The sequence below is a fragment of the Phacochoerus africanus genome, chromosome 2 (genome assembly GCF_016906955.1).
Source record: "Phacochoerus africanus isolate WHEZ1 chromosome 2, ROS_Pafr_v1, whole genome shotgun sequence".
In the NCBI taxonomy this organism is placed as follows: domain Eukaryota; kingdom Metazoa; phylum Chordata; class Mammalia; order Artiodactyla; family Suidae; genus Phacochoerus; species Phacochoerus africanus.
In genome coordinates, this window is record NC_062545.1 from 72,241,165 (window position 1) to 72,309,797 (window position 68,633).

Genomic DNA, 68,633 nt, shown 5'->3' on the forward strand with positions numbered 1-68,633 from the left:
GGTTCATGGTCGTTATTGACACTTTAGTTGCCAAGGTGTCTGTTGTTATTCCAGGACACGCCCATCACTTTGCTGAATTTACAAATTTAGGTTAGGTCATATGACTCTTGACTGAGAGGCCAAATAAAATTAAAGCTAGGTATATGGGAAGAGGATTAGGAGAGAGTTTCATTCTTAAAAATCAACATCATTTTTTTCACTCATTGAGAAAAAAACTCATTGTTTGCAATATAAAGGTAGAGATTAAGGTATTTAAGATGAAAAGAAAATCCTTTCAAGCTAAGAATTCCATATCCTAATTCTTAACAGATGAAGCTACAAAGCAGTTTTATTTCACTTCAAGTGCAAATGTCCATCCCCAAGTCTGTTGTTACAGCCCAGCAGGAGTTAGGGTGTTGGCCTTCCAGTGGGTGAGCTCTCAGCAGAGAAGTGGAAGAAGCACAGGGCAATTGTCCTGAGACCTACAGATCCCTAAGGGGGTTAGGGCGGTTCCCACCATCCCCACCTTCCTGCCACCTCCTTTCTAGGTGATTTGCTCTAACTGATTGGTCATTCCTAAAATGCAATTAGCAGGAATATTAATCTAGACTTGGCAAGAGTGGAAAAACTGTCCCACTCACCAGATATTGCATCTAATCTGCTCCAAGTTTTGTAAACTTGCTTGGGTTTGAATCCCTCAGACCCCATAGCCGTTTTTATCAGCCCTACACAAACGAAGAACGGCATATAAGTAGCAAGAGTAGTTCCTGCAAAGGAAGTGGGTTTGCGTATACTTGCCCTTTGTTGTGGTCACTAAAGGAACTACTTGTGCTTTTTAATTTGATGGGTGGGACCAGAGACTTCTTAATTGCAATTTGCGCTACAATGTAAAGTATTTAAAGAAGAATGTTAGAAAGAAAGAAAGAGAGAGAGAGAGAGAGAGGAGAGAGAGAGAGGGAGAGAGAAAGAGAAGAGAGAAAGAAAGAAAGAAAGAAAGAAAGAAAGAAAGAAAGAAAGGAAGGAAGGAAGGAAGGAAGGAAGGAAGGAAGGAAGGAAGGAAGGAAGGAAGAAAGAAAAAGAAAGAAAGAAAGAAGAAAGAAAGAAAGAAAGAAATTCATTTTCATTCTCTCCTTCTTTCAATCCCCTAGTCTTTTCTTCTAATGACTTCTCATTTTTGTTTAACCCCTCCACTAGACTATATTCAACTTTCTCAGTACCAAATATGGTTTTGAAGCTGCCTCACTGCTTGTGGTGCCAATTTAGCTTGTGAAGGTGCCCAGAACTTGCAAAGCCCTGGCTAGTGAGAATCAGGAACGCTTCATGTGCCCTTTGTTTTCAGAATGGAGATTCAAAAGTGCCCACAAACTATGAATTCAGCAGTGCACATTTAGAATAGCCAGAAAGGGTTCATCAAAAATTGCAGACAGCTGCTCGTGCTAAGTAGGATTTATCCTTAGAACTAGACAAGGAAATTTGTATTTCCTGTTTTAATTAGAAGGGACTTTCACAACATAAGAATAAAAGGCATGGTTTGCCCCAGAGACACGCATCTGCTTTGTATAAAAATAAATGCATTATAAGTGTGAGAAATTGCTTGAAGATGGCCGTGATATTGAGAATATGCTGTGTATTTACTTTATAGTCATCTGAGGTTTTCTTTTCCAGTAAGGTTAAGAACCTCAAGAATTTTTATGGGTGGTTTAGAGAAAAGCATGCTCGAGCACTCTTGTTAAACTTATATTTGCACAGAAAGGTGGAAAGAAGCTTTTTACCTCATACACCTGCCAAATATATTCACATAAATGCAGCTTTTTCCTGTAGACCTTGAGAGGAGGTAGTGGTCCTTAATTTTTCACCACAATTGTTGGTTTAGGATGCACCCTGAATAGAGCATAAGTTCATAGGAGTGTGTGTGTGTTCTGAACTTGTAGGATAATTTACTGGTTTATTGCACAATGTTGATTTTTCTTTTCAATAAATCAGCATTACATATATTTGTGCCAAATTCCCTCTGTTTCAAAGAAAAGCATGTCAAAGAGCCATTTGAAATCATTTGGAGTAACAGGATTCCTACCTGAACCATAAATCATCTTTTAAAAATGAAACTAGATGTACTAATCATTTGGCCGTTGGATCTTGCTCTACATAAAACTCGTTTTCGTTTTCATTTCTGTGCTCCTCTAAGGAAATGTGCCTTAAGCCTTAGATAATTCATTTTCTTCTTAAATATACAAATATAAAGGAGACAGGCAGGGCAGAAGTTGCTGAGGCCCCAGGATAACCACAGGTTCGTGCCCAGGAGGACTCTTCCAGCCTCTCCCCCACTCCAGCCCTGGTGGGGGGGTGGTGTTCCTTGCACGGGGATGAGGTGGGAGGGACACTTGGGGTAAGCTCCTCCCACAGTTGCTCATCAGCCTTGGGCCACCAGAGTCCTTCTCTCACTTGAGCCTCTTCTGCTCTTTCTTGCTGCTGTTTTCCTCCAACCCCACTTCAGAAAGGGGGTGTGTGTGTGTGTGTGTGTGGAGAAATATATATTGTAAGTCAGAAAATAAAGAGAGGTATATTCTGAAATTCAAAATTCAAGTATCAATGTTAAAAGTAGGTAGAACATAATGCAAATTCATTTCTAGTCTTCCTCTCTTGTCCCCTGCTAGTTCCTCCTTGGGCAAGTGAGCTTCTTGGTTGTATAAGTTTACATTCTTAAAATGCCTTGTGACTTTTCCTCTCTTCGGCCCCTCCTTACATTACATACCATCCTGCAGCAATGCTTAGCAAAAGTTCTCCCCCATTCTTGGATGCTTCTTGGAACAGCCTCAGGGCAAGTGCTTCTGCTTCAGCACTCTCATGTGAGTAGCTAGCATATTTCTCTATCTCCATCTTTATCGTGTCAGTGTTCCTGTTCAAGAAATCACTGTGCTGGGCAATCATTTAATGAACCTAATTTAAATTTATAGCATTTAAATGTTCTCTATCCATTCATTCAATAATTCTCTAGTCCAGCAAATTTTTCTTGAGTACCTACAAGTACCAAGCATTGTTCTAAGTGCTAAGGATAGAGAAGTAAAAAGACCAAAAGCAAAAAATATGTTCTGTAACCTTAATGTGGATTACATTTTAGTGGGAGAGACAGATAGATCAGTAAACAAACTAATTAAAACTGGTTTAGATTTTGATAAGTGAGCGTAATCATGATTGTAGAATTAAAACAGGGTAAAATCCTTGAGAATGATGAGATAAGGTGCTATTTTAGATAAAGGTACACAAGGAAAGTCTCCCTGAGGAAGCGGCATTTGAGTATAGACTGTCATGTAATGAGTGAGGGATCCAGGTAAAGTCTGGTGAGAGAATAGTACAAAGGTTAGAATGATCTTGTTTGTTAGAGAAGCAGCCAAAAGACCAATGTGGCTAAAGCCTGGAGAACCAGTGGGAGAGTGAAAGGAGATGAGATTCAAGAAATAGAACATAGAAGGTCTGTTAAGTAAGTATTTCATTTCATTCTGAGGGTGACAGAAAGCCCTTGGCAGATTTTATCACTGGAATGAGGTGATCAGATTTATGCTCTAATAGATTCTCCGGATGTTGGGTAAAGAATGGAGTTTATAGGACAAGACAGGGAAAAGACCAGCTAGTAGACTCCTACCACAGTCCAGGCAGGAGATGATCTGGGACTAGGTACTACCTGGTAGAGATGGTGAGATGTGGTTGGAGGATCTGGGATATGTTCTGGAAGGTAACGCTAGTAAGACTTGCTGATGGCTCGGATGTGGGGGGAGGGGACAGAGAGCAATAGGGAATTGTAAATGACTGATGATTCCTTAGTTTGATCTTTGTGAATGGAGGTGCCATTCACTGACACTGGAAAATAGGAAGAAGAGCAATTTAGGGAGGAGAAAATCTAGTCTATTTTGGATTGTTAAGATGGAGATGTCCAAAAATTGTCCAAGTAAAGATGTCAAGTAGGTTGCTGGTTGTAGAAGTCGGGTGCTGAGGGGAGAGCTGCCAGCTAGAGATCTGAAACTGGGAGTTGTCAGCATATAGATGGTTATTGAAATCCAAGCACGAGGTGCTGTGGCTGAACCCTGGCTCACGCCACCTCTTTAAGGAGGAAGGGAGGCTCCAACAAAAACCAGAAGCAGTGGCCAGGTGGGAGAAACACTCAGTAGTGGTCAAAGTTAGATGAAGAATTTTCTCAAGAAGGAGTGCACAACTGTGTCAAGAGCTGCTCAGAGCACTGTTCAGAGCACCTCTTGTTTAAAGAGGAGAACAGAGAATTGCCCACTCATTTGGCAAGATGGAAGCCAATGCTGAACACGTTATTTCAAGTGCAATTGTGGGAGTGAAAGGTTGATTGCGGTGGACTGGAGAGAAACTGGGATGAAAGAAAGTAGAGTCTGAAGACATAGATAACTCTCTTGGGTACTGAGGGTTGGAGTAAGTATGACAGAAGAGGGACTATGTACTTGAAAATAATATGCAAGGGAAGCGAGATCATAGACTCAAAGTTGGGTGATAAATCAGAACAGGAAATAAATATCAGAGAGTAAAAAAGGGGGTAACTGGTCATTGGACTGAAAGAGCTGATGTAATTTGAGGGATTTTTGGAGTCAGGATAGTAAAGTCCATGTGTTGGGAAGACTGGAGAGAAGGAGATTAAGACAGAGGCTTGGAGGAAGAATGCTTCATGGTGCTGGATGATGTGAAGCCATCAAGTGGACTGGGAATGGGTGGCTTGGGTGGGAGTGAAGGGGAGAAAAGATCAGGTGAAGTTGCAGCTAACAAGAAGTAACAGGAGCAAGGAAGAGAGGAGCCAAGGTGAAAGTCTTAAGTCAATACGTATAGGATAGACCAGGGCATCTGTGGATAATGGCAGCTAGCCGAGGTAGATGTGTGATGTCATGGTCCTTCAAAAGGGGTGATTGGGGGTGGGAAGAAATGATCTAGAAGCAAGAACCCCAACTTCAATACCATGCCCTCTACTCTGTTCCTTTTTTTGGTTTTCAGCTGATGTCCCCAAATTTAGCCAGAACAGTTAACTGGCTAAACCGGAAGGACCGAACGCCTTCCAGCAATTTGTATCCACCTGGTCCTTCAACACCTGGCTCAGGAGTTACCAACCCAGCCAGATGTCCCTGGCTTTCTTTTTGAAGGCCATTGAATCCAAATGCGCATGATAATTGTGTCCTTTAACTCATGTTATTTCAAATCTATTTTCCAGTATGTAATTAAATTCTGAGTTCTACTTCATTTCAGCCATTTCTAGCAACAGGTACCTGTGGTTTAAAGACACATTATTTCTTGTTGGAGTTGAGGGCCTATTTATTTATTTATTTATTTATTTATTTATTTATTTATTTTTATGGCCATACCTGCAGCATAAGGAAGTTCCCAGGCCAGAGACTGAATCCAAGCTGCAGTTGCAACCTATGACACAACATCCGACAACACCCAATCCTTTAACCCACTGTGCTGTGCTGGGGATCAAACCTGCTCCCCTGCAGCGACCCAAGCCGCTGCAGTCAAATTCTTAATCCTCTGTGCCACAGTGGGAACTCCTGAGCTGAGGGTCTTAATAAGGGAAATGAGGCTCAGAGACATTGAGTGATAGGCTTGAAGCTTTCAGCTAATTAGGGGCAGAGGTCTTCATACATTTCAGAGGCACTTGGAGATGTTAACGATATCCAACAGGGAAATTCAGCCCTGGCCATCTATGATCAGTTTCTATTTTTCAAGTATGGACTTAGAACATAGACCTGTCCAAGAGGCCTGGAAGTGAAGTGGGCAGACGTTAAAGCACAGTTATAAGATATATTCAGGAGAGGAACTGTCCTGAATACAGGATACAGTATCCTGGATACAGTTAACTATCCTATATCATTTTGCTTATTGCATTGGCAAAGATAATAGATGAAAAATGCCAGTATAGGCAAGGGTGACAGAAAACAACTGTTGGTGAAATTGTAAATACATTCATCAGTGTTGCACAGCAAGTAGGACATATATGTTACAATTAAAAAAAAAAAAAAAAAAAAACCTCTTAGCCTCCACTGTCTACATATATCAGAATATTATTTATGAAGAGGTTCTTTTTTTTTTTTTAGGGCCCCACCCATGGCATATGGAGGTTCCCAGGCTAGGGGTCAAATCAGAGCTGTAACTGCTGGCCTACACCACAGCCACAGCAAAGCAGGATATGAGCCACATCTGCGAATTACACCACATCTCGCAGCAACACTGGATCCTTAACCCACTGAGCAAGGCCAGAAATCCAACTCGAATCCTCATGGATACTAGTCGGGTTCATTACCAATGAGCCATAATGGGAACTCTCTATGAAGAGGTCATTTCAAATTTGGAACTGGTTATAGAATCCTAAAAATACATTTTTGTTCCATATGTTGGAACACATCTCTGTAATGCAATGTTTCTTTTTATTCTTAAGATCTAAGTGCCAAGGGGAATTTTCTATGTCTTTTTATCCTATGGCATTCATTTTCAATCTATTTGACTTTCTTCTCATAGGGAAGAAAAATGTAACCCCTTCCTTCCTGAGGTTAATTCAGAATGTGAAAATTCATATCTTGAAACTTGCCCCATGGATTTATACTGCAAAGTGATTTGAGATGCATTTCTAGTGCTCCAGATACTCCTGCCAGCACAGTTGCTGCTGGAAGTATGAAAAAGCAGACTCTTAACACTCTATTTGTAATGTGTTATGTACAAAAAACCATTTATATCTGAAATGAATACAACATTTTAAGTCAACTACACACCAATAAAATTTAAAAAATAAAAATTAAAAAAAAAAATCATTGGCTATACCAGGCTATTTCTAAGCCTAGACTAGCTTTTATATGGAATTGCTCTAAAAACCTTTTACACCTCCCCTCCCCCAAACACACTTATTAATTATGGTTTTTGACTAAGTTGTGGCTTGCTGCTCTCAGCTTGCACAGTTGGCTACTAGATCGGCTGCTAATGTGTTGGGCCATGTTGCTTCTTCCGCAGTAGCCTCACAAGGGTTTGGTAGGAGGCACTGGGTGGAAATGAGTAATCACGGCTGGCTTCTGTTTTTCAAAGTCAAAGAAAAAGTCAGTCCCCTCTCCTTCCACCCCAACCCCCCAAAGCCTAATGAAGATGGATGGATTCCCATCCCCTCAAAGGGCGCAGAGGATGCCCTCCATCTGCAATAAGCATGGCGGGGTGATTCTTGGGTCCCCACAAATGCAATCCTTTCCTTGTGCTGTTTTCCTGGGGCTTCCTGACTGTGGCCGCTGCTCAGCTCTTAAAACCTCTACCTCCAGGTCAGGCTAAGGTTAATGTAAACTAACTCAACACCTCCTTTCCAGATCATTCTTCAAGTGGCAAGAAAATTACCAGGGGAAATAATGTGCTTGGATTTTTAAAAGCTGCCTGGCTCACCAAGGATTTCACATCTTGGCTACAGAGCAGGTAGTCTTGGCACCAACTAGAATGTGCTAAAGTTGGTAGACTTTAGCTGATCTCAATCAATATTCTGCCTATAAACGTCCTGCAACACCACCCCTGAGAAATGAGCAGTTGCATTTTAGAGCAAGAACATTAATTGCTAACACATCTAGCATGAGTTTTCTCCTCATTTTCAGGTATTTAAGAGTCAGGTATGAGTGCTTTCTCTGTGTGATACTTTTCTTTTTTTCTCTAAAGCGTACTTTATGCATAAAGATAATGAATCAATTTAGTAATTACTGGTTCCTTGAAACATAGTTTTAAAAAAAATAGAAAAAATATGAAAGAGTGGCATTGTGATCAATCCCCAAAATATTTTTTGGTTAATTCTGGAAATCATAATCTAATTGTACTACATGTTGAGTAAAGTTTTTTATCAAATCATTTGTTAGCCTGAGGTTAAAAAGATGGAGTGAAGAGAGCAGTTGAGAAGGGTAGAGGGCAGGAATATGTCAGGAAGATTTTGTTGTGATGTTGGTTAATTTCCGCTTCGTGTACTAGTCTTAATTTAAGGTAAATGATCTTTCATCATTGTGTCAAGAGTGTGGCTTGTAGAGATTTAGCCTGTACTCTGTTGAGTTTCACATTTTAAAAGAGTTCAGTATAGAAAGTACAGCTTCAGATTTAAAACATCTTTTTTTCTCCTGTATAGCACAGGGAACTAACTATATCTAGTCACTTGTGATGGAACATGATGGAGGATAATGTGAGAAAAAGAATGTAAAAAAATTAAAAATTAAAAAAAAAACAGCTTTAAAAAAATTTTTTTGGCTGCACTCATAGCATGCAGAAGTTCCCAGGCCAGGGATCAAACCCATGCCACAGCTGTGACAACGCTGGATCCTTAACCACTAGGCCATCAGGGAACTCCTAAAAACTGAGAGAATTCAAAACTCACTCACTTTGCAAAGAGTAATAGCACCTTTGCATTAAAAAAACGTACCCCAAATCCAGCATCTGGAGTAGACCCGACTGTAAGAGGATGTACATTTCTCACAGATGAAAGGGAGAAATCACTGTCCTGTCTAAAAATAGCCTGGTGCTTTCCACCAGTTACTAGCAGCTGGAGGTATCGTAAACAGTAGTTGTCTCGGATGGAGAAAGAGACGATAACTGAGTGTGACGGTTTCTTCTGCCAGGCCGGCTCAGGTGGTGAAAGTTAAGTATTGTCACACAGATAAGACCTCCCCAAAAGTTTGCCTCGATGTCCCTGAGGTCTATTTGGCTCTTCTGCAAAATGTCCACTCTGGGTGTTGAGCTGTGGATGGACACAGTCCAGGCCTGTTCCCGGGGCTGCCTGGGGCGCTCCATCGCTCTCGTCGGTTCCTGGGGAAGTGCTGAGCTGGCAAGGAAGCTGCAGGATGGTTAAAACACACAGGTAGTTGTTTGTGCGATGCGTCCCAGTCCAGAGACCTGCAGAGTATTTGGCCAAGTGACTTGAATCTGATGTTCTGAGGATCATCCGAATTAATTCCACTCCCGAGTGAGACTGGAGAAAGGAAGCAGTGCGGGAACAAGGGTTTGTCTTCTGAGAGCAGGCAGGCGGCGCCCATTTAGCTTGACCTCTAGGAGCGGGAAAATTCTCTCTTGTTTCCTGGCAGTGTAAGCTTCAGCTGGGTCCTGATGTTTCACAAGTTCCCAGAGCTGGATCTCTCTGAGAAGGAAAGAATGCGCCTTTAGCCGGAGTTCCCACAGATGTTGAATTAAAGCCTGCATTGATCAGGGAACTTTCCGCTGGGGTGGGGCGAGAGGGACCGTGGGGGGAACAAGCCCTGGGTGCCTCACAAATTCCAGGAGCTTCTCCCTCAGCCCAGTCTCTGAATTGCTTTTTGAACTTGGGATCGTTGCTTCATTGAGTCAGTGTTTCTTCACCTGTGGAAGAGAGTTGGTGCTTCCTGCTAATGGCCTGGCTGGTCCTCCGTAGGACCTCACCAGCCATAGCTGCTGATAATGTGACTAACTTTGCACAGCTTGCTGGGATGGTCGCAGGTGCACATCTTATTGATTCTCTTCTCCACGATGCCTGGGGGATGTCTGTGGCTTTAAAGTTTTCTCTCGATCTTATCGATTATTTATTCAACAAGAATTTCTTGAGTATCGACTGTATTTAGACCCGCTCCTTCACAAATCAGTCCATAAGAGCTAAACCCTAGAAGACAATATATTTTCAGAGAGCAGCCTGAACTTAGCTCCTACTGCAATGCCTTGCATTCTGAATAAGCTGAAATGAACAGCGGCTAAACGTCTCAAAGGAGGAGATGGTAACCAACAGGGCGTTTCTTCTTATGTGTATCATGAGATTATGCATCATCAGTAATGGTCCAGTTATTGTAATTACATAGGAAGAGGGCTACACTTCTGCTGTGAAAATCGTTTTCAAAGGTCTATTTGTAATCACTGCATGAAAGTTCATATGTGACTAGGCTGCCTGCCCAATAATATCATATCAGTATGTATTGTAGAGAATGATTATAGTGTCATCTGTAACTTATCAGTTTATTGTAAATAAAAACTGGGTCAATAGGCCTTCAGATAAGAGGTTAGGCGAAAAGAAGATTGGGACTTCATTGCTTCCATAGATTGAACCAATGACTTCCAAATTCGGGGCCCGCCTGGTAATCCTAATGGATTGACTTCCAAAATTCCTTGGATTTGCCCTGCCGGACTTGTCTCTCTGGGGCTTAGCTGGATCCCTGCAGATAGATGGGTTTATATACAGATATTATGGTTTATATACAGTAATTCCACTTAGTCCAGCTGTAAATTTAAGTCTATTGTATTACCACAGCATTGAAAGGCTGTCTCACCCATGTCCGTGCAAGCAGGGCTGGTCGTTCAGATGTGTTTAACAGAAAATCAAGGATTTTCAATTAGTTGGTTGAGAGGCCCTTGCAGCCACAGCCACCCTGCCTAACCACACAACTACGGTTTCTGCCTGCTCTTTCCAAATGGGACAAATGAAGAGATTCTGTTCGAGGTCGTTAATGGGCAAGCTTTGGTGGGGGCTTTGTTCTTAAATGGGGGCTTTATCTTATCCCTGCTGGTTAAGCCCCTCCATGCACTCCTCACCTGTCATATCTGTCATACATTTAATTCATCACGCTGGGGGACAGGAGCTAGCTGATCACGTCAAAAGGCAGGAGGGAGCTGGAGGAGGGGGGCCTGGTCAAGTCTATCTTCAAACTTCACCGTCAAAGATGATTACCAGATTTTAATAAAGATTTTTAAATACAATTTTAACCACAGGCAGGTTTGTAAAGGAGAAGTTTCTGCTTCATGATTCTCCTTCAAAGTGGGTGTTAGAACCTAGAATTTCTGAAGATAGGATAACAATAGCTGTTTAATTTTAGGAACCCAAATTTAAAATGTGATGAGTATTCAAAAAAGAGCTCCTCTATCTAATTTTTAACTTATTTCCTGACGATACAAGTAATAGTCCTTCTTAAAGACTTGAAAATTTTTGAAAGAAATGAAAAGAATGAATTGTTTTTCCACCACCTAGTTACAATTGATTATTAACATTGCATGTGTATATTTCCAATCTTTTTTTTCCTTTGGCTACATATGCACATTTCCACCAAAAATCATTAATGTCAGCTATAAATCCAAATATTTCCTCCATTTTTACACATCTTCTGCAACACTTATGTGTTGTAAAATTAGGACATGCTTATTGTAAAGTATTCTAACCATACATGTGGACATTTTTAGGCATATTCTATATGCCAGGCTCTTTTCTAGATGTTCCATGTATGTTAACTGATTTCATCTTTGCAGCCTCTCAATGCCCATAGTACAATTATTATTTCTATTTTGCTTATGAAGAATATGAGAAGTAGAGAAGATAGTTAACTTGCCTATAGTCAGACAGCCTGTAAATAGTAGAAGACAAGATCTTAACCCAGGCAGGGTGACCTCAGAGCCAATTCTCTTAACCACTACCCCCAACAACCTTATGGACTTTGCTTGCATAAATAATACATTTAATCTATTCTATATCACTGATCATTTGGCTTGTTTATAATTTTTCAATTTTATAAACAGTGCTCATGTTCAATAACCTAGTAAATAATTAGCTGGGAGTATCCACTGTTACTTCCCTAGAATAAATTCCTTCAATTGTAATTTCTGTGTTAAAATGTATGTGAGCTTGCTTCATCAAAAACACTAAACAAATGGAGTTCCCATTGTGGCTCAGTGGGTTACCAACCTATTATCCAAGAGGATACAGGGTTCAATTCCTGGTCCCCCTTAGTGGGTTAAGGATCCTGCCTTTCTATGGCTGTGGCACAGGCCAGCAGGTGCAGCTCCTAGCCTAGGAACTTCCATATGCCACACGTGCAGCCCCAAAAAGCAAAGCAAACAAACAAACAAAAACTAAACAGATGGCCATATGACTCAGCAATTCTACTCCTAGATATATACCCAAAAGAACTGAAAACAGGGACTCAGACACTTGTATGCCAATGTTCAAAGCACCGTTATTCACAATAGTCCAAAGGTGGAAATAATATGTGTCTATCAAGAGACAAGTAAACAAAATGGTATATTCAGATGAGTAAACAAAATGTGGTAATATCCGTACAATGGAATATTAGTCAGCCACGAAAAGGAATGAAGTTCTGAAACATGCTACATGTGGATAAACCCTGAAAACATTATGGTGAGTGAAACAAGCTATACACAGAAGGGCGAATACTGTATTTGTTCACTTACATGGGAAATTAGAATAGGCAAATTCATAGAGACAGAAAGTAGAATAGAGCTTACCAGAAGCTGGGAAATCGAAGATTGGTAGGTAGTAGTGATGGTTGCAAAACTGTGAATGTAGTTAATGCCACTGAATTATGCACTTAAATGTTTGAATTAGCAGATTGTTACATATACTTTACCACAATTTAAAAGAAAAATGTTTGTCAAATTGTCCTGAACCAAGATTTAGCATATCTTCAGCAACATTATTTTAAAATTTTAAAGCTATATGGGGGCCCCTGCTGTGGAGCAGCAGCGTAAGGACCCAGCGTTGTTTCGATCCCGGGGTGCAGGTTTGATTCCCGGCCAGGTGCAGTGGGTTAAACATCCAGCATTGTCACAGCTGCAACCTCAGATTCCATCCCTGGCCCAGGAACTTCCATATGCCATGGGTGCAGCCAAAAAAAAAAACCAAAATAAAATAAAGCTATATATACATAATTTTATGTCTAAGTAAATTATATTTGATTTATTTTGCTTGGGAAGATATAGTCACATGGTTCAGAATTCAAAAGGTGCCAAAGGTGTACAATAACTGTACAAACACTGCTGGCCCTCCACTTCTCCTCCCAAGAGGTACCACATGTTTTCAGCTTCTTGTGTAGCCTTCCATATGTATGTCTGTGTGCAGTATGTATAGGCTTCCTCCTTCCTTTTCACATAAATTTTATCTCATAAAACATTCATGTAAATTTGTATTTATAGAAACCTCTCCCACTTCATTCACTTTTTAAAAGCCTGATTAAATGTCCCTTCCCCCATCCTTAGTCATACAATTGAATGTTGTTGTTTAATAGGCTGTACTGAGTTGGGGGTTGGGGGCAAGAGATGGACCCCCTTGTCTGGAAACATCGTGCAGTTTTGGGGCCATCTTTCCAACTCTAGATATGATGACAGCCTCGTGGTTCCTCCTGCAAAGAGAAGGCAAACAGGGCATTTTCTTTCCCCGCGTAAAGAAATGAATGTTACCGTCTCTAGTTAGTTTTCTGATGAGAACAAAGTTCTTTAAGAGTTGGCGCTTGATAAACATTCTCTGTTTGGGAGGCTGTCTGTCTCCCATCTTTGGCCATTGTTACATCAGCATGGCCAGAGCCTTCCTCAACTGCAAGTGACTTCCTGTCTCATCTTTGTGCCCAGTGGGCTGCTGGCACAGCATTGCCAAAAGCACACAGGGACATGGGAGTAAAGACTTAGGGTCTGACACCAGCTCTTCCTCTGCCAGCCACTGCCTTTGGCAGGTCGCTCAGTCTTATGAATGAAGGTAGACGCACTTCCGGCAGCTAGAGTCTACTAGGTGTTTAGTAGCTTAGCGCAGGATCCCGCCTACTAAAAAACAAGTCTGAGTTCCTGTTGTGGCTCAGTGGTTAAGAAATCCGACTAGGAACCATGAGGTTTCGGGTTCGATCCCTGCCCTTGCTCAGTGGGTTAACGATCCGCCATTGCCGTGAGCTGTGGTGTGGGTCGCAGGCGCGGCTTGGATCCCGAGTTGCTGTGGCCCTCGTGTAGGCAGGCAGCTACAGCTCCGATTGGACCCCTAGCCTGGGAACCTCCATATGCTGTGGGAGTGGCCCTAGAAAAGGCAAAAAGACAAAAAAAAAAAAAACCTTAAGTCAAAACATATGCAGCTTGAAACAAATTCAGTGATGTGATTATATGTAACGCTCAGTAATGTCTATGTTTAAAATAAAGAGTTCCTCAAGCTGCCTCAATGAAGGTGCTAAAACTGCCTTATGATTCAGAGCTTTTCTTTTTTTAATCACCATTATCAGAAATTGTTTATAGACACCTACAACTCCGAAGGAGTGTTAAGAGGAAAGAAATGAAATCACCTTTAGAATTTAGGGAATATGTACATGTTTCTTCTTACAGCAGTGATAGATAACTAGATATAACCTTTTATTATTGTATCAGTCATGGAGAGAGAGCAAACTGGAAGCCGGGTAAAATGGTCCATTGATAAATTCAGACCACGCCATGCCTTACTGCGTAGGAGCGACCTTACTCTTCCAATGGCTTGGCAGCCCATTCCACTGCCAAAGACGTGGTCTCCAAAGACCACGGAGAAGGAGAGACCGGCTTCTCAGATACTCTGCATGACGCGTGCCAAACACGTGGACGGTAAATCCCCTAATTCAGTCCATTCTTCCAGCATTCTCTGGCAGCCAGCCAAGCTAAATATTTCTGCTGGATAAAAAATACACTCTTAGGAGCTACACTCTTAACTGACTTCAGTGGAAGGGGGTTGCTTTAGTGAGGAAGATGGGGAATAAGGAATTGGCTTCCAACTGCCCTGTGTATGTTTTTTTCACCTTAAAAAATTTCTCTAAGCCATTTATGGGCTGTGATTGGATTAACTTCTGCTTGAAGGAAGGAAGAAAATTGGAAAAGAGATTTAATGCAATTCTTCCTTCTCCACTCCCTCCACCTCCTCCTTGGTTTGCTCCTAATGATTATCTTTTCAGATTTTCTAGGTGGCTGTCATTTTTGTGTCTGTTGCATGTTTTTTAGCTAAATCAGTTTTCAAAGGCTGTTACATTTGGCTGACTAAGAAGCCCAACATATGGACCAGCGGGTGCGTGTCAGATGGGGATTATAGTTAATTGTAATTTATGACAAAACTGCTGACTTCATTAAGACTAATTAGAGGCATAGGATTGGGAATCAACTTTCATATATTCCCTTCTAATTGTTTTAGATGTTTTTCTTTTATATAAAAGATGGCATTTTTAGTACTTTTGAAAAAGAATATGAATGGAATCACATCGTAGTACAGTTTTGTATCATACCTTTTAATATCATGATCGTGCTCTCATGTCACATTTATTTAAAACCTTTTTCAATGGCCATATAATATTCATATCATGTGTGGCTGTATCATAACCTATTTGGCAATTTCTATAAATATGAATATTCAGGTTGTTTCCATTTTGTTATAATTCTAAATAACATTGCAACTAATAGGTTTATATAAATTTGACTGCTCAGATTATTTTCCTGTCAGTATACTGCCCATAAGTATAACCATTTGACCAAAGGTTATGAATCTTTAAAACTCTTGGTATATACTGCTAAATTTCTTTCCAAAAAAGTTACACCATCGAAATAGAGTTTGCAAATATCTGGACATTTAGATTTAACATAAAATTTCAAGAATCTCCATAACTTTTCTTTATGTAAATATTGGTGGCATGACAAATATTTGAAAAAATTGCCTAATGGCATTGTGCTTCTATAATTTGTTCACTTGACAAACATACTGGGCCCTGGCAGTGTTCTAGGCACCTTGCCATACCCCCAAAGAATAGCTTTAGCTACATTCAAATATTTATTCTTTTTTTCTATTTAGTTTTGTTTTGTTTGTCTTTTTAGGGCCACATCCAAGGCATATGGAAGTTCCCAGTCTAGGGGTCTAACTGGAGCTGCAGCTGAAAGCCTACACCACAGCCACAGCAACACCAGATCCAAGCAGTGTCTGTGACCTACACCCCAGCTCATGGCAGCATCAGATCCTTAACCCACTGAGTGGGGCCAGGGATTGAACACTTGTCCTCATGGATATAAGTCGGATTTTTTTCTGCTGCACCACAACAGGAACTCCTCAAATATTTATTCTCAAAACGATCTTCCAGACTGTTTCTTGGAACAGTCATGATTTCTATTGATAGGTTCAAACTGTTGACATGAAGAATGCATCTTGCTATGATTATCCACCCATCTTTCAATACTGAATACGATCAGAATCCCATTTTAGAATGGCAGTAATATAAAGGCAAACAAAAAATTAATTCACAAAGATTGTAGTACAAAGATGACCTGCCCTCAGTAGAATGTGGATTTTTGAGTTGATTTTCTGGTATTGGGCATTGCCTTGGTATTTACTCATCCATACTCTAGGTGGTAGTTTCCTTTCTCAGTGACAATATTCATCCATAACTGAAACTAGGGACACAATCCGTGGCCAGAGACCAAGGCAGTCTCAGGGACCCTCGTGAGTACAGAACTCTTGTCCTTGGCCTCATTGCTCCAGTTCTTTGCTAATTTCAGGGGCAGACTGTTTATTACCCAGTGGTCAACTCAAGCCACACACTCACATGTCACTCCTGTGAATGTTCCACAACCATGATACACTTCCTTTGCCAGGGGAGGATTGAGGAAGCCAGTATTTTAAGTGTAAATATAATCTAGAAGGTGGGCATCTGATTAAGTAAAGCGTTTGGTTCTAATCTTGTTGGCACACTGGAATCACCTGAGGATCTTTCAAAACCAGTAATGCCGGCTCCCAGGCCTGTATACAGATTTAATTGGTGTGAGATTCCACCTGGCCATCAGAATCTTTTCAAGCTCCTCAGGCCACTCTAGGATGCAGAAATGTGTGAGGACCACTGAAGGAAGGCTTTGTGGGGCCTATTTTAATGATCTGATGCCCTTGCCTGGGCTTGTGTGTCTCTGCCCACACCAGGTCACAGGCATCCGTCATCTTTACCTACTGTGATGAAAAGCTCTCCTTTAGACGTCTTAGCTATTTCTTTGGGGGCAGGAAGAGAGGAGAGAAGGGAGGAAGTGAGGAGTAACTTCCCAGTCTGAAAGGAAGCAACAAACTAACCTGGAAATTACTCTGCAGGCATTATGGGAAGAGCAATGTATGACTCTTAGGCAGGATTTCAGATTATAAATGAGGTGGTTCTGGGAATTGTGACCTTTGTCCTCTCTACACTGAAGCGCACACACAATTAGGTGTGTCTTGTCTGCAGTGATGCTATTCCATCTTCCCCAAGCGCAGCTCTCCTATTTTCCTGTTCTCTGCCGTAGAGTCTGAGTATTGGCCAATGCAGCTGGGGTGGGGGGTGAGGGGTGTTAAGAGAGGGTGGGGGACCAGGGAGAAGGAGGGGAGCAGAGCCAGGGAACAATTCCCTCTTCTTTCCCATGATCAGTTAGTCCCACAGTGAGTCTTTGCTCTGTAACTCAGTTCTCCTAAGACTCAAGGCCTATTAACCCAGTTTCAGCATGTCCTTTTTGGAAGCCTCTGCCCAGATGTGCGTGCAGCTTCTCCTGCCTCTGAGGCGCTGTCTGCGTGGGGGAGTCTCAGGACAACCCTCTAACCATTTATGTCACCAGCCTTGGGTAAATGAGAACAGAAACATGGTGGGGTGGATTTAGCTCTTCCCTGGAGAAGCGGATGGTTTCAATACGCTCATCCCACACAGACTTCCAGGGGATGCTTTGAAGGGAACCTTATGCCAGCAGGCCCTTGAGCTTCCCTGGAAGACACGGCCTGTGTTGTGCAGAATGACTCCAGTGGGCCGGGGAAGAGGAAGTCAGATGGCACAAGGGCATAGAGGAAGGAATGAGATCTGGCTGCTTGTGGTCTCTTCACCATGAGGCAACCAGGAGCAAACTTCGAAGACCCGGTGGTCAGTGAACTTGGGTGCCTATGAGCCTGTATATCCTTCTAAACCCACTGTTATCTCTCCATATCCTCATAATTGCTTATGTTAAGGGCCATATTATATCCTAGTATAGTGTGACCTCCTTCAACTGGAAAAAAAATGACCAAGCCATTTTATTATCTCTGGTTTCTCATCACCCAACAGTATTAAGGCACAATTAATTTCATTTATTTTTCTGCCTACATAATGTATGGGTAAATATCTTATTGTGGTTTAAAAATTATTTGTGATTTTTTTGGAGTTCTCACTGTGGCACAGCAGAAACAAACCTGACAAATCCATGAGGATGCGGGTTCGATCCCTGAATGTTTAAAAAAAATTAATTGCGATTTTTAAGTTTGTGTCAGAAGAGAAAGGATACAACTGAGTAACTGTTTCCTCCTATATTGGGCTAGAGTCAGCCTTTGTTCATGGAGTCACAGGCCCAGCAGCTAACTGAGGAGAGTGACCTGGCTCTAGAATTAACCCTGACACAAGTCCCACACCCTTGTCTACATCCCTCAGGGCCAGATATGACTTGGAATTTGAAACTTTTGAGGTTTTTTTTTGTGTTTGTTTGTTTGTTTTCTTTTCAGGGCCACCCCTGTGGCATATGGAGGTTCTCAGGCTAGGGGTCAATCAGAGCTGCATCTGAGGCCTATGCCACAGCCAGAGCAATGCCAGATTAGAGCCTTACCTGTGACCTACACCACAGCTCATGGCAACACTGGATCCTTAACCCACTGAGCAAAGCCAGGGATTGAACCCAAGTCCTCATGGATACCAGTCAGGTTCATTACCACTGAGCCATGACAGGAACTCCGTTTGAGATTTTTAGAGAGGGAGCATTGTCGCATATCCACTCAATGAGGTGTTCATATTCAAATATGAGTGTTTCTGCAGCATGAGGCTGCACTAACTGAGGCAAAGTCGATGATGGAGCCGGGGTGGGGGGTGGCATGTAAGGTTTTAGGGGAGGAAAGGGCCCTGGGAGACTGTGATTCAGAGCAATGATTCCAGTGGCAGTGATGTTGATGAAAATTGCAAAGGAGTGGAACTGGAAATGGAGAAAGCTATTCGAAGACCACTGTAGTACCTTAGTGATGAGAATGGATGCATGACAGTGGCAGTAAAAAGGTGAAACAACTTTCAGTTTTCAGAGCTCTTTGGATTTGGGGATTGCAGATAAAGTATTGCTGGCCTTATACCAGGAACTAGGATGAAAAGAAAATTACTTTCTCTGGAAACCAGTCTTTTCTCCTATGAAATTAAAAAGTTAGATAAGATTTCTAAGGATTGTAATTTTCCATGGAACTTCAGGCTCAAACTGCTAATTGCCCATGGCATTCTGTATAATAGCTTAAAAATAGGTTAGTGATGTGTGTTTGATGATTAAGTAAAGCATGGTATGATATATGCACTTTAGAATAATCTATAGCAATTAAAAATGATGCAGGCATGGGAAGATGTTTGCAGTAGTAAGTGAAAAAAGTGGATAATAAGTCTATTTACGGTATGATGTCATTTAAAAAATGATCCAAAAATGGGTAGACTCAAGACTCTACACCTTATGATTAACAATGATTGTTTTGTGGGGGTTCACTTGGTAGCAAGGAATAATAGACCCACTTAAGCTATCTCAGGCACAAAGCCTTTTGTTGAAGATTTATGAATTGGGCACACCAGACACTTTCCTGGCCATCTATCTAAAATCAAATGCAATAAAGCCGTCGTGATATTGTAAGAAATAGTCATTTCTTTTTAATTTAAAGAAATTTAGGAATTCCTGTTGTGGCGTAGTGGAAACAAATCAGACTAGGAACCATGAGGTTGTGGGTTTGATCCCTGGCCTTGCTCAGTGAGTTGAGGATCTGGCATTGCCGTGAGCTGTGGTGTAGTCGCAAACGTGGCTCAGATCTGAGGTTGCTGTAGCTGTGGTGTAGGCTGGCAGTGTAGCTCCCATTTGACCCCTAGCCTGGGAACCTCCATATGCCTCGGGTACAGCCCTAAAAAGCAAAAAAAAAAAAAAAAAAGGAAATTTAACCATGAACGCTGCTTTCTTCCATATTAAAATAAAAGGGTAATTTTTTTGAAATGTGAGTGTGTCTGAATATTTCCTTTATCAGCATTGCTGTGGATTCATTCTCAAATGGAACCTTAAGAAACATCTTGCTTCTGATTTGAGTTCTCCTAGTAACTGTTTATTGTTAAATTCATTGAAGACATCTCATAACTCTACTTATGAAGAAAAGGACATTTTTTTGTATGATACTCTCTTAACTAAGCATAGGCCTTATAGTTTGTATTTTATATATATATATACAAACTATATATATATATATATATATATATATATCCTCTTGCCTTTTAGCTAAGAATGTTTTTTTTATGGAGTTAATCATTCAAGTTTGCTAATTATTAAAAATCATTTTTTCATAGTTCAAGAGAAATGAGGACAATAGGAAAAAATGAAATAATATTTTTAAATCACAGCTCTGTCTTGGTTGTACTTAATATTATCAGCTGCTTCAAAATAATTTATTATCCCAAGTGTGGTGATTTAGAATTTAATTATTGGTTGATCACCTAGAAATGCTGTTAACTAACCTCACTGAACCAACTTGCTTGGTGTTTTTATATTCTCCGTGCCTTCTGTAAACACACTGAGTTTTACTCCCTTGCTTCTCTAAATCCACTCCTCTCCAACATTCATTGAGCCTTTCTGCTTTGCATTTTCTGATGCGTATACTTAGCAATGATGTTTGTATGTATTCCCAAACTTGACTATGCTAGTTGTCGTTATGTAATTTAATTAAATATTATATATATATCAATGAAGTATAAGTATTAAGAGTTGGTTGCATTAAAATCAAGTCAAAATCTTGATAAATACTAGTTAAAAAATCCTATAATTGAAATAGATGTGAGTGAACAATGATAAGGTATTGGGGCTGGGAGGTATAAATCTAGGACAGGTTTGCACTCGGGGCACTTGGACAGAAAGGCAGTGCATTATTTGGGGGGTGGTATGCAGAGAAGACCCTGAGGACTTCAGAAGGAAGAGGTTCATTCTCAAACAGAGGCTGTGGCTTACATCAATGACAGAGAATCTGACATTCATTGATATGTTTCAAATACAATGTTTTAAGTATCATTTTTTGAGTCTCTGATTTAACTCTTTATAATTTTAAAAATTGAAGAGGGGCCAGATGGGGGTAGGTGGTTAAGAGGAACAAACTACTATGTGTAAAATAAATAACCTATAAGGATATATTGTACAGCAGAATAAATATAGCCGGTATTGTATAATAATTATACACGGAGTTTAATTTTTAAAACTTGTGAATCACTATGTTGTATACCTGAAACTAACATAATATTATAGGTGAACTATACCTTAGTTTTAAAAAACTGATAGAAAAAAAAATTGATTCCCAACTGCATTAAATAAAAAAGCAACAACTGTATTGACTAGCCACTAAATTGGGGGTGGTAATTTTGATCATCATAACAGAACTTGGTTTGTATTATCAACATCTCTTAATATGTCAACAGATCTCATTAAAAAGTTTTTTTATAGAACAAAAATATTTATAAATTGAGCCATATATTTAAAGCAAGGACAGTTTGCTATTTAAAGGAATCCTATAGTGGCTTCATTTCTCAAGCAAACTGATTTTCAGAAATCTTCATTTCCTATTCTACAATAGATTTCTAGAAGCTAAAGTAGTATTCTAGCCGTGGTTTTAGCTCTAGCTCTTCATCGATTTTATATATTTTGAGACAATTGGATTTTTATTTCCAGTGATCTCTGTCACTCAGAGTAGACATTATACTTAGCAACAATGGCTTCTTGGAAAAATCCAAAAGATAAAAAAAACTTTACATAGCCTCATAATTACCATTAAATATCCCTGGTTCTGCTAAGTCTTTCCCCTGGCCCTCAGAGGCTATTGTGTTTGTTTTCCTATAGGATTATCCCCATTTTAACACACTGGGAATTTTATTACTATCAGATGCTCATCGGAAAGGAGACTGTACTTTTTATTCAAGTAGACTTTCCCTTGGAGTTCCTATTGTGACGCAGCAGAAGCAAATCTGACTAGCATCCATGAGGATGCAGGTTTGATCCCTGGCCTCGATCAGTGGGTTAAGGATCCAGCATTGCCGTGAGCTGTGGTGTACGTCACAGACGAACACAGCTCAGAACTGGGGTTGCTGTGGCTGTGGTGTAGGCCAGCGGCTACAGCTCAGATTAGACCCCTAGCCTGAGAACCTCCATATGCCGTGGGTGCGGCCCTAAAAAGACAAAAAAAAAAAAGGAGTTCCCTTCGTGGTGCAGTGGTTAACGAATCCGACTAGGAACCATGAGGTTGCAAGTTCGATCCCTGGCCTTGCTCAGTGGGTTAAGGGTCCGGCCTTGCCATGAACTGTGGTGTAGGTCGCAGATGCGGCTCATATCCTGTGTTGCTGTGGCTCTGGCATAGGCCAACAGCTACACCTCCAATTCGACCCCTATCCTGGGAACCTCCATATGCCGCGGGAAAGCGGCCCTAGAAAAGGCAAAAAGACAAAAAAACAAAAAACAAAAAAAAAACCCCAAAACAAAAAAAACAAACACTTAAGAGCTATTGACTTAGTAGAAAAAAAATGAGACACATTTGTCTCAGAATCATTTAAAACTTTGTAACACTGGAAAAAAAATAATCCAAATTAGATTCACTAGATCTGAAATAATATTATATGAAGACGGCATAATGCTCAGTAAAATGTAGCTGAGATATGATGGCAATTTTAGACTGTATCATTGAAGATGCAGAACTGTATTTCTTTCCTTTTTTTTTTTTTTTCATCTTTTCAGGGCCGCACCCATGGCATATGGAGGTTCCCAGGATAGGGGTCTAATTGGAGCTGTAGCCACCGGCCTACACCAGAGCCACAGCAACTCGGGATCTGAGCCATGTCTGCAACCTACACCACAGCTCACGGCAACGCCGGATCCTTAACCCACTGAGCAAGGCCAGGGATCGAACCTGCAACCTCATGGTTCCTAGTCAGATTCGTTAACCACTGCATCACAACGGGAACTCCCAGAACTGTATTTCTTACACACAATGTATTATATGCAAAATGGTTGCATAACTTATTTATCTTTGTTTTCAACTGCTTTGCACATCCTAAAACAATTTTGCAATCAGAATTATCAGCCCACTAAGCAGCAAGGAGTTTGTTTTGTTAATTGCTCTTGTTAAACCTAATTACTGTGGGGTGGAGTGGCTATGAAGGGGAGGAAGGCCCCAAGGTTGGCAGGGGAATATTTTAGGGAGAGGTCCAGTGCTTATGAGTGAACAAAAGTAGACCCCACAAGGACTATGTAAATCACTCAGGCCTGGGAACCTGTTCTGTTGGTTTTTACCTGCTGAACTTATTTTCAAGTGCTGTTGTCTTCGGAAGTGGCTTCCTCCCTCCCTTCCCCCAGAAATATGCACATTTTTATGTCTATGGCTCCTATCCAGAAACGTTCTTTTTTGAGTTCTACAAACAAGGGCTGAGCAGCAGTATGTACTTTCTCTAGAGAAATAGACATTATGTCCAGAGCCTATGGCGATGCCTCGTTCACAGGTGGGACTCCAGAGGCATTTTTCATCCATTCATGCAGCATGTTGTGAATCTACCATCCCATACACACCAGGCACCACGCTGAGCGCTGGGTGTTCAAAGATGCCTGGGATTGCTCACAGGCCAGCAGGCTGGAGACCGCAGAGAAATCCCCATGTGGCGTGTGGGTTCATCCCTAGAGCACGTGAGGAAATGGAACCAGAGGCATGGCCTACACTGGCAGCTAGGTGTCCCAGCCGCAGCCATGCCTGGCACTGCTACCATCTTCCAGCAACTCTTTAGCAAAGCATGTACTTCAGTAACCCAATGTCAGCTCTCGGCTGTTGGACTGGTCCTTGCTGGTTGGGGCTTCTGAAATTAAAAATGTTTCAGGAGTTCCCATTGTGGCTCAGCAGTAACGAATCTGACTAGCATCCTTGAGGACGCAGGGTGGATCCCTGGCCTCCCTCAGGGTTAAGGATCTGGTGTTGCCAAGCTGTGGTGTAGGTCGCAGATGTGGTTCTGATCCTGCATTGCTGTGGCTGTGGCATAGGTAGGCAGCTGCAGCTCTGATTCGATCCCTAGCCTGGGAACTTTCAGGTGTGGCCCTAAAAAGATACCCCCCAAAAAAAAGTATTTCAAAGAATGTCCAAAATCGTATGAACGAATGTGTACATTTAAAATGCATCACAATCCGAAGAATAATTTCTCACACCGTGTTTTCCTATCTAATAGTATTTTGGAAAACCTTCTCTCCTAAGCAGTGGGGGAACATTATCACACGAGAAAACTTTAATCTGGAAGAACCTCTTTATATTAGTATGAACTAGATGTTCACAAAATCGAGGTCAATAAGGAGATAAACCTTTGATTTGTTTAAATATATTCTGGGTAGAACGCCAAGACAAATTGGTATCACTTGTCTGGTGAATAGAAAGCTTCGGGAGAACACTGAGCTAAGCAGTGAGGTACAAGCATTAGTCCTTTCTCGCTGGGTAAATGTGTTTACTTTTTTCCACTTGTATTTATACTAGTTAATGTGTTGCACCAGATAAATCTACTTCCTGAGTCCATCTTTCAGCTTGTTCTCCTCTCTTTGGAGCTGACAAATGATTTGACTTTGACACAGTTTATCAGTTGAGCTGCTTGCTCAGAATACCGCAGAGAAAAAGTGAGTTATCCGCCAGTACTGTGTTCCTAGTCCCTCCGTGAAGCGGAGGATGCGTGACTCAGGGACCGATTCCGATGGCTGTGAGTAGTTTTACCTCCTGTAACATATATATGTTTTCAGCCTAAGTCAAACTCTAAATCATTTCCTGGTAGGGCCACTGTGAAACTACATCAAATGGAGCACAATTTTCAATTTTATCAGAAGGGTGAAATTAAACCTATTTGATGGCTGTTATCATACTTCTGATGCTGAAGGGACACTAAAAATGCCTTATCTTTGCCAAACATGAAAAAAACTTGGTCCCTCCAAATGGCTGCCGTCCCAGAAAATGCTGTTTTTGATGGGGGCAGGACCGCAGGCAGGTGACTCCTTCATCTTGCATCAGTGCTTCTCAATTAAATGTCATTCACACTGACAAATGGTAATCGACTTGAGTTCAACAGCGTGGGTTAGGCAGAACTCTAGTTTTTTTTTTTTTTTTACCTTTTTATTATGAAAATTGTTTACAGTTCTAAAGAGTGTGGCATAATGCACCCTATAACCCAGTTCAACCATTAACAGCTCAAGACCTGGGTTGTTTCATCTGTGCCCCCCGCCCCCCGCCGAGGATTTTGAAGCAAATCTCCCAAAACCGCACGATTTCATCTGATTTCCAGTATTTGTATCTGAAATACAAGGATTTCTTTTAAAAACAACCCCCAAATTATTGTATATGTATATATACTATATATATGTATATATATATTTTTTGGGGGGGGCTGTGCCCATGGCGTGCCACTAGGCCACCAGGGAACTCCTTGTTGCATCTTTTTTTAAAAGTGTCTTTATTTTATTGTTTTTGCTTTGCAGGACCACACCCATGGCATATGGAGGTTCCCAGGCTAGGGGTCGAACTGGAGTTGTAGCTGCCAGCCTGTGCCACAGCCACAGCAACAGAGGACGCAAGCTGTGTCTGTGACCTACACCACAGCTCACGGCAATGCCTTAATCTACTGAGAGAGGCCAGGGATGGAACCCACGTCCTTATGGATGCTGAGGTTCAGGTTTGTTACCACTGAGCCATGATGGGAACTCCCCTTGTTGCATCTTTTAAGGGCTGATTACTACACACTCTTTAGGACACAGAGTGGGGAAGGGTTGGAAGAGATGCCTCTATAAAGATTTTTCAACGTAAAAAATATACTCTAAGGGCCAAAATTGTATTGCAAAGATAGATTTTCCCCTTTCGTAAGATTCTGGAAGGAAAGCACGCACACACAGGCGGGCACCAAACTGGTATTTAAAGCTCTGTTGTTGAGATAGAATTATATGCTTTGGGGTTGCTGGGTGAGAAGGAGTGCTTTGCTCTACGTAACTGGTGGTGGCAGCATAATTAGTGAGATGTCGGCCACGAATAGAACTAGCACGACATATACTCTGCACACAGACTCACATGCAGCTTTGGCAGCCAGCAGAGATCTAACAGTTGGATCCTCGGAAGCCCCCGCCTCTTGTCGAGTCTCATGCTTAGTGCAGTGTGGTCACTGGGGTGCCTCTGAGCCTGATTAGCCGCCCCCCGATTAGGAAACTGTCTGAGAGGCCCAGGAGATATTGATTCAGAGGCAGCCTTCTGTTCAGACACTGCCCCCCCCCCTTCCCCGCCAACACCCTTCCTTCTCCTCTCCTCGAGCTTCGAGGAAGAGGGGAAAAGTCGAAGAGAAAAAGGGGTCCAGATGGGAAGGAAAGAATGCTGAAAAGATCTGGTTAGGAAGTAGGTCAGGTACTTTGGAGATTAAGAGTAGCCTGCTTCATCCCTGAATGCAAGAGCCTGGGACAAGTAGCATACAATTAGGAGGAATTAGAACAGCAACAAGTAGCTTGGATTTATCAGCTTTAATTGTCTATTGTCAGGACAGAGCTCTCCTCCCGAGGATCCTGGTGGCCGGGCTACCTCCTAATACTTTTAATGGACCTCCATTGTCGGATTATCTCTTCCAAAGACAGTGCCTGTTCTTTTAAAAGAAGCTGTTGGGAAGCCAGCCTGAAAAGCAGGGAGCCTCAGCCGTCCCTGTGATTGGTGCCATTCTAGGGTAATGCAGGGGTGGCCCTTCTGCCCCCAGGGGCACACCTTCAGGGGGACGATGCCTATTGAACATTAACCCCTCAGCCCCAGCTTCCCCTCTGTACTTGCAGGAAACAATGGGCTGTAGATGGAGGTCAGATAAGCCAGGGCTGCCGCTTTACAATCTCCACACTATCTTCATGTTAAAAGGTTTCCTGGCGTGTTCTTAGTCAACATTGGAGAGTTTTGCAAAAGATAAGGTGTCTATTAAATGTCATTGTATTGCCTTCTGTTTCCTCCATCACCTCCCAGCTCCTCATGTTAGGGACCAGTTCCCCGTCTCCAAAGGCTGGCACTGAATTCTGCAGGTTTAATTTTAATTCCAGTCGCCGCCAGTTTAGCCTTTAAAAAGGTCCTACAACAGGAGAACCTTTCCTAGCCCATCTGTACCTTAGGCCCCAGGAGGATGAGAGCTGAGTTCAGGCTTTGCTCTGTGCCCAGGGAAGAGGCATGTCTGTCGGTGGCATCTGCCAGGTTCACGAACATATGTAAAATCCAAGAGTGGAAGGAGGGCCTGGAGAGATGAGCTTTCTGCTTCCTGACCTCTGGCCCTCAGTTTCCTTAGCAGGAAAATGAGGTGTTGGGCTGGATCTGTGGTTCTCAGCGCAGGCCGCCTCTTAAATCCCCTTTGGAGCAGAACTGGGGCATGGGGGACACCTTTATCTTTACATCACAAAACTAACTTTCTTTCTTTCTTCCTTCCTTCCTCTTTTTCCTGCTGTTTGGCGAGGAGTTCAAAGGATTTCACTATTGTTTCTGTCTCTTCTCTCCTAACTCACCCTGGCACATAAAAAGCAAGCCTCTGTGATCTCGAACCTTTGCTTAGAAAGGATGAGAAGAAGCCATCAACCCCATTTTTTGGTCAGAAATCACTCTCCCTCCATCCTTTGCTGGATGCTCTGGGGTTGCGGGGACGGAGGTGCACTGTGACAGGCCCGGCCGCAGGGCACTTTTCCCTGTTCCGCGGGGACACTGCTGCCCACGCGGCCCTCCCCGCCTCACAGCTGCTCCTCTGCTGAGGCGTCTCGTCGGTTGTTGGCCTTTGTTTTCAATTACAACTCGCCCCTCTTTCATCTCACTCTGGGAAAACACTCCTATCTACAATCTCCCTTTGATTTCCACCTTGGATCAGCCCCTACCCCTTCAATGAGTGGTTTCCCCTCCCACTGGAAGGTGAGAGAAGGGGAAGGAAGAGAGGACTTCCTTCGTGCTGTGGACGCCACTCTTCCTCTTCCCTGAATGCAGAGAAGAGTGAAGAGGAAGCTGAGGGTCAGGATGGACACCTTTCCTGTTGTTCTCTTCCTCCTTTATTTATAGTCCCTATGTTGCCTTCTGTTTGTGTGGTTTCTTCCTTTGTCCCACCGAATGCAATTTTAGGAAATGTTTTCCGGATTCAGAAATGATCTTTCTTCCCATGTCCTGCCCCGCAGCGTTTTCCAGAAATTTAAATCCCTCTCTTATCTGACTATTGGATAAAAGAGATACCTAGTTAGAAAGAAAAAAAAAAGCAAATATTGGAAATCCACCTGAGTTTCCCCACACATCGCATAGAAATGGTTATCATTTGGCTGTGGTTGTTTATTAAGTGCGTGGATGTCAAACTCAAAGGACAATTTAAAAATATGTAAATGAGTTCCCATTGTGGCGTGGCGGGTTAAGAACCTGACTAATATCCACGAAGTTTTGGGTTCCATCCCCAGCCCAGATCAGTGGGTTGGGGATCCGGCGTTGCCGTGAGCTGCGGTGTAGATCGCAGACGTGGCTCGGATCCTGTGTGGCTGTGTCTGTGGCGTAGGCTGGCAGCTGCAGCTTGGATTCGACCCCTAGCCTGGGAACTTCCACATGCTGTAGGTGTGGCCCTAAAAATAATAATAAAGAAAAATACGTAAATGATTCCATAAGGACACAACTGTCCATCTGAAAGGAAGGTAGGATGAGACACAGGTGGTTCTGTAAATCCCAAGACCTCAGACATTTGTGTGGGTTTTACAAAGTTTTATAAAGTTCTCTGGGTGGCACTTACCAGGGGAGGGAAGGGAGCTCCGCTTTGGTTCTTCACTGCCCTTAAATTTTGTTTCCCTTATTTAGGAAGTCAAAACACTGACCTCATTTCCAAACATCCACAGCCCCCTAGGCTTACTTACCATCCCAAGGGTTAGGCCCTGAATATGTTTGTCCAGCGTGTTGGGGTGGTGAGCTGTGTCACGGGAAGGAAGGCCTGTGCTATTTTTAAATTGATGCAACCCATGGTTGAAACATATCATACACATATCATACCAATGACACACACAGCTGCATTGTAACCTAGCATGTGTCATACATACATTCTCTCTCACTCACACACACCCCTGCGCTTCTCATCCGGCTTTAAAAAGGGAAGGCAGCCGGAACGCCAAGCCTGATGATTTGAGTTGAAAAGGCTGTTAAAGTGTAAAAACCAAGTACCCCTCTGGTGCTCAGCCTGGCTTTGAGACATGTGGGAGGGCTTCAAAGCCACCGTGCCCCGCTTTTGGAGCTCTGGCTTGCAGTTGGTCCCCAAATGTTTACCAGCATGAAGATGCCTGACTTACAGGAAGTGGGAAGTGGGTGTGGGGGGTGAGGGTGAGTGGGTGGGTAGGGAGTGGGGAAGGGAGGGTGGGGGGGGTGTCCTCTTGATGTGGTTACTCTGTCATTGACCTTGTTTGGGTAGAGCAGGAGTTGAATTAGAAAATGAAAACACGTTTCATCTTAGGCCCATTTCATCCCATTTTTTACTTTCCTTAGGAAAAAAAAAAAAAGAGAGAGAGTTGTTTTTTTCCCAAGGGGAGCCAGGTCTCCAGATTTGGTGCTCAACTTCCCTTCCTTCTACAATAGTCTTCGCCCACACTCATCTGGCCGCCTACAAGTGCAACGCCCAACCCACCGAGAGAGGACTGGGCCGGGCCCAGTAGCTGAGGCTGAGTATCATAGGCTTGTCGAGCTGCTGTGATGACACCATCAAAGGGAATAGATGGGGGTTTCTGAGAGGCGAGCTGTTTGGATCATTCATGATTCGCTGCCATTGTGAACACTCTTAAGGAGAGAACTCTGCCTGAGAAATGCTGATTAATAAAGGTAACTGAGATTGGCTTTTTTTTTTTTTTTTTTTGGTGCTCTAACAGGGAGGGAAATAATATAGTGACTAAAAACACACCAAGGCATTACTTAGAAGCAAACACTTTGAGATGTAAAGACTCTAGTCAGGGGCAGCCTTAGATAGCTAGCTCTCTCTGCACAGCTGTACCAGTGCTGACGTCTGCCTGCTTGCCAACATCCTAAATGCGGTGCTCATTGGGCCTTCTAGAAGGGGTGAGTGACATTTGGAGGGCCACCCCTTCTCCTCTCTGCCTCCCCTCCTCACCCCCAAGCACTTTTGTGCTGGACTATACCTAGATAGGACTGTATGAACATGCGTTGTCTTACGACGGGGGCCTGCTTCCTTCCTTTATTCCCTCTTCCTTTTTTGCAGCTTTCATTTTAAATTATATCACATTAAATTATATCCCTTGACTGCTACAATGACAGTAAAAAAAATGGTTTGGTTTGGTGCTTCTTTGGATTATTTGAAGGGTTTTATAGTCCAACACTGGGTCTCAAATTTGACTTTCCTTCAAGTTCCACTCGTGGCCTTGTCCAGCTCAGCTGGAGCACCTGGAACTAATTTTAGGGTTGCCTGCTAAGCCCCACGCTGGTATTTGAAGTTTGCGTCCTCCCTAGACTCAAGCTCATTTCACCACCTCTGAAGGTGAGTGCAGGCTGATATTAATTAACAGTGAGTTGATTCACTGGCATCTTCCAGTCATTAGAGTAAATATTTGGCTTAAAGGAGCCTCTGCCCACCTCAACCTTGCAACTTTTTGCCCATTCCTTTACCCCACCACGGTTGACTCACCAGCACTTGCAGGGGTGTATATGGCCTAAGACAAGAGTTTGGTTCTAAAAGGGAAGTGAGATACTCTTTAACATCTGCAGGCGAGACTGTTTGAACAGCAGGCCGGCCTTCAGTGTGACTACATTGTTTTTTTGTCCATGCGGGCGCTGACTCAGCATCAGTTAATAAACCCTCTGGAGAAGGCTGGATTTCTCTTGTTTAATTATCATCTTGGCGCTTTCTGAGAACTCTTGTAAGGAATTGTTCATTCAGTTTTATACCCCCAGCACGTGTGCCGCCTAAAAGTCGTGTTTCCTCTGGGTGCTAGCGTCTCCTCTGGCATAACATTGCAATCGCAGGTCATCAGGCAGTGAGCTGGGAGTGTGGGTTACATATGTCCCCTAGTGGGAATTTAATTGTTCAGTACTACAGAGATTGTGGAATGATTTTAGACTCAAGCACCATCTTTTGCCTCCCGTCTAACCCCCCCCCCCCAGAAAAATTCTAGGAAATCTTCTTAAAAGAGAAAAGAAATTTGAAAGGTAAACAGACATTTTTTATGATTGAGTTGGGCTTTTGTTTTGCTTTGTTTTGTTTCTTCCTGTAAACAAATACTCACATGTCCACTTGATTGTGTGACTAAGTTGGTATCATTGGTTGGGACTGGGTGTGTATGTGGGGGTGTGTGTGCCTGTTGGGACTGGGTGTGTGTGCACACATGTATTGAAACTGTTAGTAAAGACACTGGCAGCCAAAGGTTGAAGGAGAGAGAATTTTTAGAAGGGCAGCAGGAATAGTGGGAGACTTGTGTCGCAGTGCTCCAGACAGTCCTTGTAATGGGGTGTCTGCTCTAAACGGACCCCTTGCATCATCGTTTCCCTGAATTAGAGGATTCCTTGCTGAAGGCACAAGACCACTGAAGGAAGTAAAGCATCTGGTTTGTTTTGTAATGAGAAGCAGGAATGCAAGGTCCACGCTCTTAATAATAAACAAACAGGACATTGTATGCCATCATCACAGGATGTCCTTCCTTCAACAGAGGACTGACTGGGGCTGGAGCAAGAGCCGGACAGGGCTCCCGTCGAAGAGCCTCACTAATTACTGCCTCCGTCTGCCTTCCACTTGCCAGTGATCAGTTCCACATTCCCTTTAACTAGGAAACATTAACGCTCTACACTTTGCTCACACACTCCTGGGAAGTCTGCCTGTGGGTTTAGGGGAGGAGAGAAAAGGCAAAGACATTTTAATATGTAGGATTATAACTTCTTCCTATTTCCCTCTTTCCTAAATAGTTGAAAGAAGGAAGTCAGTTCTACTAAATTTGAGTGCGCTTTTAGTTAGCAAGAGAAATGGAAGCTTACAAGTAGGGGAGGAGAAAACGGGTATTTCACAGGCAATAGCTTGAGGACTAGACAGCTCCATCTTTATTACATTCAATGCAAAAACAATTGCTCTTTTCACATGCACTCTTCAAGTAAATTCCGTGTGTTTTGTAACCGGATCTGCGCCGAGGAACAACGCCAACAGTTGTAGGTAATTTTTCGGTTTCCCCGAATTTCAGGAATGTGCGCCCCCTTCCAAAGCCGCAGCAGGAAGAAGGGCGGTCTGGAGTATTTAGAATACAATGAGGCCCGAGTTAACGCTTAGGTTAAGCGCCTTCAAAGGGAAGTCAGAAGATTCCAAGTCAATGTTGAAATTCGCAGAGCAGAGAGGAAGCGCCAGGCTCTGGCGAGCTGGGGGAAAGCCCTGGCCGAGCGCGGCGCGGCGCGGCCGAGTCCAGGTGTGGCCACGCCCCCACTTCAGGCAGCTGGTAGGAGTGAATCAGAAATCCGCAGCAGGGAGGGGAAAGGGCCGAGCCGCCGGCCGAGTTAACAGACAGAAAGTGCTGCCGTGACACTCGGCCCTCCAGTGTTGCGGAGAGGCAGAGCAGCGCGGCACCTGTCCGCGTCGGGAGCCGGGACGCGGGCGCCGGCGGCCGGAGCAGAGGGCACCGCGGCGGTGCGCGCCAGCCCTCGGCGGGGAGGGGAACGCGGAGCACATGCAGACTGTGTAGGGATGAGCAACACTTATCTCCGATGTTGGATATTTGCTTGGAAAAACGTGTGGGTACGACCTTGGTAAGGAACTTGATCTTGTTTTTAAATCCGAAAACTTTTTTTTTTTTTTTCGTGCTAACGCAGTCGCGGTAGACACCAGAAATGCTTGTGCTTTAGGGCACTTGGTGCTGTCAAACATTTATAAGACTTTTTCCTTATGAATCATTAACCCTTTCAGTTCTAGGCATAATTGTCAGTTCATTGAAATTTCAGTAGTGGCTCCCGCCCACCCCACCGTCACACGAAGTGACTATTTTGGGTCGGCTTCATTTAAATTTTTTGTTTTATTTTAACATTTATTTGGCATCGTGACTGTACCTGTTGCAACCACATAGACGTGAGCACTTTTAAATCGTCACGGAGGGAAAGACAACTTCGCATTCGACTTTTTTTTTTTTTTTTTTTTAAGAGCATCATATTCAGGGAAGAAATAGAAGGTAAGAGCCACCCTGAAGGACTTCGACAGTGTTATGTTTACATTCTAACGAGGACACGCTCTTACATGGAAATGCTACCCACGTTCCGACTTTTCCCCCAACGCGTTGGTATGGGAAAACTGCGGACGGTGTTTACCTCTCTCTCTTCTCTCTCTCTCTCTCTCTCTCTCTCTCTCTCTCTCTCTGGAAAGCACTCTTCCTGCGTGTGAGGAGGATTTGCGGGAATACCCTTCTCAATTTACAAGTGGAAGCAGAGCTCGCTTTCTCAGTCTTCTGTATTTGTTATAACTTTAGTTACAGTAAACTGTAGCCCATCAGCGACTTCTGGGAATTCGTACACTTTCAGATTTAAATGGAAAGTGCTATTTGTAGCCGAGGACTCCTAAAGGAATTCTCTCCAGGGAATTCTATTGAACAGTCTTGTGTTCGGTTTTTTGCTTTTTCAAGATGCCCACGGTCAAAAGAAACTGCGGGGAGTTGTCGCGCCCCCCTCCCCCCATCTTTCCTCCCTCTTTTCCTATGGTCCAAATGTTTCTGAAAAGATGCAGCTCAGTGATGCTGGCAGGATGCAACCCTTTTCAGCCTTCCGTGTGAGAGGATGAAAGAGATCGCGCTGCAGAGGGGGTTGGGGGGGGAGTTGTTTTGAAAGTTGTTTTGCGTTGGGAGCTGGTGGGAAAGTTCAGTCTTCCCCATTTGGAAAAGGCAGGCTGGGTTCCGCTCCTGCACCACACGCGCTTTCCATTTTTAGCTTCATTCAGAGGCAGACAGAGCTCCTTCCTCTTCCTCTCCTTGTTTGTGACACTTTTCTGAGGCAGCTTTTCCACAGCGCTGAGGGTCTGGCGGCCATGACCCCAGGCGTCCAGGGACAGAGGACTGGGCGCCCACAGCATTTTTCTGCCGTGAGAGGTAAAGCTGGGGATTGTTCAGAGGTGGTTCTTTTCTTTTTCTTTTTTTTTTTAACTATTTCCCCCAATGAGGTTGCCACTTTTTTTTTTTTTTTTTTTAAACCAAGGGAAGCACTTAAAACCTTGCTTCTCCAAAGCAGTCTTCTTTATACAGCTTTTTGGCTCTTACTCAACTGTACCAAGCGCTCTGTATCTGCTTTTAAAGTCTTCAGACGACTGTATTAGTCATAGCCTCTCGGAGGAGCCACAGGACAATGGGGATTAAAGGCCTTTCCCTTCTCTTCCAGGCTGCCCCCAAGTGTAGCTCCAGTGCCGTGAAGTTTCCAGGGTTGGCAGTGGGGACCGAGGGGACCATGAAAATGGACATGGAGGACGCGGATATGACTCTGTGGACAGAGGCTGAGTTTGAGGAGAAGTGTACATACATTGTGAACGACCACCCTTGGGATTCTGGCGCCGATGGAGGGATTTCGGTTCAGGCAGAGGCATCCTTACCAAGGAATCTGCTTTTCAAATATGCCACCAACAGCAAAGAGGTAAGCCTCTGGTTTCTTGCTGAAGAAGATTGGCACCTGAAGCCAAATCTCCCTACTTGCCCTTGAGGCCTGGTATCCCTGGGAGAAACTCTAAGTATCAGTAAATAATTGATCACTTAATTCACTTCTTTCATTGCTTTCTCTTGCCCTCAGTGGGTCCCTCCTCATTTTCTCCAGTCTGCCACTATTCCATACTAATTAGTAAACAGTTAAATCTTTTGGCAAGTTGACACGTCCTGGAAGAGCTAAGTGGCAGCAAGGGGTGAGTGAGATTGTCAGCAACTTGGAGAAAATATCTGGCCACTCTGGACTCACCGGCCCTTGACCCCTCATTGTACAATAGCTTTTGAGGGAGAAAACTTTTTGGTAGGGGGAAAAGAAAATGTTTTTCATGTTTCCTTTGTCTCCTTTTGGTCATGAGATGGCTTTATTCTTTTTTAACGAGCCGGCTTTATTAGCTGGGTTTCTAAAATTATTCTCAAAACCTTGACGTGTTTATGAACTGATGGTATAAATGGAGAAGAGGTTCATGTAAAAGTGTCCTCTGTCCGCATGACTTCAGCGCTAACCACTGTTTATCTGCACAGCTCCTTTGCTCTGGCTGGGCTGGCAGGCCCATTCCTTCTTAGCCTCTGAAGTGGGTACACTCTTTGTTGTTTCAAAGGGGCTGAAAACCCAAACTTGGAATGAAGCAGAGGATTTGTGTTTACCCTTTTATATAATGATTATAGCTAGGCGTGATGTTTAGCTGTTGAAATAACTTGCAGAACCACCTCTTGTTTTGAGAATTCAGCTACTGCAGTTGCTCTCATTGGTCGACTGCCGGGCTCAGGGGAAGGAACGGACCCTTCCAGACCGTCGCCCCCACTGCAGGTCACTGTCAGTTCTCACTGCCTTCAGAAAGGAGTGGAAAGGTGATCATTTGCTGTAGGAATCCAGAATGCGATACTATTACAACCGAGTCACATCACTTTCCTCCTTCCCTAAGGAACAGCGTTTGAAGGGGTGTAGAGCCTGTTTGGGAAATACTTTGTCTCTTTCCTGTTTGTGCATCTGAGTTCAGTGTTGTTGGTGCGGGGGTGACACAGCTGTCTAAAATTAAATAGAGCGACTCTCCTTTGAGTTTCATTAAAGCACAACCTTTCTTTCTTTTTCTTTATTATTATTATTTTTTCTTTTTTCCTGCTGGGAGAAAGGAGGCTGACTTCACAAAAAGCAAAATTTAAATTGTAGTTGGACATTACCAAAATTTTCACCCCAGGAAGTTTCCTTGTGGCTCAGCGGGTTAAGGGTCTTTCTAGCGCTGCCGCAGCTGGTCAAAACTGGTGCGGGTTCAATCCCAGGCTGGGAACTTCCTTATGAGCCCAGCACAGCTAAAAAAAAAAAAAAAAATTTTTTTCACCCCAGAGATTGACCTTAATTACACCTCTTTCTGAAAGTAACACTCTTCTGCATAGAAAGGCTCTTAATATGTGGCCTGTGGAGTCACTGTGTGCTTTGAGTATTTAAAATTTGGCTGTGTCTATGGCTTTAAAAGGTGTAGCACCCCCCCCCCCCCCCGAATATCAAGTTTGACCAAATATTGGTATGTTCGTAGTTTTCATTTGTGCTCTGTTGCCCTGTCCAACCCCTTGGAATTGAAATAAAGGCCTCCATTCTGTGGGTCACCCTTGCCTTTTAGTTCTGCAGTGTTCTTACCCTCAGTTCAGCTCTTAAGTCTTTCACTTTTCATCATTCTACTTAAAAATCAAAGCTAAATAGAATGACGCCCTTAGAGCATTAGTCCAAGGTTCAGAAAGATAGTCACTTAAGGTGTATAGTTAGAGCCAGAGCAAAGTTCTTCAGACTTCCCCAACCGAGCTTCTTGATTGTGCTACACTGGCCCCTCTTGGTGTCACTGTGGTTTTATTTATTGTCTTAGTATATCTCAGCCCTATCCTTTATTAAGCTTGTTTGGTATTTTTTCTCTGAATGTGGAGCTCCCTGTTTCAGTGCATTCAATTCCCAAAAAGCATATAGGGCCTGTGTTCCTAAGGAGGTTCCTTCCAAACCCACCTAATAAGGGATCAGGATTCTCTTATTCCATTTTCCTCTACTAGGAAATGCTTGAAGAGGGAGCAGTACATCTTTTGTCCCTCATCATACAAGCAACCAGGAAACCAACTTAAATGTAATCGTCTCCGAAGCTCTCTCTGGAATGTGTACCTGTTTTTTTTTTTTGGTTTTTCCCCTCCTTCCTTTTTGCACTTTGGCAACGGACAGCTCCCTCGAGGTGGCGAAAGAACTGTGGAATTAAGCCATTGAGAATGTGATAGTGGCAAACCCGTTCTAGAACAGACACCTTCAGGATGGATGAAATGTTTACATTGTTGTTATGCAGTTGGTTCCTTCAGACCCATGAGCCGTGGAAAGAGGAAAAAAAGCCTTTGTACGTGTAGTTTTTATCTGACTGATTTATCTTGCCCTGCTTTAAATGTTTTCATTTAAGTAGCAGAAGATGTTACACCGTGTGCTGTTGTGCTGACATCCTGGGGATTTTTTTTTTAACAAAACCATTTTTCATTATGAATTTGTGCTATGTGTCAGCACCTTTTTTTTTGGTTTAAAAACAAAACATACAAACCATATTTCTGATCTTGACCCTCATTTTTAGATTTGGTTTAGAATCATTCCGCACCTTTAATGAGGCCGTTCTTACTTCCTATTTCCAGAACGCAAACCAAATATAGACCTACTATTCAAAAAACTTTTAAAACTTTTTAAACTGCTGGGCTATTCTTTTAGGGGGATTTTCCCCTTGTCCTCCTGAAATAATCTTCTGTGAAGACTTGAATACAGAAAGATATCAACACTCAGGTTCTAGGCGCGGTACGTCTGTACTAAGGGTGCTTGCATTGAAGAGACTCTCTGGCTCTGTGTCTGACGTCCCAGAATTGTGTGGCAATAGGCATCAGGTGATGCTTATCCATGTTGATTGAAGTCCATTATTAACTAAGGCCATGTGTAAAAAGTATCTCACCAAACCATGCAACTCCCTTTCATTCTGCCTTTTACTGGGGAGACCATGGACCAAGGCATAGTCACATTGCCTTTAACATAAAGATAACTAAGAAGGAAAGCTTCCAAAAATATCTCTATCTACTTCACCCCTTTAAAAAAAATGGGGTGAAGTACAGGCTGAAGTCTTGGTCCACTGCAGAGGTGTAGTCATCTCTATGCAAATATCCTGGTATTCAAAATAGAATTTTAATTGAATGAGTCATTTTTGTGGAGGGGGAGGGGAAGAAAGAGCTAGCAATTACAATGATTTTAATATAATTTGGGGTGAGGATGCTTATACCAGATTTAGACCTGAATGATGTTTCTGCTTAAAACTCACTGCCATGCATCTCTAAGCTTATATGCCTAAAGAGGGAATTTGCTTTTTAAAAAAATTTCATTCGCCTTGCTATCAGACTTTCATTCAGCACCCCCACTCCACCCATACTAAGTTGTAACACCTTCATTTTGTTTGTTTGTTTGTTTTTTGTCTTTTGAGGGCGACACAGGGAAGTTCTCAGGCTAGGGGTCTAATCGGAGCTACAGCTGCCTGCCTACAGCACAGCCACAGCAACGTGAGATCCAAGCCGTTTCTGCAACCTACACCACAGCTCATGGCAATGCTGGATCCTTAACCCACTGAGAGAGGCCAGGGATCAAACCTGCATCCTCATGGATGCTAGTCAGATTCCTTTCCACTGAGCCATGATGGGAACTCCACCTTCATTTTGTAAAATGGAAAACAAGCCCTGTTTTTTGTCTGCAAGCCACAGACATCAGGGTATGTTGTGTAACTGAGGTCACAGGCAGACAGGTTTGCCCACGTGGTGAAGTGGTCTGCCCTGAGCGGGCAGGCAGGGCAGGGAAGTGTCGAGGCCGGTGCCCTCCAGTTTTGGGGTGACACATAGCAGCCAGTCCCCAGCAGTGATGCTTTAGGACCCTGGTCAGTTCTAGCAACGTTTCCTTCCTGAGCTAGGTGAACCCTTTCTCAATTAGTCTTTTTAGCCGTGGGAAATTCATGGCACACACCAGGTTCCCCTGTTTTATGTGCTGGCTCCAAAGATAGAACGTTCTTGGCCAAGATTCACATCTGGATCTTGCCAGGGCCAGAGAGAGAAGTATGACTTGGTCTCCCACTTCCCATTAAAAACTGCCCTGGTTCCTATCCCTGCTCCAGTTACCTAGCTGAGCACTGGAATCTTAAAATTGGAATCTTAGAGTTGCAGCTCTTAGATCCTCTTTGAATGACGTCTCAGACAGAGACAGAGGTAGAGATGAACGTGTTGACCATGTGTTATGATGCTGGACTGGGAAGAGTTCGAGGTGGTATATAAGCTACATGCTTCCTTCCAACCTCAATTCTATGGTTTGGTGTCTCTGTTCACCTGTAGGTGTGAGCTGATCTGTGGCCCATGCCCAGTGCATCACAGAACTTAAAATATTAGGGCTCTTTCCCACTTGCAAAGATAATCTAATATTGAGGCTCTTTTTATTTGTTTGGGATTGAGGATTTTCATAGACCTCCCTTTCCTCTTCCTAGACCGACGTTCCTCTTTTTCATTGTTCTCCTGTTTTGCCCACTGAGTTGCATGCGTAAGGTTTCAGATGGCAAGAGCTACTTCAAGTGCCACCTTACAGCTTCCTCAGTGACTTGCCTGTAGCTGTGATCAAAGGCCGTTGGGTAGCTTATGTCTTCTACAAACTCCTTTGTAGGAACAAGATGCTCGGTGACTTCTTTTGGATCATAAGAAAAGGGTGTATGTTTTCTTAGTGTAAGATTGATAGCTGAATACCACAAGGCCCATGGTTAAAAGAATGGCAATTCAGAAGAAAAACCCTGACCTTAATGTAATGCTGCTTGTGGGTAATCAAGCTCTGACTCCCAAGACACTGTCTGCCAGAGACTATAATTTAAAACAAAGTTGATGAACCAGTTGAGTACCTTTCTTAAAATGACTGCTTTAAAGTGGATATGTTGAAAATATCAACTGCTAATTATTGGCTCACCAACAAATGACATTATTTGTTTTCCCTGTTTAATATTATGGAATAACCACTCAGATAGGAATGCTAGATGATTTATGTGTCATAGAAGCTGATTCCCTGAATTCTTCCAATTAATTTGGTTCAATAATATATCATAAACAATGAGCCTTTGAATAAATAGGTCTACTTAAGCTTCAGTCTGTATTTTTATCTCAAAACTGTTCTCAAATACTCCTGTCCCCCACTGCCAACATATACCAATAACGATGAACTGTTATGAAAGGGCAGATAGATGTAAATGAGGCAGAGGAGGAGGATGAAGTGAACATCTGCTTTTTTCAGCTCTCTGCCAGAAATTCATAAAGGACCAAAAATAACATTCTAGCTCACCAACCTTGTTTCAGCTTGTGTTAGCTATAGGAAATTTTCTTACTTTTTTTTTTTTTTTTTGTCTTTCCAGTCTGAGTATGGTCCATTGGCTTCTATATTAGATATTAATTTTAAAAAATCATTGGCTGATAAGTCACATATCTGAGAAAGACTGGTCCATCACAACCATGTAGGTGTGCTTATTCTATATCCATTTAAATGGAGGCCTAAATTCTGGAGGAGATTTAATGAGGTATTGGTGTATGTCGTAACAAAAGTCTTAGATTCCACAGTGAACATTTATTGATTCCTGTGTTTGGGCTGACCGTTTCGGGTGCAGAAATGTAAAGGAGCCACTGGGGATAATAAAAGTTGGAAATCAGTCTTACGTTTTCTTTCCCCTCTTGGCCCATTTCAGCAAGGTATTCAGTAAGTGATTGGTAAGCTGTTTTGGAAAAAGAAAATAAAAATGGGAAAGTGAGCAAATGAAAACCAAAAGAAAAAGAACTGCAAAATGTTGTAAGGGACTATTACAGAGCAGTTCTTTTGAATAGTGATGAATTGCTTCCTGATCCGTGGTTGGTGATTTTTTTTTGCACCCCTCCCCCACTTAAGAAATTTACGATCAAGGAGGAACTGGTATAGTTAACCTGTTTCTTTAGCAAGGCCCTATAAAGTCAAAACGTTGTGATGCATCCAGTCTGAGAAGGTCATTTCCTCAGATCTTAGAACCCACAGCTCTCCTCGGTATAAATTCCATTTCAAAGGAAGACTTTTGACCACTGTTCAGAAGAAGATGCTAGAGAAGAACAAAGTTACTTGGAAGAACGTTCTTCTATTAAAGAGAACTTACAAGTTAAGAAGAAGAAAAAAGAAAAAAGAAAAAAAAAAAAACCTCATCTGGAATGAAAAAAATAGAATGTGTTTTGTTTCTGGTTCTTTAGGCCTTTGTGGAACAACCAAGGAACATTATTTTGGTTTCTGAGGTTAAAACTCTTTTATTCCCCTTCAACACACTGTGTTTATGGTTTGGGGGAGAAGAAATAGGAAACTAGGAACACGCTGAAACCGTCTAACCTTCATTATCTAATTCTGCAGTGTCTGAATCTCGTTCTAAAATAGAATGATTACCCTGTCTTTTCTTCTAGCATAAACAGTATTAGTAAAAATAAAGGACCCTTAGTCACGGGAGAATTTGACTATGTATACTTGGTCCAGTATTTGCTTATGATCTAAGAGTTTAAAAGATGGTTTTCCCCCAAAGTAAAGCTCGTTGCTAATTATATAAGCACCATTAATGTCTGCTCTCCATAGTACAGTTTTGTCATTGTTGGTTGTATTACCATGTGACAGTTCAATTCATTCACATGAAAGGATCAATTACCATTTTACCGTTGAAGTCATTGTTTCTTATCTTTTACCCCCTTTAGGTTATTGGAGTGGTGAGTAAAGAATACATACCAAAGGGAACACGTTTTGGACCTCTAATAGGTGAAATCTACACCAACGACACAGTTCCCAAGAACGCCAACAGGCAATATTTTTGGCGGGTAAGTAGGGAAATTTTTCCAGACTCAGTAACTATTAAGGGGAAAAAATGAAACTAAAATTGCTGGGTCACTTCCTTTTTCAACCTGTCCTGGGGCTCACCACAAGTATTCAGGGTCTCCACGGACACGGAATTTTCTAAGCAAAGCATGATGAAACTGGTTAAATGCTTGGCTTGGAAAACACAGCCCCGTTTTCAGGGAAAACACAAGGATGGAGATATATGGTCTCTGTGTGAATCTTAATTTTTGCAATTCATTAGAGCCTTTGTGATGAAAGGAAACAGTTTGCTGCTTGCTTCAAGGCTAAGTTCATTTGCATTTTTGTGCAAGGAAGTAGTAATGAGTCACCAAAGACTTAGATATCACCCCTTCTTGATTCTTGCTGACTTAACTTTAATTGAATGGAAGAGTCATCATAACTGGATTACCTGGAAAATAAATGCCATGAAGGAAGGATGGGTGCGCGGGGAATGGAGATGGACCGCATGACTAGTCCTGTTTAAATGCATCTGTACCATAAACCTATTGGATTTGACAGTATGTTGGTTACTCCCATAGCATAAGGAAAATGCTTACAGTCATTCAAGATGATGAACTTTCCTTTAACATCCCGTCAGAGTCCACCAGTATAGTTCCCTTTAGAAGATCACAGTTAGAAATGACCTCACAGATGAACTAAATAGATAGAATCTTTGAGTAAAAGACCTTGGATTAAGATGAAAAGAGAAAAACTCAAACTGCTTTCCCTTTTCCCAGAGAGCTCTCTGGGACACTCTGTTTTCTCAGTTGGAAAATAAAGATACCTTCACTAAATATATTTATTTATCTATTTTGGCTTTTTTTTTTGTCTTTTCGGGGCCACACCCACGGCATATGGAGGTTCCCAGGCTAGGGGGTCCAATCAGAGCTTTAGCCACCGACCTACACCACAGCCACAGCAATTCGGGATCCGAGCCGTGTCTGTGACCTACACCACAGCTCAGGGCAATGCCGGTTCCTTAACCCACTGAGCAAGGCCAGGGATCAAACCCGCAACCTCATGGTTCCTAGTCAGATTCATTTCCACTGCGCCATGACAGGAACTCCCTTTACTAAATTTAAAAGCATTTTTTTTTTTTTCTTTTTAGGGCTGTACCCAGGGCATATGGAAGTTCCCAGGCTAGGGGTCAAATTGGAGCTGCAGCTGCCGGCCTACACCACAGCCACAGCCAAGATGGGTGCAGCTGCCAGCCACAGCAAGGCCAGATCTGAGCTTCATCTGCAACCTCTAGCAGCTCATAGCAATGATGAATCCCAGACCCACTGAGCAAGGCCAGGGATTGAACCTGCATGGTCATGGATACTAATCGGGTTTGTTACTGCTGAGCCACAATGGAATTCCCAAAATATATATTTGCATAACATGTACATAATTACTGGGAAACCATTATTTAAATTCTTTTAAGGAACATGTACATGGTGACAACAAAAATTGCATTACACTTACTCTGGTCAGTATTTACCTTAGAACGCTTATATCTTTAGGACAAGTATCTTTATAAGAGACATATTTGGGGATCATTCAGAAACTGTTCCTAAGGAACACAATTTTTTTTTTAATCCAGGAAGTTGTGTGTTTTTAGAAATACTTTAGTATTTCCCAAACAAGAGATCACTGAGAATTGTCCACTAAGAATTGTGTGCTCACAAATTTTATTTAATAATTACTCGTGCTTAAAGTATATTTAATACCTGAATATTTGATACCTGGCAAAGTGGGAGTGCATTTTCACCTTTCTTGCCAGTAAGGTCTTCTCAGAAGTGAGCTATCGTGATGTGTAATTCTTGGGAGTGGAAGGTCAGGATTAAGACAATCCAGCCCAAGTCTCTTTAATGTGTGATTCTTTTGAAAAAAGACAAGAAATACTTACAAACCTCCTATCTCTGTCCCAGTTCCCTGGTTCATGGAAGATTGACTCTGAGCAACTGAAGTGCTTTCCTTGGGAGGATTTCTTTGAAGCAGGTCTTTCTTTCACGTGCAAAGGATTTTCTAGGGAGATAACTTCCCACTGCTTGTTCAAAGCATCCTGATTTTGCTGGCAGGAATATGAACATCTGTTGTGGGGAAAGAAAAAGTTTCATGCAAATTACACAGTCAAAGAAGATTAGGGATGTTCAAGTTGAGAAACCAGTGACATTTCTTGTAACTGTGCAATGAGTCAGCACGTTTTTAATCTTCTTGATAATATATGGAAATGCTGTGAGGGTGAGAGGGAGCGGCATCCATCTGACGTATCATTACTTTATTTTCTTGTGGGTGTGTGTGTGTGCGTGTGTGACTTCATGGCATCGACATTTCTGTTTTTAAATGAGGATACAGTAAATTGTAGTCCGTGGAAGGCTGACTGGAATCAACACAGCCGTAGCTTTAGAAAGCAGTTTCCGCCCAGCGAAGTGCAGAGCGATGGAACCCCATGTTCCTGGAAGTTTGCACATCAGAGTAAACAAACTTGAAAACCCCTCTTGATAGCAGAATTCACCCAGCCTTGTTCCATTTTCTCTTAACAAAACACACCGCAAAAGCTCTCACAAGCTGCTTTGATGAAGCCACATGTATTTCCCCCTTCACAATTTACAGGAAGTTACTCTTAAAAGAAAGTGATTCTGGTGTTTACTGCCCGTGTTAAAGGGACAGAGTTCCTTTTTGTCTCTGATAACGCTGACGCGAAATGCAGAAAGAATTTATACACGAACATAATCAGTAGGTGACTAAGGACAAAGCCATCACCTGCTGTCTGGTTAGAGCCAAACTTCTGCTATGAGCCCTGCCCACCAGCTTGGAGCCCCCAAGTTGCAGCTAAGCAGGTACTGAGTGTGTAGGTGCAAGGAGCTTTCTTAAGTCTGAAGACAAGGTGGGTACATCTTAAACGGAGGGAAAGAGAAGCTTTTCTGTGGAAGGATAAGGAGTTTGTTTATAAAGCCGGCTCAGGAAGAATGTAGATGTTCATTTCTCCTATTCCCTCTGCCTTTTCACCGAGTGGCCTGAGGGCATCTGTTAACCAGAATTACTCTTACTCTAGGGCAAACCAAATTCTTCATTTTGGTTGCTGTCTTGAAAGAATAAGCTGGTTGCTTCCAGTTCTTTTTCCAAACACCCCAGGCCTGTGGCTCTGTGAGTGGCGTCTTAGCCAACCTCCTCTCCTCTCCTTTGGCTTTGAAAGAAAGCTCAAGGCCATAGCTGTTTATCAAGAGGAAAAGTGACTTCTCAGTAGACTGTCAACTTTTGGCTTCTGTCCCGGTGTTCGTTTTGTTGTGGCAGGTGAAGTTCACCTTGGCCCCACCCAGTGTTTCCACAAAAAGGCAAGGTTCCAAGTATTCAGATGAACAAGAGTCACTGCTGGACTTGGAGGCTTGGGGGTGGAGGATGTTTGCATAGTTTTAGCCTTGCTCGGGCGGGCGGGGGTGTAGGAAACAGGCAAGTACAGAGGCCATAGAAAACGTTGAGAGACTCATTTTGACGTACTCAGTCAGGCTGGTCCAATACCCAGTGACTCAAAGCATTAAAAGTCAGCATAATCGGAACTCAAGTTAGTGGCATCGCCTGTGAGCCATTCACTGCGCAGTAGCAGAAATAGTACTAGGTGGTGGTTTAATCCTTCCGAAGGCAGCTCTTTAAACGACATTTTGTTTCATTCTCCCCCCCACGCCCCCAACATGAAAAGACACTAAAACTGAAATGGAAAAGGTAACTGACAAATGGGTGCCTTCCCTGTTTCCGCCCTTATTTCTGCTGATTCAAGAGGACTCCGGCTAAACTGATTTCCTTTTCAAGTGAGGCTGTCAGGGACCAGAAATCCCACTCGGGCGGTACCTTTCTGAGGTGCCGGGGGAAGCTTTCCATTGCTTCGGGGCTTTCTTTTCCAGTGTGTCTTCTTCTCTTTTGGGCAGATCTATTCCAGAGGGGAGCTTCACCACTTCATCGATGGCTTTAACGAGGAGAAGAGCAACTGGCTGCGCTACGTGAACCCAGCACTCTCTGCCCCGGAGCAGAACCTGGCCGCCTGTCAGAACGGCATGAACATCTACTTCTACACCATTAAGCCCATTCCTGCCAACCAGGAGCTTCTTGTGTGGTATTGTCGGGACTTTGCGGAAAGGCTCCACCACCCTTATCCTGGAGAGCTGACAATGATGAATGACAGTAAGTGGATTACAGAACAAAAAAATTAAAAATGCCAGTAATGTCAGTTCTGCCCCTTTGTGCTAATGACACGTTGTTTAATTACATGGTTTTCTCTGTTGGGCCAAGTAGGTGGCTTAAACCAGGGACTGGGAAGAGGAAAACATTTTTTTTTTTTTTTTAGTCTCTATTCCTTAGAATGAAGTTTGATCATTTAAAAACTACTGAGAGCAACTTTGGGTGTTCAGCTCCAAAAGTTACAGGAAGAAATCTATGTCCAGTGCTAATCTCTCCAAAAGGGGGTAGATAGGATTACAGGATATCAGAGACTGGTCCTGACATGCCAAAAAAGCAAGGTACAGCTCCTGGTGTGTCGTAATTTTTTTCAGTGCCTAAAATGCACATTGAAATATTGTAGAGATGCATATTTGGTTATCAAGTTCTGGTGTGATGTGAAACCTTGTAAGAGGTTGTTTCTAGAAAAACTCAGGGCTATAATTTTTCAAATCTTATTCAAAATGGATAACTGATAACTATAAAGATTTCATAGCTTAGCTTCCTTCCTTATGGTAAAAACCTAATTATCTGACCTCCTGATCAGCATTACAGTAACCACCTATCACTTTATCTGAACAAATTCTCAGTTCCTTAGGTATACAAGCTTTTACTTTTTTATTTGGTTGAAGTTCCTGTCATGACCTCTCTGCAGGGGGCTACTTCATTTTACTCATTCTCAAGTGATCTCTAAGAATGGTTGAAGATTTACCATAAAATTCCAACCTGTTGTAACTATGATGGTGTGTCCTCAAACTGCTGAGTTTTAAGGCAGTTTTTAAAATTAGCTCTTTTTGGGGGAGTTCCCATTGTGGCTCAGCGGTTAATGAACTCGATAGTACCCATGAGGACAAGGGTTTGATCCTTGGCCCCACTCAGTGGCTTAAGGATCTGCCACTGCCGTGAGCTGTGGCATAGGTCTCAGATGTGGCTCAGATCCCATGTTGCTGAGGCTGTGGTGTAGGCCAGCAGCTGCTGCTCTGATTCGACCCCTAGCCCAGGAACCTCCATATGTCTTGGGTATGACCCTAAAAAGACAAAATAAAATAAAGTAAAATAAAATTAACTCCTTTTGGTTTAAAAGTTTTCACATTCTAAATGCTGAAATTTTGGTAACCTTTTGTTTGGGGCAGGATTTTTTTTTTCTTTGTTTTTTTATGGCCTCACCTGAGGCATATGGAAGTTCCTGGGCCAGGGATTGAATCCAAGCCACAGCTGCAAACATGCCAGATCTTTTAAACCACTGCACCAGGCCGGGTATCAAACCCACATCTCCACAGCGACTTGAGATGCCACAGTTGGATTCTTAACCCACTGCACCACGGCGGGAACTCCCAGTAAGCTTTTGTTTTGATCGCATTTCCAACTTAAGGAGAAGTTGCATGAACAGTACAAACAATTCCGAGACCCTTTACCCAAATTCATCAATCGTCGATATGGTCATCACCAGCTCCCCCTCTGATTGCCAGTATATTTGTAGTTGTCCAAAAAGCTGGGGCTATAAAAGCTTAAGGACCGCCACCATAGGGTCATCTTTAAATTTGTCTTGGTGTCCTTACACACTCAAGCTTAGTGCACCCTTGAGCTTCAGGAAGAAGTCTTGGCATGTTTGGAAACAAACTGGCGTCCAACATGAGCATGGTGGATATAAGCAGGTGCTGGCCAATGGTGGCGGTTTCTTTTCCCTCCTCTCTCTTCAGTCACCCGAGTCGCCATCATATCACTAGTGCCAAGCATCCCAGGAGCCCTGCAGCTACTTCACCATGTGTAGGTACCAGGCCCAGGGGCCTGGTGGTAAAAGGCAACTCATATTCAAGTAGGACATCTCCCAGGCCGACGGACTGCCTCCTCCTGACTGTCCCTGTAGCCATTCACTTCCTCTCAGGGGCCTTCTCGCATTCCTGGGGCTTAGTCATTTGTGGATTTGGAGAAAGACTTTTTTTTTTTTTGGAACACTAGCTCCATTTGAGATGATCCACCCTGGTGACTTTGCCCCAACCACGAAGAAGTGTTGTCACATATGTCCCTCACCTCCTGCCAATCGAAATAAGGCTTTAAAGGCCTTGCAGCTCAATTCCCCAAGGAAAGGCTCTGCATGGCATTTTTAAGGTTCAGAGGCTTATTCTCTGTGTCCAGAAGCAACTTTTGTGTATGTCAGAAAGTGCCTTTGTCCCCTCGAATATCCCTTTGTATTTATGCAGAATTTTTTCTAAATGGTGACTTAACCCTTTTCAGGTACCCATTCATTTTCCAGTATTCGTAGTAAAGAATGAGCGTTAACAATAACCAGTGCCGTTCAGCCAAGATTCCTGCTGCTGATTGTGAAACCATTTGTCTCAGGTGTGGTAACTGATGAGTGAGACACCAATCAGAAAAATTTCCACTATTTCATCAGGCCTAATAAGTAGATTGTGTCTTCACATGAGTTGTGTCGGCTTCCACGCTTCAAGCACAATAGAAGCCTGTGTCAGAACCTCTATGAAGGCTTTAAAATGGCAGTGATGGGAGTTCTTGTTGTGGCGCAGCAGAAACGAATCTGACCAGGAACCTTGAGGTTTCTGGTTCGATCCCTGGCCTCGCTCAGTGGGTTAAGGATCTGGCATTGCTGTGAGCTGTGGTAGGTCACAGACACAGCTCGGCTCTGGTGTTGCTGTGGCTGTGGTGTAGGCCAGAGGCTACAGCTCCGATTGGACCCCTAGCCTGGGAACCTCCATATGCCACGGGTGCGGCCCTAAAAACCAAAAAAACAAAAACAAAACAAAAAATAAGATAAAGTGGCAGTGATGGTTCACTTGGTAGAGTTTTGAGGAGATTGGAAGAAAACTGAGGTGAAGAAAAACAAGAGCTGGCATCACAAATCGGCATTTTGAAAGAGCCAGAGAAAAGGAGTCGGAACGATTTAAGTGCAACTCCCACCCCTCTCAAGTTTTTTGGTATTTTTTTTTCTATCTATCTAACTAACCCATCTAGAAAACAGTTGACCAAATTATAGACTTCTAAATGTTAATCTGCTTTCTCAGTTTCAGTTGAAAACAGACTTTGTTTTGCCTACTGCAGAACTTCTAGGTTCTTTCTTGTAGTCTTGGGGGTTCTTATTATAGATCGAAAATGTGAGTCGGCATAATTAAGCCATTCAGAGCCTTCAGAAGCCGTTCACTCTTGAAATGACTCTGTCCGCCTACAGCCATTTAAGATTTAAGAACAAAAACAGATCTTGATTTTCTTTTTCATGTTAACTCAAGCTGCTGCTGAGTGGGAGGGTCAGAAATGACACCAGCTCCACTGATTACTCAGCTGCTGAGGTAGGATTTTTTTAAATGAACCTCCTATAGACTCCATACTTGCCACCTTGGAACACCGGAGGGGGGCTGGCATTGCCTTCTGGATATGGTTTTGTAATTAGAAATAAATGTATTTTTATGAAGGCATAAGAGAGCAACATTTATGGTGGATTTTCTGTACACCAGGCACACTGTGCTCGGTAGTTTGCATAGAATATTATAAATTCCGAATTTCTTGTCTGTTGGCTCATTCATTGGCTTTGTTGCAGCTCATTAATTGGATTATTGAGGTGCTTAGTAAGAATAAATAGGAGGGACTGTGGTAGGGACAGACAGACTTTTTGCTTGTGACTTTCGTTTATTAAATTTTCGAACCAAGAGAGTGGTGAAGCCACCGTAAAAAAAAAAAAATTACGAGGCTTAGATGTAATTTGCCACATAAAAATGGCAGAAAGTTACGGTGGTGAAGTTTCTATGTGTTCATTTTATTAGGTGGACATCTTTTTTTAAAGTGTGAGCTTATGTGGATGCCTCCAAATCATTCTTTTTCACCTCAGAATCCTCTCCTGCAGCTTCTGAGATGCCTTGCCTATCAGTTTTCCAACTGAGTTGTCTCTCTTCCTTTACCATTTCAGCTTTAAAAAACAAAAGTGACAATTTGAACTTCCTGCCTGCTGAGCCTCACTGAAAGACTGATATTGGCCTGATAAGGGGATATTTATTTTGGTTTAGTGGCTTCAGAAACCCCTCTCCCTCAACAAGCCTTCCATCACTGCCCCCATCAGCATCTTCCCTGATAGTGTCTGGGCTGTGTTTATTCTGGGGCTGCTGGCTCACCCAGGAGTAACTGATAACAGCCAGCAGAGATAACACTCTCGGAGGGGCTCTCAAACTGGAATCGAATCCCTCAAGCTTGTCAGGCCAGAGAATGGATTTGAAGAGCTCAGATTCTGGAGCTCCACAGAGTTCACTTCTAGAGACCTATCAGATATCGAGCCTGGAGTTCTCTCTTGGTTAAATCAGACAGGGACTTTTTTTTTTTTTTTTTTTTTAAGACAACAAACTGATACTTTTGCAGAGGTGCCTGTCCTCTCTAATGCCAAGGCCAGGAGCTCTCCTGCCTTGTGGCATCTACACCCACCAATGGCTGATGCCTTCAACCAACGCCTACGCCTGGGGCAGGTGTTCAGGCTGGAGCCATTGCCCTCCACCTGCCAGATTTCCAAGTCAGCAGCCTGTATTTTACCTTTGGTTTTCCCTGCTCTGGCTGGTGTTTTCCTGAAGGTATTGTTTGTTCCATGTGTTCGGATGGAGCAGGGCTGGCGATGGCCTGGACTACCTGGAACTGTCCTCTCATTGCTGCTGTTCCTAAACAGTCTATTGACAGAGTAATAACATGCTGTCTTTTGGAATGAATGCTTTCATCTCAGCTGCCTGTTTTCTTTGGTGCTCTAAGCAATTGAACTGGCTCGGGAAGAGCCTGTTGTGGTTTGGCAGAGATGGCTATGTCACGCCTGTGATTCCAGGGGACAGCATTACTGGGAGCCTGGTTAGACCAGGGCCTCAGTGAAATTCTGGTGTTGTCAGCAAATTGAGTGGAAGGGGTGACATCACGTTGCGAATCTGTTCGGCAGAGGCAATTTGAAGAGGGTTTTATCAAATTCAATTAAACAAGAATCAAGGTGAAAATTGATGACTGCCTATTACTTGAAATGAGTCTTAATCTTTCACATCTAGTTTACAGGGTGTGCTGATTTCCTTTAGGTAAATCGTGAACATGAGAATGACTTCTATTAACCAGTGACACCCCCCACACACACACACGTGGTATTTTTCCACCCCATTTTCATGGAGGCGCTCCTAGTCTAGGTGGAACAGAACTTTTCTATCATGAGGTTTCTACAAGTGGAAACAAAATAAATCCAAACGGTGCTATTTGCTTGCTCGATGCCCGCACCAGTGACCCGCTTTTGCTGAGAAGGAACGCGAGTGGCTTGAGCCTTCCAGAATGAGTAGGCGTGGAGAAGCCAGGTGTCCCTCTCGGGGCAGCTGTGGCTGGGGTGTGCTCAGGGAGTGAGCATCTTGAGCCAACGTCGCTTCAATTTTCTGTCTCCCTCTGAGTAATCACCCTTTCTTTATTTCAGCACAAATCCAGAGCCATCCAAAGCAGCAGAGCACTGAGAAACATGAACTTTGCCCCAGGAACGTCCCAAAGAGAGAATACAGCGTGAAAGAAATCCTGAAATTGGACTCCCACCCTCCCAAAGGAAAGGACTTGTACCGCTCCAACATTTCACCCCTGACTTCAGAAAAGGGCCCGGACGACTTCAGAAAAAACGGGAGCCCCGACATGCCCTTCTACCCGCGGGTGGTGTACCCCATCCGGGCCCCTCTCCCGGAAGACTTTGTGAAGGCGTCCCTGGCCTACGGGATGGAGAGGCCCACCTACATCACGCACTCCCCCATCCCGTCCTCCACGCCGCCCAGCCCCTCTGCGCGCAGCAGCCCCGACCGGAGCTTGCAGAGCTGCAGCCCTCACAGCAGCCCGGGGAACGCCGTGTCGCCGCTGGCGCCCGGCGCCCAGGAGCACCGCGACTCCTACGCTTACTTGAACGCTCCGTACGGCGCCGCTGAAGGGCTGGGCTCCTACCCTGGCTACGCGCCGGCCCCGCACCTGCCGCCCGCCTTCATCCCGTCCTACAACGCGCACTACCCCAAGTTCCTGCTGCCGCCCTACGGCATGAACTGCAACAGCCTGGGCGCCGTGGGCAACATCAACGGCCTCAACAACTTCGGCCTCTTCCCCAGGCTGTACCCGGTGTACAGCGGCCTCCTGGGCGGGGGCGGCCTGCCTCCCCCGATGCTGGCGCCCGCCTCCTTCCCCAGCTCGCTGCCCTCGGAGGGGACGCGCCGGCTGCTGCAGCCCGAGCACCCCCGGGAAGTGCTGGTGCCCGCCCCGTCGCACAGCGCCTTCTCCCTGCCCGGGACGGCCGCCAGCCTGAAGGACAAGGCCTGCAGCCCCACCAGCGGGTCCCCGACGGCCGGCACCGCGGCCACGGCCGAGCACGTGGTGCAGCCCAAAGCTACCTCAGCGGCCGCGGCCGCTCCCGGCGGCGGCAACGATGAGGCCGTGAATCTCATCAAGAACAAGAGGAACATGACCGGCTACAAGACGCTCCCCTACCCCCTGAAGAAGCAGAACGGCAAGATCAAGTATGAGTGCAACGTTTGTGCCAAGACCTTTGGCCAGCTCTCAAATCTGAAGGTAGGCCCTGCGGGGGCACAAGGCGCATTGGGATCTGGTTCGCCTCCCCACAGGTTATAAATGGCGATTTTCACAGCGTGAGGCGGGTTTGCTTTTGCTTCTGCCACTCTGCTGTGCGCCTTGGGACAAGTCCCCTCCCCAGAGTGTCTTCTGCACGATTAAACCGCAGCAGGGTTTGGGTTAGATCGGTTTCAAGGTCCTGCTTCTGTTCTGAAAATCACGTGAGGTTCCATTTGTTTTAACTTCGTAGTGATGCTTTTTCTCTTTAGAGGTTTGCATCATAAACGCCCCAGTCCCTGAGCGGGAGGGAGTGTTCGGCCTCACAGTGGCCGGCCAAGGGAGAGCAGAGCTAACGCATGTGGCTTCTTCCCAGGTCCACCTCCGGGTGCACAGTGGAGAACGGCCTTTCAAATGCCAGACTTGCAACAAGGGTTTCACGCAGCTCGCCCACCTGCAGAAACACTACCTGGTACACACGGGAGAGAAGCCACATGAATGCCAGGTGGGCAGGGTTTTCTGGGTAGAACGTTGGACCTTTGTAGATAGGGTCTCAGGAGTCGTCCTCCCATCCTCCCATATCCCATGGTTTAAACCAGCCCAGGAATTCTGCCTTCCATGGGCTGCTGATGCACCCAGAGGATGACACAGCCAGCTTGCAGTGGGTGGAAACCGGTAGGGGAGGGACGCACCACCCCCAGCGCCCACATGGCCCTGTTTGCTTAATGCCACAGCAGCCGGGGCCACAGTGAGTTTTCTCCCCTCCCAGGTTGCAGGGCGTGGGTTGGCAGCCTGCCCTTCCTCTTGGCAGCTCTTAATCTCCTGGTCTCTCCGCCCCCCTTCTCTACCCTCTTCCTCACACGGTAGGTTTGCCACAAGCGATTTAGCAGCACCAGCAATCTCAAGACCCACCTGCGACTCCACTCGGGAGAGAAACCTTACCAGTGCAAGGTGTGCCCCGCCAAGTTCACCCAGTTTGTACACCTGAAACTCCACAAGCGCCTACACACCCGGGAGCGGCCCCACAAGTGCGCCCACTGCCACAAGAGCTACATCCACCTCTGCAGCCTCAAGGTCCATCTGAAGGGGCACTGTCCTGCGGCCCCGGCCACTGGGCTGCCTCTGGAGGACCTGACCAGAATCAATGAAGAAATTGAGAAGTTTGACATCAGCGACAATGCTGACCGGCTGGAGGACATGGAGGACAACATCGATGTGACTTCAGTGGTGGAAAAGGAAATTCTGGCCGTGGTCAGAAAAGAGAAAGAAGAAACTGGCCTGAAAGTGTCTTTGCAAAGAAACGTGGGGAATGGACTGCTCTCAGGGTGTAGCCTCTATGAGTCAACAGACCCGTCCCTCCTGAAGTTGCCTCACAGCAACCCACTACCTCTAGGACCTGTAAAGGTCAAACAAGAAACAGTTGAACCAATAGATCCTTAAGATTTTCAGAAAACAAAAGGTGTTTTGTCTTGTTTCTTAACTTATGACTTGGCGAGTCAGGGTGGCTGTAACAAATGCTTGTACATAATTACAGTTCTGCAAAGCTCTCCTGACGGCACATGGTTTCCCCTCACCTCTCTGGAATTAAAGAAGGAGCCCCAAAGTTACTGAAATCTCAGGGTATAAATGAGGCAAAGACAATATATATATACATATTATATATACTTATTTACACCCCATCTATATATTTGAACCTGTGTATTTTGAATATTTGTGTGGATATGTTTGCATAGCCTTCCCATTGCTAAGACTATTGCCTAGCCATAATTATTTTTTCAATGATAATCCTTCATAATTTATTATACAATTTATCATTCAAAAAGCAATAATTAAAAAAAAAGTTTACAATGACTGGAAGAATTCCTTGTAATTTGAGTTAAATGTTGTATTTTTGTCTGGTGGCCATTCTTTGTAGATAATTTCTGCACATCTGTTTTAAGTACCTAAGTTCTAGTAAACAAACATATTACTTCAGTCAACCTCCCTCTATAATAATGGTTTGGAAATGAAGTTTTGGTATTGCCAAAGTTAGGCAGTTGATGTGTTCATTCATAGGATTGTACCATTTGAACAGCATTGTATAACTTGGGGGTATGTGTGCAGAATTACCCAGTAATAACTTCAGTAGAAGAAATAAGAAAGAGAATCTTGTATGTTTCTGTAGATAGCTCAGATCCCCCCCCCCGACACCCCAGCCACAGATTTACCAGAAAGGTGACAAGAACGCTTTGCCAATCTATCTCCCTCCAAAAAAAACAATCAGGGTCACCCCACCCCAAAGTCATGTGACCATTCAGAGTGGCCAGGAAACTTTTACATCCCAGAGCTTTATCTGAAAATGTGAAGAAGACAAAATACCACATTTAAAACCACTGCAAAACATTCCCAGAGCACAGGTAGTTTTGTATGTGTGAGGTCTTGGGGCATGAGTCTGGGTGTTTTTATTGTTGGTCTTTTTTGTTGTTATGTCACAATGGCACAAACATGGTGCTCTACCAGGAAGGATTGGAGTTAGTTAGGCTCAGGCCACCCTTTAAAAAAAAAAAAAAACCCAAACCGGAAAACGGGTATTCTCATTGTCTTAGGGTCAAAGCGGGTAATGAACATTCCTATCCCCAACACATCAATTGTATTTTTTTTCTGTACAACTCAGACTTTCCTCAGTATTTGTGTTTTTACATTTTATGGTTAACTTAATTGAAGAAGAAAGGGCATTGCAAAGTTGCAACAACAATTACCTCATTGAGTGTGTCCAGTAGTGCAGGAAGTGATGGCTTCTCTAATTTGCTACCAGAGGAGAAAGCTAGTGTGCGCCAGAAAGCTAGAATGCATGCCATTCTGTCTCCTCTGCTAAGCCCAAGATGACCTGTCGGCATTCAAGGTGTAGCGGAGAACGATGTATATTTATAAATCTATTTATACCACTATTCCATGTGTATATATAATATATTTATAACCACTTCAATTGTGAGCCAAACCATGTAAAAGATCCTACTTTTTTTCCTAACGGCCAAAAAAAAAAAAAAAAAAAACCCTTTCTAAGACTTTGCTTAATTAGCACTCAATGACCTCACAATCGCATTGGTGAGCCTGGGCACCCCCTTCTCTTGTAAGAGACCCTAAAACCTTGGAGCAAAGGTGGAGACCGAGTAACAAGCAGGGAGAAAGAGAGACATCGCTTTTTTACTATTAAAGGACAATCCGAGATGGCTTTATTTAATTTTGGGGTGGGGGCCACATTCTGACAATGTGGTCAAACCCAAGTCCCAGAAATAAAAATCATATTGTCCACTGTAACTTTTCCCTCTGGTTGTTTGTCTCCCTCCTTTCTGAGTAACTGATCCTGCAGAAGAGAACAACAGATTGAGGGTAATCCAGGGAACACCAAGAGCCTTACTGATCTGTTCCTTTGATGAAACTGACAATTTTGTATGTCTCAGTGTTTGACAAAAACAGTCCTTAATCGCAGGTAAACCAAAGCATCAGAGACACCAAATACTTTCTTTCCCAACCACTCATTTGTTCTCTTTTCCCTTTGAGCTTTCTCCTACATGGGGATTTTTTACCGAGATCTGCCCAGTGGCTTGAGACTGCTTGATTCTCTTTATCATCTGACTTTCCCTCTGAGGCCTCTTACATGTGAATGTTGAGCCCACAATCAGCAGTGGTTTTATTATTTTTTCCTTCTACTCAAAGTTAAAACTGACCAAAGTTACTGGCTTTTTACTTTGCTAGAACAACAAATTATCTTATGTTTACATACTGGTTTACATTGTTATTTATGTGCAAATTGTCAAAATGTAAATTAAATATAAATGTTCATGCTTTACCAATGCTTGTCTAGTGTCTTGAGTGAAGGGCCAGTGAGCGACATCTCAGTCATACCGTGAGGGTGGCCCCAGAACAAATTCTGAGCACAATTTGCCTTTCTCCTGCCTGTGTCCGCCCCGCCGCCTCCATTCCCACAGTCACGATTCTAGTTTCCCCTCCTCCACTGGCAACTGCACTTGACAGTGATCTGACAGTATTGATCTCTTGTCTCTCATAGCGGTATAAGGTTTTTTCTTTAATGATGAGTCATAAAAGTTGCCCTGTAAGGAAAGCATTTCAAGTGTTAACCAGTAAGGAGGGGAAGATTTGTTTGCTTCGGTTGGACTTTTATGACTTTGTGGATGAGCACAGGGTGGTGGTGAGGGAGGAAGACTTGGCTCAAAAAGTCCAGAAATGCCATCCCTGCCTTGACCCAGTGCGTGTGCTCCTGAATGAGGGGCTTGGGGGAGCCCCAGGAACCTGAGGAGCACTTTGCCCGCTGGTGATGTCACGTGTGCTTCAGCAACCCACACTGAGCACTCCACGGGAAATCCAGTCGTTTGTGCTTCTGCATAGTCTTCTTGCCCTACATCCCACAGTATTTCTTTCCCTTCTCTTAACTCAGGAAGTAGATTTGCCACTTGTACATTTAAAGCAAATTTGAGGAAAACTGCTGTGTTGCTAGCCTCTGGGCATTAGTAGTTTGAAGCATAGGGGATTGTGGTGGTGTGGCCATGTGGCTGCAAGGGTCCTGGGGTGGGAATGGGTGTACTTGCTTATTCATCCATGCTCTGGAAAGTAACCTGTGTCCAGTCACAAACAAAAGGACACAAATTAATTTGAGTCTCATTTGGTGAGATATGCATAGGAGAGATGCTTATAGAAAAGTGTTAGTGCCTTTAGTGAAAAAAATCCAAAAGCCTTTTGTAAATGGTTTTCATGCTTGCCATTTCATCCATTTCCAAGGTCACAATACCATGGCCATACTAGCTGCATGTAAAGAAGATAATGCTCCTCACATTCAGTGCATATAAAAAAATAATGCTCCTTACATTTAGACACTCAAAACTGCCTAATGTTTTTTTTGTTAATGTTTCTTCTTTACATTCACTTAAACATCTGTGCCAAGAATTTGAAATGCTGCCAACATTTAACTGTGGAGTTAAGAAAACCAGAACCCTATTGTCATAAACGTGCCAAATGGTGCTAGTTGCACTACATAATTCTACAGAACCATTGTGGTAATAATTTTTCAAAACAAAGCCCAATCAGATCCAGAATGTGACGTTACTACCATAAATCATAGTCTTTACTTGGCAAAGCATGTCTTTTTTTTTTTTTTTTAGAATTACAGATCTTGGGAACACTTGTAGATTTAGCTGTTTAATGAAACATTACATGAGAAGATAATATTCACTATGAGCTCAAGTCTCTCCGGCCAACATCCACACTATTGGACCAAGACTTTAGGTGGCTATTTCTAGGGCAAGGCAGACCTGAAGAAGGCATCTTTTTGGGGTCTTTCCTTAAAATAAAAGCTCTGCTCTAAATGATGCATTCAATTTTCCATTCTCCGCTGTAAGAAACTATAGAGACTATACAGTCCCCTGGGAGTTTAGGACACATTTCTAACTTTCTTTTTTTTTAATCCTTGGGGGGCAGGAAACCAATTTAGGACCCATAGGTTTGTATAAGTGAGTTTATTCCTGTGGGTGTGTCTTTCTTTCTTTTTTTTTTTTTTTGCTTTTGTCTTTTTAGGGCCGCACCCATGGCATATGGAGGTTCCCAAGCTAGGGGTCTAATCAGAGCTACAGCTGCCAGCCTGCACCACAGCCACAGCCACGCAGGATCTGAGCCACGTCTGCGACCTACACCACAGCTCAGGGGCAATGCCCAGTCCTTAACCCATGAGCGAGGCCAGGGATCGAACCCCCATCCTCATGGGTTCTAGTCGGGTTGTTAACCACTGAGCCATGACAGGAACTCGTGTGTGTGTCTTTTTTTAAAAGAAGATAATGGGGGAGTTACCGTCGTGGTGCAGTGGTTAACGAATCCAACTAGGAACCATGAGGTTGCGGGTTCAATCCCTGGCCTCACTCAGTGGGTTAAGGATCTGGCGTTGCCGTGAGCTGTGGTGTGGGTCGCAGATGCGGCTCAGATCCCGCGTTGATGTGGCTGTGGCATAGGCCAGTGGCTACAGCTCTAATTAGACCCCTAGCCTGGGAACCTCCATATGCCGCAGGAGCTGCTCAAGAAAATACAAAAATATAAATAAATAAATTAATAAATTAATAAATAATAAAATAAATAAATAAAAGAAGATAATGGGAAAAGGCTAGAGCAGAGAAATGAAAGTAATTAGAGTCACATGGTGGAGGATTTCTAATGTAAAACCAGGCCTCTAGGATAATCTGGTCTAGGAAGGAAGGCTGCAGCACAGAGGATAGCAGCTAAAACCACTAATGAATAGGAGAGAAGTTACCTAGAATGGGATCATTGACAAGCTTCCTCTCTTTCCTTTATGAGACCATAGAGTTCTTTGCCCATCACATGTTCATTTCATGATCAGTGCCTGGGCCGAAGAAATCATATCATTCTGAATACTGGCTATCTCTTTGGAGTCCACTTCTGGGTATAGGGCAGCTGCAAGAAATGTTTCAGGAACCAGGAATAAGCCTCCCATCACAACATTTTTTAGACTTCAAGGTCTCAGGACCTCCAAGTCCGTCTGCTCAAAGAGCTGCTGACAGTTGCTCCTTAAATAAGTAAGAAGGGATGTTAATCTCAACACAGCTTTAATCATGTATATTTAGGCCAAAAACACAGCAAGATTCCAAAAAATTAATTTTAACCTGATTTATGCAAATACTCCCCGTGCCCAGTTTCACAGAACCCCATAAACTAACAAGCCCTTTCCTGGTTTGCTCTTCCTTCCAGGTTTGATAAGTGATGAATCAGAGTTGGCCAGGTACACTTTTCCTTCTCTCTAAATTTAAGATAGAAGCTTTTATTTAGCATAAATGTGAACATAGTCACCTAAGAGTTTCTCCCACCCCTGTCAAGAGAGAAAGAGGAAGTGACAGATAAATGCCAATGGGTACTTTTGGTAAGACATTCTTCACTGTGCTAACAAGAGGGGGTTGTTCTCAAGGAATTAGGGCACAACTTCCCATCTTTAGGTATCTGAAGGATTCATCTGTGGATTGTGGCAACCAGCTGTTTTTCACTGGGTGAGGAGCAGAGCAAAAGAAATGAAATCAATGACAGCAGAAGGGACTTTGGTTTAAATGACAAAGGCTAACACCCATCTTTAGGGTTGGTAACACAATGGGTTCTTCTCCACGCCAGGGAGGAGGTAGAGTCCTACCTGGGAGGCTTTAGAGAGGAGCCAGCTTGTTGGAAGGCACAGGATAAGCAAGATGCAGATGCCCTGGGCAGCCCTTCCCAGTCTATAATTCAAAGATTTCTATCCAGCTTGTAAGTGATGGTGCACCTGGGGACAAGATTGAGCTAAGACTCTGGTAGAGAACTCACATTTCCTTAATGTCCCCTCTTAGGAAACTATAGATATCACATCATTCTGAGCACTGGCTATCTCTTTGGAGTCCACTTCTGGGTCTAGGGCAGCTGCAAGAAATGTTCCAGGAACCAGGAATAAGCCTCCTATATATATATATATATATATATATATATATATATATATATATATTCCATATATATATATGGAAGACAGGTTTGGAGAGCCTGTCTAATTTTGAGGAAGAGTCTGTAATACCATGAAATGAACTGTGTTGTAAATTTGTAAAGTATTCGAAAATGTATTCCCCATTTGAGTTCTTCCTAGGGATCCTGAGAAGGGGTGGAAAATGAGACATGGTACCACTGTCGCCTAGCACCCTGCACTCTTTGGAGGGTCAGGGTCAGGGTCAGGGTTAGGGTTAGACTGGCAGCCTTTGAGGGCAGCCACCCCTCGGGGAGAGCAGGGAACCTCTTCCCCCTAGCCTCCTTTCATGGCAAGGCCTCCCTTGAGTACTATTTCCCAACCACTGAGATGAAGGAAGTGGCTCACATCTTCATCCCTTTCCACTGAACACTTTCTTGCCTCCCCAGTTTTAGTACAGTGAGAGTGATCTGCCATGAGACCATCTAAGGATCATGAATGGGGTGATTTAAGTCCTATTTCTGCTGTTCCTGGGCCAGAGCCTAAAAACTCCCCCAAGGTGGGAACAGAGATTATGGTAGCTCCTATTTTGCTGGAAAAAGCAGTGAATGGGGGGTTTAGACTCTTAGTTCTGATCCTGATTCAGTCCCTAGTTACCTGTGTGCTCTTTTAAAAGTCCTGGAACTTCCCTGGACCTCAGTTTTCTTCTCCATAAAAAGGAGGAGCCATTCCTGGTTTTTCTCTGCACACTTTCGGAAGCATTACATCTCCTAATATGCTAAGATTGCATCGTTGTCTCTTGTTTCTTTTTGGTTGGTTTTCCTTGGAAGTCTGATTGTTGCTATAGGCAGATATTTGTAATTCAGAGAGCAGATGTCAGAGAAAAGTGGAAATGAGGGACAGGCTTGTATGGAAAAAACTATTGTGGCTTCTTTTGGCAAGAGAGATTGGGCTCACAAAGGTCCTGTTAATTTGTGAGAACCATGAACTTTCCCCAGGAATTAATATGCTCATCTGAAAGGAATCAAGATTCTTTTAATGGAAATAATGGATTGTGCTTAATGTGCTTAAATCAAGCCTCTGCTCAAGTTAAGTACCATGAATTTTAGGATGTTCAGAGGCTTTTTTTTTTTCCTCTTCGTCTTTGTCTTCTTCTTCTTTTTTTTTTTTTTCTCGCAAAGACTTACTTGTATGAAGACTAGGAAATATTTAAGTTTGTTGCCACAAAAAGGAAAGGGGGTAAAAATATAGTAAGTTGCTAGAGCAGAGGAGGCAAGCCCAGCCAAGAGAACTCAAGAAGACGTTGAAAGGAAATATTTCAGTTAGCAAAGCAAAGGAGGCCTCCATGCTGCTTTAACGGTTCAAGGTTTAAAAAAGGGAATAAAGAAAAATGAAGCAGTAAGAGGGAGAGAGGGAAAGGTTAAACCAAGACAGAAACTGTGAGTAGATCGATGTGAAAGGGGCTGAAAATAAGTGAAAAGTGAAAAATTGCTTTATGAATAAACCGTTAAAAAATAGTGAGTGAAAAAGCAATCGTGCTTCCAGTTATTACTGAATCACCAGCTCGTGGCAGCCAGAGGCTGACCTGAGCTGCGACTCCACGCTTAACCTACATGCAGCAGTTGGTGCAGGGCTGCTCCTGTGGGCGGACTCCGTTTTCTACTTGAGTGTCAGTTTCATTGTGATTACTCGCCGTCACAGACGCATGTGGCCCATTTTACCGCCTTGAACACACACACCAAAAGAAAAAAGAAAAAAAAAAAAACCATGACTTGGTCATCTCTCCAAGCTGCTGACACTCCGATAGCCTCTCGAAGACACGCAGGACAAAGGCGAGGCAAGGGGCGAGGGCGGGGAGGGTAAGCGCATCTCCTAAAGGGAAGTTGATGGGGCCCGAAGGCTCAGCCTGCCTTTTTCTGGAAATGAGACCATGAATTCATACTCAGTGATCCTTGTCATTCCTGATGGTGTGTCACGTCAGGGACGGGGTGGCGGTCCTCCAGCATTTTCTGGGCCGAGAGCTGCCGGATCACATCTTCTGAGGATCACACCTGGGCTAGCAAACAAAATGTCAGTCATGGCCCTGTGGCCTCCTACGCCCCTGCCTACTGGAGGAAGCCCCGGGAGCACTAGGAAGTGAACCGGTTCCACCAGCTGACTCCGCCCTCCGAGTCTCCAGCAAGAGCGAGGGCCGGAAGTGCTCGCACCCACCCGCGGACCGGTCAAGCGTCCGAGAAAGGGCCAGGGCAAATGGGGCAGGCCATCTCCAGAGCTGCAGGGTCGCCCCCCTTCTCATTCCGGGTGTAGAATACCCCTCTTTTATCAGAGCTGCCTGCGCGCAGCTAACTTTTGATTGTTTCAGCACAAAGGAGATGGGAGACGGATGGTCACTAATTCCACGATCATTTGCCTGCGAGAGTTTCATGGGTTGTCCCTGGCTGTCTCCAGGGAGATGGGTGACCCGCCAGCGTTCCAGGGCTCGGGGGAAGCCAGCATCGGGGAACAATCTGACCCAAATGATCCATGGAGCAGCTCGCCCCTGTGCACAGCTCGCTGCACAAAAAATGAGGCCAAATTTTAAGGAATCCAGTGTCATTTTCAAGAACGAGGATAAGACCGTAGTTCTGTATACCTGGCCAATAGGGCTGAGGTTTTCCTCAAAGCCTCACGCAGGTCTTAGTATCTGATCTTGCTGTTGCTGCAAGAAGGACCAGGCCTTGTGCTGGAGGAAGGTTTAAGGCTTTTCTCTTTGGGTTTTTTCATGAAGGAAATAGGTGGGCATGGGCTTTGATGATCTCCATCCTAGGAGTGGGCATGTCAGGGCAGGGAAGGTCAGGAGAGAGGCCCAAGCTACCTGAGGAATTCCTGCTGGACCCGGAAACCGAATCCCAGCTTCCTGACTCTGCTTCCTAAATGAGTAGCTTAGATGCTGCTGTTGGCAGGGCCTACAGGAGCCACTGATGCTGTTTGTGCTGAAGAAAGGCTTGCCAAAACAAGGGTTTTATAGCATTCTATGACTGTCTTTTGCTTTGTTAGGAGCTTGACTCAGCGAGTTCTGCAGACATTTCAGGAAAGCAGGTGAGGACCGCGAGCCTCGGAGGAAATTCGGGGCCTGTTGCTGCCCAATATTCTTCCGAAGCCATCTCGGTTCAAAACAAGGATTCACATCTCTGAAGGGGCTCCCTCCAGATGCCCCTTTACTGAAAGGTGTTCATCACTCCGGGGGTGGCCAGTTTCCCTTCAAAGCCCAGATTGAGTTGGCGTTTCCGGGTGCATTGGCAGAGAGTGGGTGTCAGGCTTCAGTGGTTCCGGGTCGGCCCCGGGTCAGCGATGCTCTGACGGGGAGACCGAGGCAGGGGGCTCCCCGCCGGCGTCAGGACATGCCTCAGGGAGCTGGCAGTTGCCACTGAGAAAGCACCAGGCATTTGCAAAAATTCAGACAATTTTGGATAAAGCGGTTAATCTCATTCCACTTTAAAAGCACGGAGGCTGTGTGTTTTCTACAAAGGAAACACATAAATGGACATATTTTCTGCTTCACGTGCACATAAAAATTTGTGTTGTTTCTGACTTTACGGAGGTATGTTCTCTGTTTTAGATATTGCCCATATAGAGTTACCCTACATACCTGGAGGCAGAGATGAAAGTTGAGAAAGAGCAGTCTGTTCTACCTTTTTGTTCCCAGGCATTGTGATCCCAAAAGGCACGATTCCTTGTAGAATGATCTAAAGATGTGCAGTATACCCACCTGTTATACAGCTTTTGCAACCCACAGAAACTCTACAGATTTATAGTCACATTGCTTCACATTGGTAGTTTTTGTCTTCTCTAGTTTTGACCTACACGTGGATTCCAGACTGAAAATTACATTTATCTGAAGCAAACCATTCAGCCCATCTGAGATAGGTTACAGCTGTTTCAACCATTCCTCCAACTTTAGAATAAAAACATTATATATTATGGTTCATCTATAGCCTGAAGAATTATATGCTCTTCAGAGGTTTGGCTGAAAAACAAAAAAGAAAAAAAGGAAGGAAGGAAGGAATCTTTTAAAACAAGCTGTATAAATTAGACACGAGAGAAGCATCTCTTAAATGCAGGTCCAAATCTTGTTCACATCAAAGAAATGAGAGTTTGAATGTGATCAGGTGGAGATGAGCAGTGGCTGGCAGGGATGCTGAACCCCAGTCTCTTTGAGTTCTGCTGAGGGCCACTGGGTGGGCTGCAAAAGAGAAGCATGTATTTCTAAAAAAAAAAAAGGGCAGGGTAAAGTCTGTGCTGAAGGTGCACAGACTTCCTTCCTTCCGTACTTGGGTTTTTCTCCCTTCTAAGGGGTTTTGAAAGTTTTTCCTGTGCTTCTAACTGAGCAGAAACCACATCACGTCTTTTGTCACTGTCTTTGCTCACCACTGGAGACCCTGGTGGTTAGAGAGGGAAAGTCCCTTTCAATGGGGGTAGAAGGTGTTGGGGGCCAGGCCTGGGGGGTGGTGGGGAGAGGGGAGAGGAGACAACATTAAGGTTTCCTCTTGGCCTAGACAGTGTACCCACCCTGGCCAGACTACAATGCTCAGAGCAGCAAAGCGTATCTTTCAATGTCCCTGATCACCTTGGGGTGATGGGGAACAAGACCACTAAGGGAAGGAAAGAACATTCATTTCCGGAGCTCCATGGCTCTGGGAAGCCAGAAGAGTGGCCACAGGGACCTGTGTAGGCCCTTTCAAGGGGGGCTGTTGAAATAATGGGGAATAGCTCGTACCTGACTCCTCAGCACCTGTGCTGACCACAGGATGGGTGATGGATTGGGAGGATGAGGCATAGATGTATATGAGCTGTTGGAGCTATTTTAGGACAGTCCCTGTAGTGACATTTCTCTTCTCTTTTGTTTTTTAAACCATGGTAAAAAATACACATCACATACAAATTTAGTGTAGTTTAGTAGTGTTCAGTATCTTCACGTTGTTGTGTACTGCTCTTGAAAACATTTTCATCATGCAAAGCTGAAACTCCAAGCCGGTGAAGCTCCCCTTTGGCCTCCCCCTTCAACCCCTGTGCAGTGACATTTCTTGATTATGAGTGCTTTTCTTCTGTTAAATCTATAAACTTGATTTCCATACCAAGACTGTTCCTAGCTCACACGCCAGCCTCCGTATCTGGGGAGCAGTTCAGACTCACTCTGCTATGAATATTCATCACCGGCTAGGGATCACAAATGCCTGTCCTCAGCACACAGGCTGGACCACTGCAGTTTTATGAAGTTGTTATTGGCACCACCAAAGCGGTCAGGAATGAAAATAACAATCAACTCCTTAAATGTTTACAAGCCTCCTGGGTTGTTGCACATGTAATTTAGAGCTGCCATCTTGTCTCCTCTCGCTCTGTGGAAGGGAGCGTCCTCTCCAGCAGCCTGCTGGCTGTAGGACCATGGAGAGGAGAGGGCCTCTTGCCCCATCCCGGGGTTCTAATGGAGCCTGGGTTGCAGTCCTCACTGGTGGCAGGTTGTTTGGGCTCTTGCTGCACTGCACCACTTCCTCATACAAGGCACATCCTCCCAGTAGGTTTTCCTCAGAGCCAACACAGGAGGCAGGTCAGTACTCTCACCCAATCAGCACAATCAATTTGCCATTCCCTGAAAATAGAGTCGTCCCTCCAGTCTGTCCAGTTTCCCGCCCCCATCGCTTAGTGGCTGGGATGGGGGGCGGGGAGGGCTGGCCTTGGAGCAAAGCCACATTCCAGGGGGAGGGTTCCTCCCATTCTCTGTACTGGGCGGGCGTGTTGTGCCTCGTGCCTGCAGCCACCCTTGAAGTGTTGTTGTTACACAACAGTCATGAACTCTGGAATGTCTCTGGTCATTTACAGCGTGACTGTATCACTCCATAAATGACATGGTCAAGCTTCAAGGCCCAGAGTGATGTTGGCTTGTTTTTCAATAGACCATTTTCTCCCGCCCAGAACAAAGCTTCCAGGCTTTTACGATGTTCTTCTTACTCTGAGACTCCTAAGAGAATGGAAATTCAGGGGAAAGAAAATAGAGGGAGTAGATTACAAATCACACTCCAATAGTCGTACAGATGATTTAAAAACACACTGAATAATTTGACCATACTCTTTGCAGATAAGAAGCTTTCTAGAAATTAGCTGGGCACTTCTTAGAGTAACTTTTCATTATCTCTCACTCTTGCCTTGACTTTTTCCTTCTTTGGTTCATTTCCTTCATGAGATAAATGAAGAGAGCGACAGATTAAGGTTCCAAAGAACATATGATTCATGAGTCACATCTATTTTTTTCTCTACCGTATTCATTTTAAATGGCATCGTTCCAGTAGAAGAAACAGAAAGTAAAAAAAAAAAAAAAAGTACCTCAAATACTGATTTTGGTGCTTCTGTTATACAGTAATAATTATTAAAATAATGCCTCACATTTGATTTATACTGTGTAAGTGACTAGGGTCTGTCACTGCCATTGTCTCCTTTTGTCCTCATGAAAATCCTTTGAGGTGGGTTCTGTGATCCTCATTTTACATACAAGGAAACAGAGGCCCAGAGAGATCAAATAAATTAGACGATGCAGGAAAAATACCTTTAAGCCAGTGCACGTAGAAGGTACTCCAAAACAATAACTATTCTTAAGAAGCTTGCTTTATGTTCACCCAACTAGTAACTAGGACTAGAACCTTCTTAAACCATGGCCACTAACTTCTCTCTCCACCTCAGCATAGCAATCTCAGTCCACAAAATAGAAGAGATTTAGTCTTAAATCTTTTTTAGAATCTCCATTTTATTGTGTATTAGCTATAGAATTAGAGAGTTTGTTGAGGATGCACTAAATGTAATTCACACAGCCTTGTGGTTTTTTGACCTATTTCCTCTAAGGAGGGAAAAATGCTTAGAAGATCTTCCCTATTGCTCTTATTTTTAAATCATTTTATTAGAATGATTGAGTTTGGTGAGGGGTGTTTTAAGTTGTGAGGTTTTCAACCTAATAATGAAAGACAAATCTAGCATTTTGACCTGTGCACTCGTTTGTTCATTCAACAATATTTATTGTCTGCCTCATATACTTCGAATATGGGGTCAGGCTAAAGTAGCTTAACTGGTCAGACCAGGAATAAACCCAGGATCAGGTATGACTATGACCACGACCTGATGTCAAATAGTTCCTTACCTTCAGACAGAGGGAGAGCTATGTACAATCTGATCGATGTTATTGGTCCATTTTAAATAAATTTGTTCCGTGAATAAGGGCTAAGAGGGATCAAATCAAATCAGAAACGCTAATTCCTAGCTGTCATTTGAAGTATTTAGCTTTATAGGTATTTTAGGTATCTTCTGCATATAATTTGCCTTTGGCTCAAAAAAAGATAATTTAAGGAGTTCCCGCTGTGGCACAGTGGGTTAATGACAAGCTGCCTAGTCTCTGTGGAAGCACCGGTTCCATCTCTGGGAACTTCCATATGCCAGAGGGGTGGCAAAAAAAAAAAAAAAAGGTAATTTAAGTAAGAACAGTGTACATCCTGACTATCTGGGTTTGGATGTCTGACAGAGAATTCCCTCTCTCACTTGTTGTATTTGTACCAGACCCCATGGGCAATGATAATCCTGCAAGGAAATTTTTTTATAATTAAAAAAATTTTGTTATAAATCAGTGATAATTTAGAAGTAGGTGGTCATAGGACTACAGTGTCATCTCTACATAGATCTTCAGAAATGTGAGTTTCTGGATGAGATCGTAAACAAAATGTTGTCGTTTTTTAATATTACATAAAACACACTATGCTGAGATGTCCTAGTTTAACCTTTAAATATCTAAGCACTGGGAGTTCCTATTGTGGCGCAGCAGAAACAAATCTGACTAGGAACCATGAGGTTGCACGTTCAATCCCTGGCCTCACTCAGTGGGTTAAGAATCCGGTGTTGCTGTGACCTGTGGTATAGATCACAGACGCAGCTCAGATCTGGCGTTGCTGTGGTTGCGGCGTAGCCAGCAGGTATGGCTCCAATTAGACCCCTAGCCTGGGAACCTCCATATGCCGAGGGTGTGGCCTTAAAAAAGCAATAAATAAATAAATAAATATCCAAGCATCTTATATGAATTCATAAAATCATGCCAGGTTATTATTTCTTTCAATAAAATATACTCTCAGAACAACAGCAATAATGATGGGGGGGGGTCTTAAAACGGATGGATGGGGCACTCGACTGGGGGCAGTTGGGAGGGAGGGGGGCAGGTCATCTAGAGACCAGGGTTTATTCCTGGTATGGCCAGCTGGGCTACTTTAGCAAGAGGGCTAACCACTCCAAGTCTGTTTCTGCATCTGTCAAATGCAGTCCTCTAAGTCCATTTCTACCAATTGGTGGATGTAAAGGTTTGTTGTTCATTTTAATAAAGCTGTATTAACATGAAAAGGGCTTGTGGAAACCTCAGCTGGGGGCCACCCTTCTGGCTACTCTGTGTTGTAGCCAACCCAGTGTTTTGGTCAGGGTGGCAAAGGAAAATAGGGGTTGTTGCTCTGTGGCTCTTGGCTCAGAGCTTTGGAAGGTATTGATGACTCAGCATATAGCTTTCTGCCTGTGGGTCAAGGCTACAAGTGCCCAGGTGGGCCTTGTTATGAGGGAGCTGCCAGCATTTGGGGTGAGGCAGGAGCTTGAAATGTGGACCATTTATAAGCACGCAGATTCCAGGACACTTTACTCAAGCTAAGGAGTGTCAAACTCCATCCCTTCATCAAGCCGCCACCTTGCATAATTATCCTCCTCCAATTATTCTTGCATTTCCATGCCAAGTGGTACCCATACTTTCTATTCCCTGGTGTCACATAATTTGCTTGTTGTCGTCCAACCCATAAACTTGATGACAAGGCTTTTATTGGTTGGGGTGGGAATAAGGGTGAATCCAGATATTCTTCCTAGACCGATTGGGTCACTAAAGAGAAAAGAGAGAAAGAAAAAAGACAACAAGCAATCTAACACTCCTCCCGATTTGAGGGCAGAGGAAACTTACTACCGCAAAAACACTGGTGTCAATACTAGAGTCATCCTGGGTAGATAGGCGTCTTGGAAATCCTGGACACGTTTTGGAAAGATAATACA

General features: G+C 43.6%; 1 protein-coding gene and 1 long non-coding RNA gene across 8 annotated transcripts in view; one reads left to right on the forward strand and one right to left on the reverse strand.

Moving 5' to 3' along the window:
* The first annotated feature begins 29,583 nt into the window (after positions 1–29,583).
* On the forward strand, positions 29,584–55,904 carry PRDM1 (PR/SET domain 1). 7 transcript variants are annotated; one of them, XM_047761728.1, is made up of 7 exons: positions 29,584–29,605; positions 34,127–34,375; positions 41,200–41,319; positions 45,247–45,499; positions 50,958–52,078; positions 52,452–52,580; positions 52,943–55,904. In XM_047761728.1, the coding sequence occupies exons 2-7, from the start codon at positions 34,193–34,195 to the stop codon at positions 53,513–53,515; spliced, it is 2,379 nt and encodes a 792-aa protein (XP_047617684.1). In that variant the 5' UTR covers positions 29,584–29,605; positions 34,127–34,192; the 3' UTR covers positions 53,516–55,904. The 7 variants fall into 7 exon arrangements, with proteins under 7 accessions (XP_047617684.1, XP_047617693.1, XP_047617702.1 ...); XM_047761710.1 differs by lacking the exon at positions 29,584–29,605 and adding an exon at positions 32,235–32,518; XM_047761721.1 differs by lacking the exon at positions 29,584–29,605 and adding an exon at positions 32,945–33,042.
* Positions 55,905–64,467: 8,563 nt separating this feature from the next.
* Positions 64,468–68,633, reverse strand: part of LOC125121041 (uncharacterized) — an 11,675-nt gene continuing 7,509 nt past the window's right edge. The window contains exon 2 of the long non-coding RNA XR_007133382.1: positions 64,468–65,541. This is a non-coding gene — a long non-coding RNA (uncharacterized LOC125121041). The remainder of the gene's footprint in view (positions 65,542–68,633) is intronic.

Bases quoted from the DNA above. Each gene is read 5' to 3' on its own strand.
- PRDM1 (XM_047761710.1), top strand. From the start codon at position 32,477: ATGTTGGATATTTGCTTGGAAAAACGTGTGGGTACGACCTTG. The intron at 32,519-34,126 runs GTAAGGAACTTG...CTTCTCTTCCAG, and splicing joins AACGTGTGGGTACGACCTTG to GCTGCCCCCAAGTGTAGCTC. The intron at 41,320-45,246 runs GTAAGTAGGGAA...TCTTTTGGGCAG, and splicing joins ACAGGCAATATTTTTGGCGG to ATCTATTCCAGAGGGGAGCT.